Source organism: Papaver somniferum, chromosome 1 (genome assembly GCF_003573695.1).
Source record: "Papaver somniferum cultivar HN1 chromosome 1, ASM357369v1, whole genome shotgun sequence".
Lineage (NCBI taxonomy): Eukaryota > Viridiplantae > Streptophyta > Magnoliopsida > Ranunculales > Papaveraceae > Papaver > Papaver somniferum.
Window position 1 is genome coordinate 35,194,272 of NC_039358.1, and position 72,089 is coordinate 35,266,360.

Here is a 72,089-nt window from a genome sequence, read left to right on the forward strand (position 1 = left end):
TCAAGTTTGACATCTTCTTTGATATCTTCACATACCGTTTCTGACCCAATTCAAACGAGCAAACCCTAGATTTCAAGAACCTAGACCTAAGCTCTGATACCAATTTGTTGTGCCGAGAGGTTCATATTGTTCCTCAACGCATTCCAGGATCCGGCATCAGAAACGAAAAATTACACATACAACGGAAGTTAATGCACAATAAACACAAAAGACACAGAGATTTACGTGGTTCGGAAATGGCCTACGTCCACGGGCAGAAATTCACTTACTTCATATATCAGAGAATACACAATGCACATGACACTCAACACTTGTTCTTCTTCTTCACATTCTCAACTCACCTTCAAATCTCCCCCAACTCTCTCAGCTCCAAAGCCATGAGAGGATCTACATCTTGCTAATGTAGAGATTACTTCTCTTCTTTGTGAGGAGATGTCTACAACCTAAGGGTTTAGACAATATTGATGTAGACTATGTAGATACCTATAATCTAAAGGTTATGACTTTATTTATAGGCTTACAATACTTCAAATAGGAAACCAAGCTTTACTCTAATTTAGGAAATCCAAACTAACTAAGATAGGAAACCCTTGTTTAGATAGAAGTCTAAACACATTCCAAAAATCAGTAAAAACTGATTTAGGAAACCACACTGACGTTTCCTAAAAATCGAGCCAATACCCAACATCCAGGTCCATTAAAAGTTAGACCAAGCTCGGGTAAAACTATATGATTTGACTGTCCAGAGTCCTTGATTTATCACTAAGGCCAGATCACTGAGAATGTCCCAATTTTATCAGTCTGAAATATGTGCATCATTCAGTGGGTTCGAAATGGTATCTCAAGTTTCTGTAAACATACAAAACTTGCCTAAAAGAAGTTGCAAATCACCAGACTGTAACAAACTTGTCCTTTTTGAGTATTCTTCTTCTGCTGTACTACACTACTACTACTAGCATGCCTTTGGTGTTCCTTGTGTTTTAAATATTCTTCTAAGCCTTCTAGCTAGTTAGATAGTCTTTTGAATTCTTGTTATAAATGCCAAGAAATCTTCAAGCTTCATCCATCAATAGTTGTAGTGTTAAACTTGAAAGTGAGAGTTAGAGGGAACTCGAGCTATTTAGCACCTTTAATGTATGCATGTGCTTTAGCTTTGGTTTGGCTGCTTTGGCATCTCACCTCCAACCTTTTATGTATACTTGTGCTGTAAGTACACTACACTACATCTGCAAACACTAATCCGATAAATCATAGAGGAGATGGAACCAACACCAACATCAATAATAATCAGTATGAATTTCTTATTTCGAATTCGTTTTTGTTTTTGCAATCAGTTACTTCAAACCCTAGCTTCGGTATGAATCTGCTTGTGTTTAAGTCGTTCTCCCACTTGAGATGTCTGTTGTATAATTTTATTATGGTGGACACAATACTTATGCGTTGGCTAATCATGTTACAAAAGTCATCACATGTTCCTAGAAATTTTAAAGTACTCTGTATAAATTTCCACACTATTTTGTCAAAAGCCTTGGACATGTCTAATTTAACAGCCATCATTTATTTTTTGAGGACATCGGTAGGGGATAGCTAGTATTTTTGAAGTGGATTAATATGATTATTTCGGAATAACCTACACAGGCCGGCGGTACACTAGCAGGTAGTAATAATTATTTTTCCTTGGAAAATGTGGTGGTGGGGGTTCTTTTAGTGTTTTACCACTGAAAAAACTAAAAATTAAGCATAATATGTTACGTTATACGTGTACTACTCAGAGTCATCGTTTTGAGTATAAATCTCACCAGAACTTGGTTCATCTCATATTTCACTCGCCATCAAACTTTATTTCATTACAATAACACTGTTGTGTGAAACATCATTTTCTTTTCTCTCAGAACTTGTTGTTTGAGTGTTTTTCTGAAGAATATATCGTCTGCGTACATTTTCATGGTATCGATACCTCCTCAATCAACAAAGAAGTAAAATTTGTAAAGGCCGTATGCTCCTAAGATCTCAAGTGAGATTTTAGCAAAAAACATCTCTGAAAGCAATTAGAATAAGTCTCCAAGTAAGAATCAGCATAAGGGCAGAACATTTCAAAAAGGTAAGACTAAAACTTTTATTCGCTTCAATAAGTATTGTTGTTATTGTATAGATAAAAGTCATATGCAAAGGAATTGTAAAATTCGAAAGATGCAAGACGCTCTATCTTTTGTTTCAAAATAACTAAGGTTGCACATGGGACGGGACGGTACGGGTTTTTGCCTAGCTCAGTACCTGTACCTCCCTATGGCCGGTACCTATACCTTGTACCTGTTTGGTACGGTACGGTAAGGGACCTGTACCTGTTTAACTCGGTACGGGACGGGACGGGACCGGTTCTTTACCTGTAGCATATCTGCATAATGCATATGTAAAAAAAACAAGAAAGCAAAGCAAAAAATCTTGAGAGTTCTAAGTTTAAAAACTTTAACTGTTAAGACTTTCTTAAGACCTGAATTCATACATACTTTAAGAAAAATCTTTAAACTTCTAAGTTTAACAGCATTAACTGTTTAAGAGTTCAACTAGAAAAAACAGAAAGCAAAGCAAAAAAACAGCATTTCTCTTTGGCAATTGACCACTTTCATAAGTTTGGTGCGACAAAAAACGAACTCCATCTCCAAGCATCAAGCATCCAAGACCTCTGAAAATTGAACCACACCAAAGATGTCTGCAACAGCAATTTATATTTCAGTTTATGCATAAAAGGCATGAGTCGAAATCTAACAACAGGCACATATAACCAGCAATCTCTGTTAAAGGATAATAATAAAAAAAATACATTGTCATTCTAAGCATTATCAGGTAGGAATGAGGGTATTTGATTGTCAGTGAATAACATAAGGCATGTAGAGTAAGACTTAAAACCCAATGGTAATGTTCTTGTTCAGAAAGAAGAGGGAGTAATCAGCAAGGTATTATCGAACAAACACATGAATACTGAAATAGTAAACAAACAAAGAAAAGTTTATATTACCTTCCTCATCCTTGGAGTTATCATCTGGTACATAATCAACTAAAAGATCAAGATCGATGGGTTTGCTCAACCAGCTTTGACAACAGAGCAAAGCCTCAACTGTTATTGGAGATAAAGAACTTCTCGATGGACTAAGAACACGCTTTCCGGTGCTAAAAGCTGATTCAGAGGCAACCGAAGATACTGGAATGACTCTTCAAATATGTACTTCTGTCTATAGTCCCTATCATGCTTTTCTAACCTTTTGAAAACCTTTTCATACTTTTCAACAGAATCTAACATTATATAAGTACTATTCCATCTACTTCTCACATCCAAGATCAAACCTTACTTATATTCAATCTTTTTTAATTCACAACAAGTTTTAAACCTACTCAACCTAGCAGGAGATCTAGTTACATATTTGATAACTGACCTGATCCTACATATCGACTTATTGTAGAGTCTTACTGCATCTCTTGTCATAATGGCAAGAACATGAGATGCACATCTGACCTGGTAAGAGTGAAGTGAACAAATCAGAAATGAAATGTACACATACATAGAAATGAACACATGCATTTAAAAGTTACAGAGTTACATGCAAATATTAGAATCTAGAAATGAACAAATCAGAAAAACTAACTTACGTGCAAATATTCGGCTCTAACTGGAGCTGAAGTCCAACCAATCACACTTTGCTTCAAATATTCAATTGCCTTCTTATTATCATTAGCGTTGTCTAGAGTAACCCCAAACACATCCTCAAGACCCCAATCCAATAAACATCTTTCTAACATTTGACCAATATCACTGCCTGTGTGACCTTCAATTTGACAAAACAAGATGATTCTCTTTTGTAACTTCCAATTTTGATCAATAAAATGAACAGTTACGCAGATGTAGCTATAATTGTTAGGAGAAGTCCATGTATCAGTTGTCAAGGACACCCTCATTTTGGTAGCTGCAAAGTAACGCTTCAAAAAAAAATTCTCATCAACATAGAGTTGTAACAAATCCCTGTAAATGGTCATACGACTCGGCATTTTGAATCGAGGCTCCAACATCTGCGAATAGGCCCTAAACCCTTCACCTTCAACAATTCTGAATGGCTTCTCATCAACAATGATAAACACAACAAGAGCCCTTCTGCACGCTTCTTGACTGAAACTAGATGCAATCAATTTACTATCCTCACCTGGCTTTTGGGGTTCAAACATCAATAATTGTTGTCCTTCCACCTTCTTCTTATTAGGATTCTGGGTGCAATGCCTCAAGTGTTTCCATAACCCAGACGTACGATTCTTTTGACTACCAGATTTCAATTTCTTGTGAAAATGCTTACATTGTGCCCATACCTCATCTAATTTTATAAAATCCTTCCAAGATTTTGAAGTGGATTTCAGATTCTTGGCTACATCAACAGCAGGAGTTGTAGCTTCATTTGGATCTCCTTGTACAACTTGTTGTGCATCAGCAGAAGGTGCAGGTACAGATGTAGGGTTAATAGAGGAACCAACTTCAGTTGCATTTTGACTTTGAGTTGCATTTGCATCCATCTGAAATGAAAAAAACAAGTTAAGTGTTAAACTGAGAGCTCATCAATACAGATTATTGCATTTGCATAAGAAATGGTTTGAAAAACAAAATTCATTCAAAAATACAGATTTACTGACACAAATTACAGATTTACTTCACATCAATGTTTCTAGAAACTTGACATCATGTGAAGTATATAAATGAATTCACACCTTTTGATGCCAATACGGGAGTTTCAAGCAGAAATTAAACCAATATGAGAGTTTCAAGCAGAAACGAATTCACACCTTTTCACAGGATACTACACAATTTACCAAGTCCACACCAAATTAAACCCAAAACACCTAGCTAACATGAATTTCAAGCAGAACCCACAAACACATACAAATTTAAGAAAAATAAAACACCTGCAGGTTCTACACAGTTACACAAATGCATCAATGAAAGTACCAAAAATGCAGGGAGATATGAATACACCCTGATATTCCCTATTTATCCATATCTCATTTGCAATTGCACAAATCTATACATCAAATTACACGATTTGAACCCTTTCAATTAAATCATTAGACAAGTAAACAACAACACTATGTAAAGCCAACCAGGATACATGAATAAAAAAAATGAAACTATCGAAAATGTTAGGGTTTGTTAATTATACCTGAAGAAGATGTACCAGGATGACAAACTTGCAGCAAATAGAAAACGAACTGGTTTTTTAATTATATCGAAAATGTCAGGGTTTGTTAATAACGAGAAGGATCTTGTTTGATTTCTAGGGTTAAACTTGCAGTAAATAGAAAACGAAAATGGTGGTGCGGTGGCCTAGAAGATGGTGTGGTGATGATGATTAGAACTTAGAACTGGTGATGATGATTAGAACATGGTGGTGACTGGTGCGTCGACGGCCTCTTCTCGCCTCTTCTCTGAGAGGAAGATGAAACTGAGAGGAAAAAAAAATGAAGAGAATACGATAGAGAAAGGGTTTAACCCCTACTATCAACGGCTAGGATTTAAACCCTAATTTCAACTGATATAGATCCTCGGTACTACGGGACGGGACGGGACGGGAATAGAATATGACCGTTACTCGTACCTCCTCTAGGCACGGTACCAGTTTTAGTACGTGTACCTGTCCCATCTGACCGCGGTTCCGGGACGGTTCCATGGGACGGGACGGTTCCTGTGCAGCCCTAAAAAGAACTGAGTAAATTCACCTCTAAAAAGCCCTCAGATCACCACTTTCCTGTTTTGTCAACGAGAATGTGAGATCTGATGTTTCAGCTTGGAAAAATGCAATGTTGCAAGAGATGAATGACCTTCATTCAAAATCCATCCACAAGTGTGTTGGGATCCTAGTCCCACATTGGTTAGATGGGGCTTAATTGGTAGTTTATAAGTCAATGGGTTCCCTCTTCTAGTCAACCGGTTTTCGAGTTGAGTTCTACCCATGGGCTTATGACGAGTTTAGGGTCGGTACCCTAACAATTGGTATCAGAGCCAACCACCACGACCCATGCCCGCTCCATAGAAGGGGTGACATATAGGCTAGATTAAAGTGTTGGGGCACCTACGTATGGGCGTAGTTGTCACCCGCATTGAATACTGATAGGGGAGAGAAGCCACCATGAGAGAAAGGGCTACCTTCGGGTCAGTATCGATAGAGTGGGCCAATGAGGACGTTGCGTCTGGAAGCGTGGTGGGATGTTGGGATCCTAGTCCCACATTGGTTATATGAGGCTTAATTGGTAGTTTATAATTCAATGCGTTCCCTCTTCTAGTCAACCGGTTTTCGAGTTGAGTTCTACCCATGGGCTTATGACGAGTTTAGGGTTGGTACCCTAACAAAGTGGATGCCAAAGTCTGAAGTGAAAGCAAAAAGGGGGTCATCTAAAACAAGTACTAAGAAAAACAAGCTTGTTGTAATCTTAGATAAAGATGACTATGAACGTCTAATTTTTAGACTCAAGAAGGATTTAACAACATCCAGTGATATTGATACACCGGTATCCTTCAAAAATCTGCTTCAAAGCAGGAAACGAAAAAAAATGTCTGAAATCATCAAGATAGATCGAGTTCCACAATCAAAGATCCATCAAGTGCTCACTTCAACAACTAAGTTTGTTGATCGGAATTTCCGATCTTTGTGCTCAATTTAAATAAATGGGAATTTTTTTTAAAGGAGTACTGGAATATGAGAAAAATATATATTGTACTCAATCTATCTGTATCATGAAAATCTAAAGTATTTTTCTAGCTTTGGAATATTTGTTCTATTTTTAGAAGAATACTTTTGATTTTGAGAAAGTTCATGACAAAATTGGGCAAGATATTTTTGGACCCTCTTAACCATATTGTTCCGGAAAACTCTTACTGTTATTTCCGAAAGTGTATATTTTCACGAATTTTATCAAATAAAAATACCTTGATTAGGTGTCTCAAAACTTGGAAACCAAGTTCTGTTTGATATATAAAAACATCTTAAGAACCGATTATTTCCTCTGTGTTTTTTCTGCAGTTCAAGATGAGTGAAAATACTATTGATATTGATTCTCAACTACAGAAGCTTGAAACATGTCCTCCCACTTAAATGAAGTGCACCACTCAAGGGAACATAAGAGAAATCACATATCACTTGATTTCATGGTCTATTTATTGAGAGATTTCGAGATTGCCCAAGAACAATTGGAAGCTTCTGAAAAGAATGGGAAACGGCTTGAACAATTGGAAGCTTCTGCAAAGTATCATTTGGAAAACTTATGTTTTAGTATGCTACGTGTTAAGTCGATACAATGAAGATAAAATGTCACAATTTGGTTAGAGTAAAGGCACTTTTATGGAATATGAAATATACACGAAATGTGATGTATTGTACCACGTTTTGTAGTGTTTTGTTAATGTTATATACAAAGCCGTTCCTATGTCTAGAAGGGCCTTGTACGAATATTCTCGTAGGACCTTTTCCAATGTCGAATATTTTGTAACAACATAATCTTGACGAATGATTTTATTTAAATGTATTGTCTCTTCTTTATGTACTCATCATCAGATTTTAATTAAGAACCGGTGTTTCAAAAGGTGTTAAAGTTAATTCAGTTCAATAGAAATAAAATTAAAATCCAAAACTTACATATTAAAACGGCTAATGATAATAATAATAAATATCAAAACACAATAGAGACATGAATGTTTATGGTGATCACGCGCTTCATTGTGCTAGTGAGGTTGGTATTAAATTCCACCATGATATTGTTAGAGATACTTTTGCTAATATTTGTTATCGTGCTAGTGTACCTTCTAAAGTAGAAGCAGCTTTGGGATTCCTTTCTCGTGATGGTGGTGATGCTAGGCCGGCAGATATTTTGGTCTATAATTGGGAGGAGGGTTGTGATACTTTTTTTGATGTGACCAGGGTTTCTCCTTTTGCTGGGGGTGGTGTGCAAGCCTTTACTCCGGGCCTTGCATTTACTAAAGCTATTGAGCGCAAGCGGGTTAAATACCTTGATGTATGTAGTGCTAATGGTTATAGTTTTGGTACCCTAGCTTTTACTACTTTGGATGAACTTGGTATTGAAACTATCGAGTTTTTGAAAAGGTTGAAGACCTACATAGCTAGGCATGATGTAAATATAAAAGTTGTTAATTTTCTTTTCGTTAGAATAGGTTTAGCTATTCAAAAAGGTGTCGGAGCCCAACTTGTTGCTAGGCTTCCGACAAGTTTCTTGTAAAAACTTTGTATTTTCATCAAATGAAATATAAGAAAATAATAATTAAAACACAACTAATTTAAAAAAAATTAAACTACTAAAACTATTGGTCACTTATTAATCATAATAATTAAGTTTTGAACTATTCCGCTTATGCTTTAAGCTTGGTTTCTTCTATTCCGCACTATGTCCGCCTTTCGAAGTTCGAAGTAATCTTTTTGTACAAGATCCAATTTAGAGACGTCCATCATAATGATGAGAAATTCTTTTTCTGCAACTTCCTTTGCTATTTTTGCCGCATGCTCAGCTTGTTTTGCTGCAAACTCAGCTGCTCTTTGTTCCATCTTGAATCTTAATCGTGCTTAGTAATGGGAATTGACATTATTTTGTTCTTTAATAATTATTCCTATCATTTCCTCTAGGGTAGTGGATTTCTCTCTCCCTGTTTTCTCCGGTCATTTCGCTGCTTGTTTTCCCAACTTACGGAGATATGTGTTCTCCATGTCTCTTAATTATCAACAGGTGTGGATTCTAGTCTAAACATGATGTCAACTGGAAAACCATATATTGCTTCATCATACTTATGTATGTTAACACTCGAAGCTAGCATTTTTCTTAAAAATAGATAGTAATTAAAAACAAAGGGATTCATTTGAATTGTAATTGATTCAATTGATAGTACAAATCACACGTTAATGACGCTATTTATTCTGATTGTCCAACTCAACCTATTTTATGTAACTCCCACCTCTATTGTTATAATTGGAAATTATGAAATGGATATTCGAATTTTGAAACTGAAATACAAAGATGGATGATGGCCTGGCGAATGGTAGGTTGCGAATAGCAACAGTGATGTGTTCAAGAGTGCGAAGCGCGCGTGTGGTCGGGAACACTAAGACTAGTAAATACACCCAAGTCAAAGTTTGGTCAAGTATTCTTCTTCTTTTTTTTCCACCCTTCAATACTTATCTGCCTTTATCTTTCCTTCTTCGATTTTTTGTTCTCATTTCTCAGCTACAGAACTTTCATCATCTCCTCTCTTTTATTCTGGATCTACAACTATGATAAACCCTAGCTTCTATTCGTTGTCTTTCTGTCGATTTCACATCGGAAGATTTGAGTTTTAATGAAGTGAGTGACTCATAGAAGTCTTGTAGCTTGATTAATCGAGGGGGAGGTGACAGTGTTTGAGTTTTGAGAGAAGAAAAGAAATTAGGGTTTTGATCTTGAGAGGAAGAAATCAAGAGTAGATGTAGAATCAGTTGAGAACCTTGTTGATTTATGGTGGTGGTGCTAAATTAAGTGTCGATTCAAACTCAGGAGGTTGAAGAAAAGGTAAATTAACGGTTTCTATTAAATGATTTTGTAAGAATGTGATTGTATTGATTATCAAAGTTAAAGAGAAGTACAGGTGACTGAGCCATTTATATAGACAAGACTTACACAGAATACATGTGACTCAAGAAACTAACAACAGAACAATAAATGAATTGTCCGTACAGCTGATACAGGCTGGCAAGATATCTGGGTTAATATATCGTGACCATTGGATCTGCTAACATCCCCCCTCAACTGACGTTTGTACATGAGGCACTAGTTTGTCTTTCAACACACTGAACTAAGATTTTGAGAGACCCTTCGTGAATGAATCAACTATTTGATGTGAAGTATGAATATATGAGACACGAAGGAAACCAAATCGAACCAGATCACGAATCTTGTGATAATCCACATCAATGTGTTTGTTGCGAGCATGAAAAATGGGGTTAGCAGTGAGACTTCCAGCACCTTGATTATCACAAAATAATTTGCAAGGCAGAAAGAGTAACAAATAATTCTTCAAATAGGTAAGAAAGCCATAAGATCTGCTGCTGCATTAGCTAAGCCACGATACTCTGCTTCTGCGGAAGAACGAGAGATATTATGATGTTTCTTTGATGACTAGGAAACAAGATTTCCACCTACAAGGACACAATATCCAGAAGTAGATTTTCTAGTATCTGGACAACCTGCCCAATCACTGTCACTAAAAGCTTGTAAGTCTGAGCAGTTACCAGCACTGAGTGTAAGACCCTGACCAAGAGAACCTTTGATATTACGTAATATTATTTTGGCAAGCTGAAGATGAACATCTGTGGGACATTGTAAACATTAACTGACATAATTAACAACAAAGCTGATGTGAGGTCTAGTGAGAGTTAAGTACTGAAGACCACCAACTAGACTTCTATAAGAAGCAACATCAGATAAAGCAGTACCATCACAGATTGATACTCTTTTGCCTTGAGGAACTGTAGTTTTACAAGGTTGCAACCAATCATGTCATGTTTCTTCAATAGTTCAAGAAAATATATATTCTGTGTTGACAACAACTTTTTAGCCTTGGAATCAAAAGTAGCTTCAATACCCAAGAAGTAGTGTAAGGGCCTAAATCTTTCATAGCAAACTCATACTTGATTGAAGCAATAAAAGAAGTAAGAAGAGCATCAGAATACCCTACCAGGATTATATCATACACATATACCAAAAGAATCATTCTTGCATTTCCTTTTTGATAGAGAAACATGGAAGTATCACACACAGAGTTGGAGAAGCCATAAGACAAAAGATAGTTACTAAACTTCTCATACCAAGCTCTTGGTGCCTGTTTAAGGCCATAGAGATATTTTTGAAGTAAACAACCATGATTAGGATGTTGATGATCAACAAATCCTGGTGGTTGTTCCATGCAGACAGTTTCAGTTAAGTTCCCATGCAAAAAGGCATTACTTACATCTAGTTGCCTAATACACCAGTTTTGAGACAAAGCAAGACTGAGAACACATCTAATAGTAGTAGCCTTGACAACTGGACTAAAAGTTTCTTCAAAATCAATTCCATCAACCTGATGATATCCCTTAGCAACTAGTCTAGCTTTATATCTCTCAACAGTACCATCTGCATTAAGTTTAGTCTTGAATACCATTTTAAACCAAGTACATTCATTGAGGGATCATAAGGAACATGAATAAAAGTGTTATTATTGTGGAGAGATTCATATTCATTATGCATAGCCTTGATCCAAACAGGTTTCTTAATAGCCTCTTTGAAGGTTTTTGGATCAGAAATAAGTGTTTCTTTACTAAGAAGAGCAAAAGGAACTGGATGCTTAAGAGAATTATTTACTACAAAATCCTTATAGAGAGTTTTAAGTAGATGAATACCTGACTTAGACCTTGTGTGCATTCTTGAGATTGGATAAGGATTCATTGAGCAAGGAAGAGAAGTACCTTTAAGAGTTGGTAAAGAGGATGCAATGCAAGGCTCAGTTGGTGAAGAAATATCATGTGAAGCCACATTGGAAGTAGTTGTTGGAGAAGCATCAATACATGAATCAACTGAAGTAGATGGTTGTAATATGACATGAGCCTCAGTAGAAATAGAAATAACAACATCAGTAGAAGGCATATTTGGAGAAAAAGTAGTAGTAGCAAATGGAAATTTACTCTCATCAAAGATCACATTAGTAGTGACATAAATCCCATGAGTCTTTAAGTCCATACACCTATATCCTTTTGATAAATGCTATAACCCAAGAATACACAAGCTGAGGACTTAAGACTAAGTTTGTCCTTCCAATAAGCTACTAAATTTGGATAACATAGACAACCATACACCTTGAGCATAGCATAATCAGGTACTGTGTGATATAAGGCTTCATAAGGAGACTTGTAATCCAAAACTTTAGTTGGAAGTCTATTGATGAGAAAAACAGCAGCCAAGAAGGAGTCAAACCAAAACTTTCTGGACATAGAAGCATTAAAGAATAAAGTATTGCCAACCTCTGTGATATGTATATGCTTTCTTTCTACAGATCCATTTTGTTGATGAAGGTAAGGACAAGAGATTCTTAAATCAATGCCATAGGAATCAAGAAATTCTCTAAAAGGACCTGTAGTAACTCAAGTGCTCCATCACATTGAAAATGTTTAATTTTTATATCAAAAAGATTCTCAACAAGAGACTTGAAGACCTTGAAACATTGAGTGCTATCTGTTTTATTCTTCATAGGATAAATCCAACTGAATTTTGTACAATCATCTACAAAAAGGATATAGTACTTGAATCCCAAATGAGATTGTATAGGGGCAGGTCCCCATATATCACAATGAACTAGAACAAGAGGACCATAGGACACAGAACCAATGGACTGAAATGGAAGACATTTATTTTTTTCCTAACTGACAAGAACCACAAAAGGAATTAAATGACTTAGTAGAAAGCTTGGTAACAGAAGAACCATCAAGTTTTTGAAGTATCTTTTGAACAAGATGATGTAATCTTGAGTGACAAATAGTTGGAGAAGAACTAAAGATGAGAAAGCCACATGCTGATCATTTGCACCAGTTCTTATTGGGTATAGACCATCTTGTACCTTTCCTCTAGCCAGAATATGATTGTTCTTCAATGACTTTATTTCATAGCCCCGTGGATAAAATATAAAGGCACAATGAATATATAATGTAAATTGAGCTATAGATAATAAGTTGTGCTGAATATGGGGAACATAAAGAACCTTATTGAGATGAAATTCAGTATTTGAGGTATTTAGAGTAGAGGAGCCTTGTAAAGAGATAGGAAGAAGCTTACCATCACCCACCATTACTTGATCATGACCAGTGTAGGAAGTAGGTTGATTCAACAAAGTTGCATTATTTTTCATGTGACTAGATGCACCAGAATCTGGTATCCAAACAGGACCAGAAGCACTATGTCCCCAATAACCTCCAGATTCAAAAACATTCGATGGTGGTTGAACGTTGCAGTCAAACTCATTGATGAACCAAGGTGAATGATCTGAAATGCTTCCAGTATTAAGATCAAGTCCAAGAAAAGCTTTGTGTTGAGGTGGACCACTATTCTTTGAAGGCATATAGCGAAATCTACATATATTAGCCAGATGACCAAGTTTAAGGCACATCTGACAAGGAACACTGTATGGATCAATAATCTGTTTCTGAGTTGGATTGAACTCAGTTTTTTTGAAAACAGATGGAGATGACGAGGAAGAAGGTAATTGAGAAGTATTGGAGTTATGAAATGAAGGAAAACCAGGAGGTATACTAGGTTTTCAAAAAGAAGAATTTGAATGAAATTTCTGCTTCTTGACATAGAATGCTGAGTTTGTTGGATCAGAAACAAGAGAAGAGAATGAATCTTTATCTTGTTCTTTCAGAAATTTTTCATGACTGATCAATCTAGAGCATAACTCGGAGAAAGGAAGTGGAGGTTCTCTGTGTTGAACACTTACCACAAAGTGAATATATTCTCTTCCTAAAACTTTAAGAGCATACATGACAAGATCTGCATCTGGAACATGTTCACCTATCTTTGCAAGTGAATCAGAAATAGTTTTGAGTTGATGTAATAACTCACTGATTGTAGACGATCCTTTCTTGATGGAATGTAATTGAGATCGTAACATCGATTTTCTGGCAAAAAATTGTTCGGTAAAGAGTTTCGCAAGATGCAGCCATTTTTCTCTTACAGAAACTTTACCAAGAAGTTCTGATGATAAAGATTTATCAACAGAGGCATTAATATATGATCCAACAAATTTTTCGAACTGCCACAACTCAAGATTGGTAGGATTTGGAACTTGAGTGTTGTTGATCATGATTGTAGGTTGTTCTGCAGGAACTAATCCATCAACAAAGCCATAAAGATTTATACAAATTAAGATCTAAGCCATCTAATCTTTCCACACAAGATAGTTGGAACTATTTAACTTTTCAAAAACAAAATTTGCAATATTTGGAAAAGGAATACTAAATTTGCTTTGAAAATGAAAAGGATTGTAAGTTTGGTGTTGAAATTAAGGAGGAAATTGTTGATGATGATTTTGGTCTTGTTGTTGTGAATGTTGAGAAGACACAAAATTAGGTATTTGTTGTTGTAAAGGTATATATTGTTGAGTAAAATTGTAAAAGGCTGAAGTATAAGAGGGAAATTGAATCGGTGTATGTTGAGGTAAGGATGGTGATGTTGGAGAAACAGTAGGTGAAATTGGAGATGTAATAGGTGGATTAGGTAAATGAGATGAAGATGTTGGGGGTGGTGGTTGAGAAGAGATCGCATGTTGGGATCTATTTGGAGAAGGTAAAGGTGGAAACAAGTCATGATTGTGTACCTATTTTTGAGATCTTTGATGTGATACAACGGAAGAATCTTGATGAGTTTGTGTTGTTTATGTCATTGAAACAGAAAGTTGCAGATTTAATGGTGAAAATATAGGATCAGAGAGAAGTCATAATTCTCTTTGTGGTATGTGATACCATGTAAGAATGTGATTGTATTGATTATCAAAGTTAAAGAGAAGTACAGGTGACTGAGTCCTTTATATAGACATGACTTACACATAATACATGTGACTCAAGAAAATAACAACAGAACAATAAATGAATTGTTCGTACAGTTGAGACAGGCTGACAAGATATCTGTGTTAATATATCGTGACCATTGGATCTGCTAACAGATTTATTCATGTGAATTTTGATTGATGAGCTGAATTTTAGTGATGGGTTTTATTTAAGCATGAGGTAGGGATATTTGCATGTAATTTGAATTGGGTGCATGAATGAAAGATGAATATTGAGTTAATCAGACGAATTAGGTTGAAAAGTAGTTGTTTAAGATACTTTATACCTTTATCACAGGGTTGCTTTGGATTGAATCTTATTATTGGGGCTTTAAACGGCTAGGTTTTTGGGGGCTTTATAGAGTTATGAAATAGTAAACCATTAAACCACTTAACCACCTATTTTCTATAATACCTAATGTATCCTTAATTAAATTAGTATTAATTAGGATGATTAAGTAAACTAATTAAGACTAGTGAAAGGATTATACTAATCATTAGATTAAACTTTTGAAAATCAAAAATTTTATTTTCCTTTTTTTGGGATTTGCAAGAAGGAGAAGGAGATTTTTGATGAAATTTTCTGAAATTTTTTAAAGAAAGTGATGAAATACATCCTGAAAAATAGTCAAGAGAACCTTATAAACATGTCCCGTTACAGTTTTGATTGATCCAAATCAGTTGAAAATCAAAAAATATCTGGGTTTTTACGGGGGTTACGGTTGGGAAATGTTTTCGACCCAACCGAAATCAATACTTTACGGCGGGAAATAAAGAACTCCCAGCCGAAAGTCTCAGAACAAATTACGGCTGGGTTTCCTAGCCGTATGATAAGTTACGGTTGGGAAATATTGTTGACCCAACCGAAATCAACACTTTATGATGGGAAATAAAGAACTTCCAGCCGAAAGTTTTTTTTTTTTTTTTTTTGTATTTTCAGGACAAATTACAGCTGGGTTTCCCGGTCGTATGATAAGTTACGGCAGGGAAAACCTTGCCGCAACACCACCTCTATTTTTTTTTCATTTTTCATGATAATCAGAAGTTCATACGGCTAGGAATTTCTAACCGTAAACATATAATTAAGGATTGGATTTTAACATTTCCCAATCGTATACCCGCTTTATGGCTAAATATTCAACATTTCCCAGCCGTATACCTGCTTTACGGCTAAAAATTCAACATTATTCCAGCCGTAATGCGTCTATACTCAATATGAAAAATTTGTATATAATTGAACTCATTTTAAGGTTGAGTACCTACTGATACTCCTAAAATGAGTAAATCTAAGAATTAATATTACTTCATACTCGATCTTAATCGAGTATGAACTTGTACTCTTTTTCCAAATTGAGTATAAAGTGATACTCATTTTAAAATCGAGTATTAACGTTTCTTCATTTCGAAACCGCTTGTAGCTTTGTATTCATTTTGAAACTGCGTACAACTTTATGCTCATTTTGAAATTAAGTATAAACTTATCATTTGGAATCCATTCTGAAATCGAGTATGAATTCATTCTAAATTTGAATTCGAGTATAAAGTGATACATATACTCATTATTCATTTTGAGATTGGCATAAAATTCACTTCAAATATTCATTCTGAATTTTTTGGTCAACTTACGGCTAGGAAGTGATCGAATTTTGAATAATGGTAAATAAGGTTGTCGTTCACTCGGACTTGTTGAAATTGACTCTAGGCTTAAATATAAAAATACTAAAAATAAGAAATTATATACAAAATATGTCACGGGATGAAGAATTCACTGGGACTCAGGATTTCACTGTTTTCATATTCAAGTGGTTCAAAAATTAATCTTAAACATTTATCGCTCAAACAAAAGAAATATCAACTCTAAGGAAAGATTTCGTAAAACATCAATTGTAAATTACAAGCATAGTGTATCTAAAGCACCTAAGACTAAGCATACACTATCTAACAAGATGACAATTGATTAATAGAAATCATAAATCATTTAAAATCGGTGCAAAAAGTAAATAAAAGAATTAATCAAATTACTACATTGATGACATCCAGCTTCCTCCATCATCCCAATGTTGGGTTTAGTTCATTAGATTGGAAACACGCTCGAATTATAATTTCATTGCTCAAAGTGTTTACAAATAATGAAAATGGGAGAAAATTATTAAAGCAATGATTTTATTTTCTCTCCCCTCTCTAGCTCTTTATTTATACACACAAATACACATTACTCAAATATATTCTTCCATAACTCCAAAATCTTCTTCTTTTTCTTCAAATTCTTCCGGTTTATAAGGCAAGAAGATATGCTTATTTTAAAGATAATAAATCCTTTACCGGTGGAACCAAATTTCCCGCAAATATTCTTTTTGAATGTTGAAGATGAAGGGTGCCTCTTATCCTTCTGTTGGGGTGCCGATAGTAATTTGGGTGCTGAGAACAAATTTGGGCTGCACATAACCGCGGGTTCCCCTTAGCCAAATCTGAGGTCCACTTAGCAAATGTCCTCCGGGGGTGCCTTTAGCAGTTTTTCGAGCCGATTCTTCCAAAAATACCTACAAACACACAAAACACCAAAATAAGTACAAAATGGAGTACCAACATAGAGAAAATTGAGGACAATTTAAAAACAAAAATGTGTCTATCAGGAAGTTACGAACTCCTAGCCGTAAACATTACTATGTCTGGGAATTCATCATTTCCCAGCCGTAAGTAGAGAAAAATATCGGCTTCCTAGCTGTAAATAAACTACTTACGGCTCAGAAAAGATGAACACCTAGCCGCCGTAAGTATTTTCTGAAACTGAAATTAAATCATACTTTGATCATTTTAACGTATTTAAGTAATCAAAAAAAAAATTAACGGGTTTGTCGATTCTTACCTAATAAAAGTTATGGATGGAAGACTATAAAGTTGTTTAGTTGTTTCGATTTCTTGATTTTGATCCCGTCAGAAAAACAAAAAATTGAGTTCATGATTTTGATCATAATTGATGAAGGAGAACAGAAGAGAAGGATAAGAATAATAGATTTAGTTTTTTTTTAATTAGATTAAACCGGATAATAAGATAATATGTTTAATTTAATCGGGTAGTTTTGATATTGTACATAGATTAGGTCCCATATCCAAGTTTTGGTTATAATTATCATTTTAAGCCCCAAAAACAAAGCCCCCTACAACCCCAATGATAGGATTCTTTGGATTATGTTTTTGTAGAATTTGCATCTGATATTTTGTAGAATAGCCGAATACAGCTTGGCAAGAGTCGAGTTTTTGCGGTTTTAGAACTAGATGACGGCGCACGGTGGGGGGCCGACAAAGAAATTGACCTGATCGGAAGCTACATTTTAGATCGAACCGGACGAAAACATATCTGAATTAATCTTGGCCGTATATTTGGTTCAATTTGATCCTACCCATCTTCATATAAAATCCCTGAACTTTAACGTTTTAGGTCTTTTTTTTTCTTCTCCTCCCCCACTTCTACACGCTTTCACCACCTCCTTCCTCTACATTAGAATCTTACTGCTTTTCCTGTACATTATGTTAGGTGGTGATGGATTTAGGGAAACAAACAGTGCTAGTGACAGTAGATTTGATGGTGGACAAATGTTGTGACTGACAGGATGCATATTTCTCATCACATAGAAGGCCTCCCTTTGGTCGGCCAATTACTAGATTAGTTTATGTCGTAGCTTAATTATGAACAGCAAAAACTTTAGACATACGAGCTACGAACGCCACCTCGTCTTTGTAATTGATTTAACAGTGTTTTAACTGATTAGTTTGTAATGTTTTGAATCCATGGATCTAATCTGAATTGTTTAACAGATTGCTGCTGCTAGACCTAAGAAGAAGAAGAAGAATACTAGGTAAGGTCATGTTTGGTCCAATCAACAAAATGCCCATGCAACAGACATCTCAAGTGGGAATGACTTAAACACAAGCAGATTCATACCGGGTTTGAAGTAATTGATTGCAAAAAAAAATCGGATCCGAAATAAAAAACATACCGGTTATTATTGATGCTGGTGTTGGTTCCATCTCCTCTATGATTTATCGGGTTAGTGTTTGCAGATGTAGTGTAGTGTACTTACAGCGACCAGGCCAGACAGAGAAGAGATTGAGACATCTTCCTCCCCTAAACTCTAAATGGGGGGGGGGGGGGGGGGGTGTGTTTCGGTTGATTGATACTATATTCTTCCCCCTTTGCATGAATAAGGGCCACCAACACTAAATTCGGAAGTGAGGATTAGATAAAACTAAATTGAGATTCTATTACTTAGTTTCATCATATCAGTTTAGTTTTCTCCGATATCTCACATCCGACAATTCCTTACATAGATGTGGCAGAGCTAAAGGGTGCTGAAGGGTCTCGAATCGTCTGTTACCTATGTCTCCCTATCCCCTATTTGCACCTATAACAGATTTTATACTTTGTTTTGGTCATTAGATGGCACCAAAGTCACCATTCTGTAGGTGCATACATGGAGTCAGGAAGGTATAGGGACAGAGGATACATCCCCAAGTCTCAAGTGAGACTGAACCATTTTTAATGCGACATAATTGTTTTTCCCTTCATTTACATGGCAGTAGCATTGCATATTGTTAAAGCTATGTGCATTGAGTTGTAATAACTTGTGGTAGTAGTTTTAGTTAAAAGTAACCCAATTTTGTTGAAGATTAACCTCATGTAGTAGGTCTTTTATTCTCAAGTTGATATCTCAACCTCAGAGGTTCGCTAACGTTATTTGTTTGTACCAGATGAAACTAAGAGCATGGCAAGTTTAAGATTTTAATCAGTATTTATCTAATACAGCACCTCCTTAAAAATGACTCAGCTTTTATTGCATTGGCTCCAGCTTTCATTCTCATGGCGACACAATTATTTAACATATGACAATGGCCGCATAGCTCAATTTTGTATGTCGCCATTTAACATATAACAGTCTATGGTACAATGTTTGAGCTTATGTAAATTTTCTCATAATAGGTGATAAAGAACGAACAGATGCCGAGTTTGTTTCAAGGATATGGAAATGGGCTTATTTCACTTGGGAAAGGAGAATTTGAAGGTTTGCGAGATTCTCCGAACAGATGGTGTTCATATTCTTTGAGCAAGATGCTAATTTTAAAAAGATCCTAATATACGCAGCTGATATACAGTGACCGGAACAAAGCTTTTGGAACATCTTCAGCTGGTGCATGGCAATGGTGGTGGAGCTGATGCAGCTGCTGGTGGCGTTAAGTTGAACAAGGTTTACATCTGTCTACAGGAACTATTTTATTTTGCTTCTACAACTGATGCATATTACTTGAGAGAGTTGGGAATTCCTACTTTTGGGTTCTCCCCAATGACGAATACTCCAACCTTGCTTCGCCGAGCACAATGAGGGGTATCATGATTAATTATGCTAGTTTTTTGTTATTCAACTTGTAGTGCTAATAATTTTCTTTTGATGTTTGGTACTTATATTTTTTTGCAGTGCCTAGAGGAAATCGTCTACATGAGAGGAATAAAGGCTTATGAATATGTGACCAGGACATTGGGTTCTTTTGAAAGAGGAAACCATGAATCAACGTAGAGCTGTGCCAAAAACATCAGGTGGGTCCTATTGTTCATTTCCTGACACATGTTAGAATTTTTTTATTACCATGATTAAGTCCAATGTGGATGAGCAAGAAGAGTACTAAATGAAACTTTCTTCGACATGTAGAAAGCTAATTGTCAATTCCACATGTTGCTGGCTGAAACCGCCAAAAAATCATGCCAGTTCTAAACTATACATATGACTAGTTAGGAAATTCATAGCCTTTATCAATTTGGAAAATTAACTGCTTTGGTTACTGTAAAATCGGTAGGCCTCCTTTAAAAAATTCATTATCTTCAATATTTACCATAGACAGACATAAAACTAAGATATACACCATGTCAATCCATTTCAGTCCTCAAACATGATGTAATCTACCCTGTCTTTGGTGTATGAATATTTCCATGATTTCAATGCGAAAACATCTATTTTTCTCGACTTAAATGTTGTAATAAGTTTTGAACCATTGATTCTTCACACGAAGAAGCAAAAAGCATGAATTTGCAATATTTATAAAACTGTGGATATTTTGCCTCCTTATATGCGTGCCCAGATTGTAAGTTCCAACTTCCAACCACAATGCTACTTTTTTCCGCGAACCAATATAGGCATTTCTAATCCACCTATATATGACCGAATTTGTTGTCTTGCATTATTTACTAGCTGAAACATGTTATATCTTATCTATACTGAATTGATGTCTTTGTCTCAGTTAGCTCTCTGGATAAGCTCTCAGGAAATCTAACCATCAGGGAACTAAACAAGTGCAATCTGACACGACTTGTGAAACTGTCTTGCGATTAGGTTTCTTAAGCATGAATAGCTGAAGCTTGATCAAAATCATAACTCATGGAAAGTTAGACCAAGCTCAGGTAAGACTGACTTAACTGTCCAGAGTCCTTGATTTATTATTAAAGTCAGATCACAAGAATTTCCCAAATTTATTAGGGGGTTTCAAATGTATGTCAAGTTCCTGTAAACATACAAACTTGCCCAAAAGAAGTTGCAAACCACCAAAGACCCTAACAAACCTGTCCTTCTAGACCGTTATTCTTCTGCTGTACTGCTAGCATGCATTTGGTACTCTTGTGCTTTAATATTCCCTTTCTGAACCTTCTAGGTACTAGTCTTCTGAAATATTCCTGCTAATTCTTGTTATAAATACCAAGCAATCTTCAAGCTTCATCCATCACTAGTTATGGTGTTAAAGTTGTAAGAGAGAGTTGTAGAAAACTGGACCTTTCGAGCACCTTTTATGCATGTGTATGCTTTAACTTCGGTCCAGTTCCCTCCAACATCTCACCTCCAACCTTAACTTGTTCGGATCTTGAACACGAAGAATGATTAATGTCTGGAAGTGAGAGTTGGACGAAACTAAATTTGATTATTTACCTTTGTTTACAATCAACTTAGTTTCCTCCAATATCTCACATCCAGTGCACACTAATACTGATAGAAAATTTCATTCTCTATTCTAAGCACCAAGCAGAAGCGAAAGAAGACAGTTAAAGCTGTAGATGAGAGTTTCAGAAAATTGAACCTGTACAGATGGTATTGATCATTTAATGGAGTATGCACTATGCATGGTTCAAGTTTCTGCAACTCTTCTTCTGCAACCTTCACTTTGTACTTGGAGAAAGAAAATGGTTCTTTTTCGGAAGTGAGGATTGGATAAAACTAAATTGAGACTTCATTACTTCGTTTTACTCGATTAATTTAGTAACTTTCTCCTACGTCTCACATCCGAAAATACCTTGAGCATCATGATGTGGCAGAGTTAGAGCCTAGAGGGTGCCGAAGGGGCTCGGATTCTCTCTTCCTGTTCTTCCTGACCCCTTATCTGCACCTATAGCAGATTTTTGGGTTTGGTTTGATTACTAGATGACACATAAGTCACCATTCTATAGCTGCACACATGGGGTCAGGAGGTATAGGAACGAGGGATATGAGCCCTAGTCGTAGAGTGTAGTATAACGAACCATAAATAATGCCGCTTAAGGGTTGTCCCCTTCTTTGGCATTGCAGTAACATTGCATATTGCTAGAAATTGACTATGGGCCGGATTGAGTTGTAATTACTTGTAGTAGTTTTAATGGAAAGTAAACCAATTTTGTTGTAGGTGAGAATGAATGGTCAGATGCTTGGAGTTTCACCCAAGGAACAGAAGAATCTTGTCTCAAGGATACACAATGGGCTTATTCCACTTGGGAAGGAGAATGTGCAGGTGTGTGGGATTCTCTAAGCAGACTGTCTTCTTCTTCTTTGAGCAAGATGCTAAATTTTACAAAGATCCTAATATTCTTTTCAACTTTATTGCAGCTGATTGACAGTTTTTGTTTTTCAATTGACACAAATTACAACGCAACTTGATTTTTTCAGAGTCATACTTGAAGCTACTATTAACAAGATACCTGATAGTTGTTAAAAAACAAACATATGAGTCTTTTTTGGATGCTAACTAAGTACAATTTGAAGTTAAAAGGCAAAGAAAAGTTCAATGCAAGGAAAATCAAGACAAAAAGTTATGCATAAACCAAAAAGACCCATCTTCAGAGATGGAGAGAGGAATATACTCGAAATATAGGTCTCTGCCTCCGCTCGTGTTTACTTTACCTTAATTGGCTTGAGCTGCTAGTTCTATTCGAGATGGTTGTTGCTTGATGGACAATATGTGTTAGTGTATGATATGTGTTTGGTTCTTGTATGCTGGTTGTCTCTCCGCTATTCCCGTGGAATGACAAGCCCTATTACCTCATAATGAGATGGGAACAATTCGCAAACACATGAATTCAAGTCCAGTGGTAAGACAAGTGGAAAGATTTCTCCTTTTCCTTACTGCTCTATTAGGGAGCTGGATAATGCCATCTCATATCCAGTGTGCATTAATACAAAACTTGCCCGAAAGAAGTTGAAAATCACCGGAGATTGTAATAAATTTGTCATTTCAGAACATTGTTTTTAAGTTATACTGCTAGCATGGATTTTGTGATGGGAGAATTGGAAAAATGCCCCAAAACTGGGTGCAATGTTGGAAATCTGCCCCAACATTTAAAAAGTTGGAAAACTGTCCCATTCCGTTAGAAATCCAGTTAAGTCACATGTGTGAGCTTATACATGCGAAAAAAAAGCCAAATATATCCTTCAGAATTCAGGGTTTGGGGTTCAAAATTCAGGATTCAAGGTTTAGGGTTCAAGGTTTAAGGTTCGGGTGGTGGTGGCGTCGGTTTAGTGGTGGTTCTGGTGGTGATGGTTGTCATACACATGTGACTTAACTGGGTTGGATGGCAATTTTAAGGGAATGGGGCATTTTTCCAACTATTTTTGACGTTAGGGCAGATTTCCAACATTACACCCCATATTGGGGCATTTTCCAAAGTTTCCCTTTTGTGATCTTGTGCTTTTAATATTACCTTTTTGAAACTTCTAGTTAGTTAAATAGCCTTCTGAAATGTTTTTGCTAACTCTTGTTATGATTATCGAGCAATCTCTTAATGTTTCATTTATCATTAATTATGGTGTTAAAGTCGTAAGCGAGAGTTAGGTGAAACTGGATATGTTTAGCAACTTTTATATATGTCATCAGGTATCAGGTATGCCTGGACATTGGTCAAGGATGTTTGATAATAGTGCTATGGAGAATTTGATGAAGAGTGTCGAAATTATAACTAAATATAGAGAGGGACGATTTGATTTGGTTAAAGCTGGATTGGCAATGAATTCAGAAGTTATATCTGTGAATCCTGTGTATATGAAAGCTGGTACTCCTTCGCCTACGGTGAGTTGTGTTATATCTGTTTGGCTGTATGGTTTGGTGTGAATGTTTTTGAATTTTGGGTGCTCAGAAGGGGTTTTGTGTAAACAGGGTTATCAAATGAATATGCAACCTTCAGAAGCGAAAGCAGGATTTAATATTCGAGTTCCGCCTACAGCAGACCCAGAGCTATTGAGAAAGAGAATTGTTGATGAATAGGCGCCACATTATAGAAATATGACATATGAGGTGAGCTTTTGGAAACTCTTATATTAGCTTAGTTATAGTTTATCTATGCAAGATTGAATCTGTTAAAGATTTATTAGGCGGAGACTTTTGGAACTTTACTGATGTAGCTTATACCAATTTATAGCATTAACAATGCAATTGCCGTTGTCGCATACCTGTAGGCTATAGGTAAAGAGCCTTAAAAACACTTGAAATTCTATGCCAAAATTGGGCAGTTAAGCTTTACGTACTGTGTACCCACCCTTCGTTTAGTTATTATTTGGCTCAGTCTGCTTAGATATTACTTTAGTCAACTCACTGGTCTGGGATGAAATGAGTGCACTGATAAACTGTACGAAGCAGCCTTTCTTGTGTCTGTAAGAATATCTGAACATCTTGGTTTATTATCACAGTTAAGGGAGGATGGGCCTGTTAAAGACAAGATGGGGAGTCCTCTAATGACATCAACCGGTGATACCAATCCATGGTGGGGTGTTTTCAAGGAAGCCATAGTTTCTGCTGGTGGAACGCTCTCTAAGCCTGAAATTTTGGCTTCTACAACTGATGCACGTTACATGAGAGAGTTGGGAATTCCTACTTTGGGTTCTCCCCAATGACGAATACTCCGATCCTGCTTCACGAGCACAATGAGGTATCATGATTAATTTTCAACATTTGTGTTTTTCCACATGTAGTGCTTGCTAATCATTATCTCCCGATTTTTTCTACTTGTATTTTTTGCAGTACCTAGAGGAAACCGTCTACATGAGAGGAATAAAGATATATGAATCTGTGATCAGGGCGTTGAGTTCTTTCGAAGGAGGGAACCATGAATCAACCTAGAGCTGTGCCAAAAAATCAGGTGGATCCTATCATTCATTTCCTGAAACATATTAGAGTTTGCTTATTACCATGATTGAGGCCAATGTGGATGAGCAGGATGGATGCTAAATGAAACTTTCTTTGTTTCATAGGGAATGAATTGTCAATTCCACGTGTTGCTGGCTTAAACGACCTTTCGCCAAAAACTCATCTTAGTTTTAACTTTTCTTGAAAAAGCAAAGGCTATGAATCCACACCCTTTATCTATTTGGGTACTTCACTGCTTTGGTTACTGTAAAATCCATAGGCCTCTTTTATACCAATTTCATTGTGTACCATAGACAGGCATAAAGTTAATATATACACCATGTCAATCCATTTCCTTCCTCAAGCATGATGTAATCTTCCGTTGCTTATTTATCCGATAATGCTCTTGCTGCTATTGGTGTATGAATATTTTCATGATTTGGATGGAAAGTTTTCTATATTTGTTGACTCAAATGTTATGATATGTTTTGAACTTTTGAGTCTTCAAATGAAGAAGCAAAAAGCATGAATTTGCCGAATTTATGATATTTGTGAAACTGTGGTTAGTTTGCCACCTAATATGTGTGCCCAGATTGTAATTGAATTTATGACTTTGTAAATTTGTTTTCTTGCATGATTTAGTAGCTGAATTGCTGAAACATGTTCTATCTATCCGTGCTAAATTGATGTCTTTGTTTCAGTTAGCTCTCGGGATAAGGTCTCAGGAAATCAACCCGTCAGCCATAACCTAAGCTAGTGCAATCTGACACAACTTCTTCTGCGAAGCAACTTCCGAAACTGTATAACGGTATGATTAATGTTAGTATAGTCCTGCACTTGTATGATTAATGTAAGTATAATCCTTATAACGGAACTGTTCCAAGGGCCAAGAAATCATTGTTGTGCTATCTTCTCAGGCTATGCTGAAAGATAAATGGGCATGTTGTTAGTCATCATGACCACCTTTCTCAATAAGTTTAACACTTCTCCCTCCATTGTCTATAAATTATGGTCGTATTTAATAAACGTTGGAACAAAGTAAACAGATTTATGCCGCTGTTGGTGTTTTGGTACATACGTTTGTGTTTTTCTTGTTAATTGGCTTATTCAAGCGTCCAAAGTCAACAAGATTGTTCTTGCTGGGTTAAGTGGGAGTGGGAAAACTGTTCTCTTTCATCCCTGGATCCAAATGAAGGAAGTTTTGTGGTGCACTCTGAATTCTCTAAGAAGGGCTAGATAAAGCTAGTCCTTGTAGTTGATGTTCCTGGACACTCTCAACTCAGACCAAAGCTTGACGAATACTTGCCTCAAGCAGCTGGCCGTATCTTTGTCATGGATGCTCTGGATTTTTTGCCAACCTGTATGAAATCTTGACCCATGCACCTGTAGTGAAGATGAATGCCCAGTGCGAATATTGTGCAACAAGACTGACAAAGTGAATGCCCACACCAAGAAATTCATCAAGAAGCAACTGGGCATCAAGGAATGCCATATCTGCTGCTATATGTCTACTGAGTTTGCATTCGGTGTGGCTGCGGGTGAGACTTTCACGTTTTCTTAGTGTCACAACAAGGGGGAATTATCTGGGCTCACAGGGGATGTATGTATCACAGGTGAGTGTATTGGTCTTTAACCTGTTTCGGAATTTGTACATTCTTTTTGAATTGTAAATCCATCTGTGAGTTTTCCGTTCTTAATTTTTGTTGGAATGAAAAACAAACTCAGATTTCGCCGCGGGCAGCAAATGTACTAGTGTGGGATTTCATCTTTCTATGGAATGGGTGATGGCCCCTTGTTGGTAACAGCATGATTGTAAAGCTGGTAAACTGCATCTTGTAAAATTAAGTTGAATTTTAAACTGAGTCAGATCTGTTGGCAATTCTTTGGAGCTTGTTTTACTCCATACTATGTTGAGTTCCAGGTGTTCACTGCAAGCTCTTATGTTTCCCTGTGGCGCCGTGAATTATGTTCACACACATGGCAGTCATTTTGGATACGTGTCACATACACGTGAATGAATGAGGTGTCATCACTCTCAGGTGCCACGGCCTTGGAATGATCGCTATAACTAAAAGGTAAGGAATTCATGGACCGACGGCACTTAACCATTGTAGACTACAGCAACTCCATGAAAACCAGGTGAGTTCCTGGCACTTCGGCTGTAGTAGGCGGGATGTAATATGCATTCTCTTTAGTCAGTTAAGTTCAATCTCTTCAAGTAAAACGGGTACAAATTATGTTGAGTGCAAAACTGAGTCAAATTTTCTTGGCAATTCTTTGGAGGTATTTGGGCAAAGATCATATATCCGTTCAATCTTGTTAGTGACAAGATATCTGTTTATTCCATGAATCAGATATCTTGGAATGTTGCAGAGGATGATTTTTTTTTTGTTTCTTTCTCTTTTGTTTAGGTTGGGCTTCCTCAACTCTGATATATATATATAGCCCATTATAATGCGCGATGTTTTCCCGTGCTATAAAAATCACGTGCAGAGGAGGATTTAGTCCCACATCACTCAAAACTGAAAAGTTTACTTGATATTTAGATCTCAAGATTCGAGAAATGAACGTCGAGCTTGGTCGCGCGAGCTTGTAACCCAAGTGGGGACATTAAGATGGTTGAACACTGGTCGGGTTTCACCCGGTAGGTGCTGGTGTGCACAATATGTTGACTTGCCCGCTCCAAGTTGGGAGTTGGTTGCATTGTCCGGGCGTAGGCTTGGGCCGTGTCATCACTATAGCAGAGGGCACTGCGTCAGGCTGGCTTCACAGAGCAACGAACACCTCTCCTTCTCGACAGTGGAAGGATCACGAGTCGATGTGCCCCAGTCCCAACTCAGCCCGGTGAGCCGAGTCAGTTGAACAACCACCCTTTTTACATACCAATATGTACGTTTTGCGAACACCATGAACTAATCGTTTAAACATGTGCAACACTCACATAGGAAGTTATCGTGATCAGCCCCGCTTGATTCTGTAAACTGTACTTGTGCCTGGAGCTGCTTGTGCAGTTCAACGAGATCGACGAGTTTATTTAGCTTTTACACTGGGACATTAAGATGGTTGAACACTGGTCGGGTTTCACCCGGTAGGTGCTGGTGCGCACAATATGTTGACTTGCCCGCTCCAAGTTGGGAGTTGGTTGCATTGTCCGGGCGTAGGCTTGGGCCGTGTCATCACTATAGCGGAGGGCACTGCGTCAGGCTGGCTTCACAGAGCAACGAACACCTCCCGCTTTCGACAGTGGAAGAATCACGAGTCGATGTGCCCCAGTCCCAACTCAGCCCGGTGAGCCGAGTCAGTTGAACAACCACCCTTTTTACATACCAAAATGTACGTTTTGCGAACACCATGAACTAATCGTTTAAACATGTGCAACACTCACATAGGAAGTTATCGTGATCAGCCCCGCTTGATTCTGTAAACTGTACTTGTGCCTGGAGCTGCTTGTGCAGTTCAACGAGATCGACGAGTTTATTTAGCTTTTGCACTGGGACATTAAGATGGTTGAACACTGGTCGGGTTTCACCCGGTAGGTGCTGGTGCGCACAATATGTTGACTTGCCCGCTCCAAGTTGGGAGTTGGTTGCATTGTTCGGTCGTAGGCTTGGGCCGTGTCATCACTATAGCGGAGGGCACTGCGTCAGGATGGCTTCACAGAGCAACGAACACCTCCCGCTCTCGACAGTGGAAGGATCACGAGTCGATGTGCCCCAGTCCCAACTCAGCCCGGTGAGCCGAGTCAGTTGAACAACCACCCTTTTTACATACCAATATGTACGTTTTGCGAACACCATGAACAAATCGTTTAAACATGTGCAACACTCACATAGGAAGTTATCGTGATCAGCCCCGCTTGATTCTGTAAACTGTACTTGTGCCTGGAGCTGCTTGTGCAGTTCAACGAGATCGACGAGTTTATTTAGCTTTTGCACTGGTAGATGCACATACAGCCCCAGAACTTCATTAAAGAAATCAAACTCGTTGAACGCTGATACATATCCATGCCTCACCCACTCCTCCTTCCAAATATCCATATTAGCATTGGGGCGATCGTCTTCCCAATTAGGCCAGTTTTTGTCAATCTTTGTGGTTAAGCTGCTTATCTGCACAGATGGATCAATATTTTAAAATTAGTTATAATCGGAAACTTCAAAAAGAAAACCAGAAAACAAACTGCATACCAAAGAATTTGTTGAGCCCCTGGAGCATGGGGATATATATGGTTGCTCTTCCCAGAAACCATCTAAATCTCAATCTCGAGTCGTTTATTCTGATTTTTGCACCTGTACAATAAAAATATAATTAGAAATCAATTATAAAAGTAGGTTATACTTATCAGAGGTAGAGATGGATAGGGAGGAGAGACAAATGAGAAAAAATACAATACAGATTAAAGCCTCCATCTAGGGGATAGTGATTTTTCTTTTTTTTGTAATGATTTTAATGGATCTAGTGATTGTGCTGCTAGTGTTAAAATATTTGGGAGTAAAAAGGGTGAAGTATCGAAATAAGGAGGGGATGGTAGATACAACATACGTGTGCTGAATGAATAGAATTTTGAAATGAATTTTGGTTAGTCATACTTTTCGTGGGTTGGTGCTGCCAACATTTAAGAATGAATTTTGGTTTCATAGAGTGTGAGATTCCTTCCTACCTACTTAGATGACCCTATAGTTATTGATTGTGGCCATTCTGACTGGGCTGAAATAACAAAATTCAAATTTCAATAGAATTCAGTTGAATTCCGAAACTGATTCAGCTGAATCTTAAACTGAAAAAAAATGACGACTTTGACAATGAACATGAAATTGAATACACTTTATATTAAAATTTGAACACGGTTACAATTTTAACAACATAAAATATCTCAAATTCAAAGAAAACATGTCTCCACCAAGTTAAAAATGTTCAACCAATATCTTTTCCACGTACTTGGGTTTGGATGTAGAATTATCAAAAAGGTTAGAACACTACGGAATTAAACTGGGAATTATCAACATCCCTTCACGGAATTAAACTGGGAATTATCAACATTCCTTCACGGAATTATCAACATCCCTTTTCGTAGATCGTTTAGACCTAATTCTTTTCTGTATTGTTCTAACCTTTTTTTTAGACTTTTCATTAGAAATTAACTTCTTAGGAGACGAGTTACATTTACACACCTCGGATGGATTTGATTTTAGAACAAGTTTGAACTTTTTTGCTAATAGACTGACACTTAGTTGCAGTTTGTTGACATATCTTACTTTATTTTTGTACTTGAAACAATTTGAGATCTCATGACCCTTAATGGTACAATAAGGACATGTCAATGTGGAGGATGGTTCGGGTACGATAGCCGAACATGCTGCTAAACAAAGCAAAGTACCTGAATCATAAGAGGTAGAGTTTTCTTTAGACAGGGAAAAATAGATTTTATCCTCCAAAGCGGTCGATGATGTTTCTCCAGGAAAAATATCAAGGTTGATATGAGTATTGCTACAGTTATCAAAATTGATGCTTTCACCCACACTTTATTTTTCATCTTCAGTTGAATCATAGTGATCATATGTTTAATCAAGAGTTACTACAAAACCTCTGTTCCCAGTTTATTTTCTACGATGTGGGCACTCAGTAGAAAAATGACCAAAGCCTTTACACTTGAAGCACTGTGGCATGCATATCCTCATCAGTGTCGACAGTATCCTTGTTTTTAGGAGGAACACGATCATGAGGCTTAACTGATTATCTAGGTTTATCTCTGGTGAACCGTTTACTTCTCTTCAAAAGAAGATCTCTAAATTGTCTTGTGATCAGGGAAATTGAATTATCAAGATCTTCATCTGATGATTCAGTTTCAGTAAGATCATCCACAAAGTTGTCAATACTTTTACTTTTATCAAGTAGTTTAGTGTTTTTTTTTACTTTGAACGCAATATCCTTTTCTTGTTTTGGTTAGATGTTCATGATCAAAGATCTTTAACTTTCCAACAAGAGTATTCCTGGAAACATTTTCAAGGTTATTTCCCTCAACGATGGCATGCTTCTTAGAATCGTATCTAGCTGGTAGAGACCTGAGAATTTTCATCACAATGTGCTTTTCATGAGTTGTCTTACCCAATGCAAATGATGCATTAAAAACTTCATACATTTTGTGATTAAACTCATCAAATGAATCTTCATCAGCCATACAAAGGTTTTCCCAATTAGAATTTAGGTTTTGAAGCCTAGCTTCTTTCTTAGAGGTATTCCCTTCAAATACTGTTTCTAAGATATCCCAAGCATCTTTAGACTTAGTGCACGTAGTCACATGATGCTGAAAATCTGGGGTAATGGCATGGATGATAACGTTTAATCCGTCAGAATTTTGCTTTGCAACACTAATCTCGACTTCACTATATTTACCAATATCCTTTACAACAGTTACACAGTCTATTGTAACCATTGGAGGATCATAGAAATTAACAACACGAACCCAGGATTGAAAATCACGCGCTTGTATAAACACACGCATAACAATTTTCCACCATAAGTAATTCGAACCATCGAAGACTGGTGGTACGTTTATAGAGATAGGACTTCTGTCCATATAGTCAGATTGCTACAAACACAAACATATGAGGTCTTAGCGTTTTTTCCTGCTCTAATACCAATTGAGAACGCGGGGGTATACAACCACACCCAATATTTGGTTCGGCAATATGTATGGAATAAACTCCAATATAATTTCGATAGCACCAACTTAAAAGTGAGACTCAATCAAGAAATATATCAAAGAGCTTTATATCTTTCTTAATACAATAAGTAAATCAACTAGATAGAAATCCACGAGACTGATTGATATGAGAATAACTCGGATGGTACCAAAGACCAATGGTCGAGTGTCATTCAAGTTCAATCCAACAAATAAGGTCGAATTTATCAACTGATTGAACTACGCACAACCCGTGATATTTTAATTATATAAACAAATATGATGTTGAAAAGAAATAACACAGACACCAAGAATTTTGTTAACGAGGAAACCACAAATGCAGAATAACCCCGAGACCTAGTCCATATTTGAACACCATACTGTATTAAGCCACTACAGACTCTAGCCTACTACAAGTTAACTTCGGACTGGAATGTAGTTGATCCCGAACCAAGTCTCACATTGATTAAGATACAATTGCGTTCCTTACGCCTCTTTAATCCCAGCAGGACTCTGCGCACTTGATTCCCTTAGCTGATCTCACCCACAACTAAGAGTTGCTACGACCCAAATTCAAAGACTTATAAACAAATCTGTCTCCAACAGATATGTATATCCTTTATTCTTTTTATTCCGTCTTTTGATACAAAGATCAAGGTGAACATGAACCAACCAATAATCTGGTCTTATACTCATGAAGAGCATCCTAGAAATATTAGTCATCTCACAATAACCTAACTGATTAACAGAAGAAGTTATTGCGGAATCACAAGAGTCTGAGATGATGAACTGTTGTAATTACATTTTATATCTTACCAACCGGAGATGATTCTCGAGTAAATCTTAGAGAAGATAAAACTCAATACGATAGAACAAGTAAGATCAGAATATGCAACTAGAGAGAAAATAGTTGGATCTGGCTTCACGAATCCCAAATAAAGTCTTCAAGTCGTTAACTTAATAATGGTTTTGGAAAACCTAGGTTAAAGGAGAATCGACTCTAGTTTACAACTAGGACACATGAGTGTGTCAGGATTAGGTTTCCCAGCTGATAGAATTCTCCCTTATATAAACTTTCAAATCAGGGTTGCTTACAATCAAAGCTAAGAAATCTTAGTAACAAAGCAATCGATATTCATTGTTAGATGAACTCCTGATTTAAGATTCAAGCTAAATCTGCTTAGAAACTAACCAATCAATCTCCACCGTTAGGTGGTATTAGCTTGATACACACAAATGAAATATATATATATAGATATGGATGAACCGTACCCAAACGTGTATACCTTATTGGCTCAATAATAGTTAACCGAAGTTAGCCATATTAACACTTATGACTTATACATATTAATCTAACAATTCTAGATCAAATATTATGATAAATCAATATAATCATGATAGATAATCAAATGAATCTAAATGTGTTTCAAGAGAGTTGTTCAAATGTTCATCATCTCATAGAAATATATATGAACCATTTGAGACAAAATCGACTTGGTTTGTAATTGTACAAAGTACTTATACGAGTACTAATTCATGATTATAATGTCACGGTTTGTAAAACTAGTTCGCATACCTTAATCATTAAAGTTCCAGAACGAAACTGAGTTCATGAGTATGAAAATCACACTTTACCGATTTTAAAATTTGACCACTATGTTCGCAAACTGTATACGTAAACAAAAGTTCGCAAATGATAATTCCGAACCTGAACTAGACTTCCACAGTGCACATACAAAGTATACATACTGTGATATATCCAGGTATTGGTAGTCGTTCTAAACTCTCATTTAATCATTGAAACATTCTTAGAAGACGACAATGGTAATCTTACACATACCACTAGATTCAAGCAATTTTCAAATAATTAATCGATCACTACAAAACTTCCCAAGTTAATATCAAATGACACTACATCGTATCCAGGATTTTGCAACGTTTTGGATTTTAGGTTTGCAACTTTTATTAACGTTGGACACTATTATCCATTGCTCATAACCACAAATACGTTGCAGCAAATCTGGAATATTAGAAATAAAAATGAATAGGGACACGCTTGCCTTTATTGGAATAGTTGGCGGGCTTAAATGTCCATCGAAAGTGATATACCTAATTAGAAATCAAATCCCTCTCCCTCATCCAACACTTACTTGTGAACCAGTATTAGCTCCCCTCTTTTTTCTTTTTCCTCTTCGTTGCTAAGGCTTAGTCTTATGGGAGAGTTTGGAAACTGCTAGATTGGCCATCCACGTCAGTTTGGGCGATCTCCTAAGTCCTATGGGCTAGATATCTAGTTGCGAGATTGGCCATACACGTCATCAGGGAGCGCCGAATCATTCGGCGTTTTGCACTTTTTCTTAGCGCCGAACGGTTCGGCGTTTTGGTTAATCTTTTAGCGCCGAACGGTTCGGCGCTTTAAATCTCAGCCGTTAGATTTTCTTAACGCCGAACCATTCAGCGTTTTGGACACTTTTTGAGCGCCGAACCATTCGGCATTTCTATCTCGCTGCTAGTGAAACTGCGAGCAAATACTAGGAGAGAAAAGTAGCCAGATTGAGTGTTAACTCTTTCCCAACGGTTTATTCACATTTTGCAACACATTTTGACCAATCTCTCCATCCAATCTCTCCCATAAGACTTAGCCTAAACCTAGATTTGTTAAAATCAAGCACAATCTTCGAAAAATATCTAAACGATCTTTTGTAAAACATAAGTCAATTAATCAAACTCGATTTCTATAAACCAAAACCCCTCAGAAATTAAACCCAATTCACTTGCCCAAATTTCGCTTTAAACCCTAGAAATGTGAAAAAAGTGATTTTCTCTAATCTGAAATGAGTTTACCTCATTGTTATTGATTTGTGAATCAAGTTTCTTTTGGATAGTTAAATATCGACCTCAACCAAAAGTCTCAGGTCTGAAATTTATCTATGTCAATCTTATGAAGAAGTTAAGTCAACAATTTGGGTTTTATTTACTTGGTGATTTTCAAGGTTTTATCTTAACAAAACCCTACGTCTTACTTATTCTACTCATCTATTTATGTTTGAAATTGATTAATGGGGTTGTTCATGATGATTAATTAAGTTGCTTATACAGTCATTTTTGCTTTTCTTGTTATAGTTGATGGCGGCTGTGTAAATGAAGGAGGTTAACTCTGTTGATTTGGTGGTGAAATTTGGTGGTGGCTGGTAAGTGTTGTTAAATTATTTGTTTCACCTGTATTTGTTGATGGGGGCTGTGCAAGGAAGAGTCTTTATACCCTGGGACATTAAATTTTTCTTGTAAGGATTTTCAATTACCTTGGGTGATGGCACTGGATCTCCTAGGTTCTTGCTTTGATGCCTCTCATTCCATTTATCTCTGCTTGCATATATGTGATGTTAGCTTATATCTCTACTAGAGAGAGAGTGTTCAAATATGCTGCTCAAGCCGCTCTCCACCACTTGGGAATGTTTTTACAAGGTAAACAGGCAGATGCACCTCAGATAGTCCTTCAGGTACTCAACATTGTTCTGCGCGAGCTTCCAACTTCTAGGTACAAGTCCCATATTATTGCGTTCTGGCTTTCTATTTTTTTTATATCAAAATTTTGAGATTTATGTTGATTCCATTGGTTATAATTGGTATGCTCCTGTTGGTCATTCATTTTATTCCCCGGGAGAAGACAGTCACTTGGTGAAGGCTTGGAAAGTTGGCGCTGTTTTTACCCGAGTATTCCCCCAACTTAAATGGGTCTTTCGTTGAATATTGGTGTGTTCTAATTTTTGGCTCTTCCTTCGGGAGGATGATATGTTTTCTAGGACTTAAGGTTTCAGTTAATCAAATTTCATTATGTCTGTGATGTATACATTGTGCTTTGGATTTCAGGAGAGCCTGTGGATCGGAAAGGGAGCTTGTTATTTGTCATAGTTTGATGGATTCGCTTTCTTACTGGGATGTAAAGTAGCGACTGTACTTTTAGAATGGGAAGGAAGTGAACCGGATTCAGGTTACGGGGGCTATGAAACGTTTACCATTTTATGTTTGTCTGCTTTCCTCATTGTTATACATATGTTGGAGTTAATAACTGTGATTCTCCGGTGATCGAAATTCAGTTGTATTTTAATTTTGTTATTAGATCGCCTGTATCAGGGAAGAACTCAATGTGAAGGTACCATATCAGGAGGGTTGTTGTAGAGACAGTAGCAGGATGTGGTAGTCATATATCTGTAAAGAATTGGTACAGCTTCTTTGCTAAGGAAGCTTTAGCTTTATTTCTTGCTTTTTTTTTGTTTTTTTACCAATGAGTTTGTGTTGAGTAAGTAAACCGTTCGATTCTTTTTAATTTCCTCTGTCAGGTTTTAGAGTGTGCAAAGCGTGACGGATGCTTTCTAAGTTGTATGCTAATGGGGAAGTTCACTTATCTAGTTTTCTGGTTTCTTTTGCAACATTTGTGCATAAAACTTATCGTGTCTTTGTTAATAATGTTCTCTTGTTGCCAACTCATCAGGCTGGTTTGCTTTTCCCCTCTCACGTATATTTGGTCACTACCCCTCACAGGTCTATTAGGTTGCTACATTAAGCTTTTGAGGAGATAGGGAGTTCCTTGTTCTTTGACCTAGTTTAGTTTGCTTCTTTTAAACTGTTGTGAACCTGTTACGATCATTTAGGTCAGGGTGACCTTTGAATTGTTCAGTATCTTTTAGGACCATTGGTTTGTCATTAACTTCTGAGTTTTTATGTAGATACCTGAGGTTTATTTCCTCCACCGTCCTGACCAGATAATCCCTGTTAGAATTCTCTACTTCTTTGCTTTGAAAAGAAATTTTGGTTACAGTTTGTCTTTTGTCTCTTTTTGAGTTCCTCCCCTCAGTATCGTGAAAAAGTTAATGTTTCTGTGGTTTATTTGCTGTCAGGGTGCTTGCCATCTCGTAGATTGGTGGAGGATGCGCCTGATTTAATTGGCTGTGGAGATTTGACCAGTCCGATGGGTGGTTTTGTATCTGAGTCTCTAGTTCTATTTTTTCAACTAATCTAATTTAAATATTTGCCTTACCTGTAACATATTATATTGTGCTTTGGATTTCAGGAGATCCCGTGGATTTGGCTATTCGTTTGGTATAACTAAATTTTACGAGGACCATAAGGTGAAAAATATAATATATAAAAACAAATCTAAACCAGAAAAATGTTCTCTCTCCCCGTTCCTCAGAAATCCAGAAATGAAATTTTATCTTGGTTTCAAAAAAAAATGAATAATGGAGATGAGGACTTCACTCGATTCGTTTTAGCTTCTTGGATTAGGTATGTAAAATCATTTTGTACTGGAATTTGCTTTAGGGTTTTGTAAAATTTACGGCTTTTGCTTGATTTGTTGCAAATATAACATCTATTTATGATTCATTTTATTAATTTCCAGTGAATTTATGAATGATGTTCTAGGGCTTTTTAATGAATGACAATATCAATTTAGTGTATTCTTTGATCTGTATAGATCATAGTCCGTTTGGTATTCTTATGCATTTTATTTGTTCATGAAGTTAGTAGAAATCAAGACTGTTAACTGTATATGGTGTTTGGGAAAGAAATGTATGTGTTTCACTGCAATTAACCGAATCTGATTTGATTATCAAAATAAGAATTAGGAAATAAAACTAAAATTCCTGCATTGTTATCTTCATTTTAAGCGTGTTTGCGTCTAGACTCTAGATTTATTTTTGTTCATATGAACTCTACCTTGCTCTAAGATATCATAGTGATATTGCATCGATGAATTCCATTGCAGATGTTTATGTGTTTCAGTTTCCATCTGGCAATAATAAGAGCCATCAGACAATATGGATTTCATGATGCTTGACCTTGCACCAGCATGCAAAAACTTCAAAGCTTATCGGCCAGACTTTATACTTATTCATATTTTAATTTTGGTTCGCACTTTGCACCCAACTCCTGCGTTTAGTCTTAAGTATAGACTTTATACTTATTCATAAAAGTGTGTGTACCATTGTCTCTGTATCTTGCAACAGACATTTTAGTAGCATCCCTCTTTGCTTACTGCCTGCCTTTGTATTGTCACATGAAATGAAATTGGCCCAGGTCATTGCAGCCTTTCATAAATTTATGAATGCCAAAGTAGATTTTAAGATTGTTATGAAATGATCTGCGCAAGAGATTGGTATACGTTGAAAACAGAGGTGCATTTCTGGCTTCCTGAGGTGTTCTTTTCCTACTATTACTGCCTTCTTTTACTTCTTTTTTTTTAATTTCTGTACCGATTCCCCTAACAGGAACTTGCCACACGTTAGTTTCATTTCTTTTGCTGAAGTGTTCTTTTAATCAAGTATTTAAAACATTTCACATGTAGCTTTTACATCTGTAGTTGGAAACTTTCCACTTTTTAAACATTTGTTGGTATAAAGAACCATTAGGTCCATTACTATTCAGACCTCGCTCCCGCTCCTGGTGACTAAGACCATTACTATTCATGTATCTTTGCTGTAACGTAAATTAGTATATATAGAGTTTCAAATTTGTATATTTGGTATTTGGTTAATTACTGTGTATGGTTCTCTGGATTTGTATGTTTTGTAGCATTAATCGGCAAAAGTATTAGCGAGGATTGGGTTCTTTGGATGATAGTGAGATGTTTGGGTCCTAGGTATTTATCAAAGAAGAATTTTACGATTAAGCCTGTCACCCATCAGCTGCGTTGATGCAGCTGGGATTCAACTATACCATACATTTTGTCGCTGGAACGTGTACCAAAAATGTTTATCCAGATGTCTTAACTTATGTGACAGAATTGTTGAAATATTAGCTTTTGAATGAGAAAAAAATATGATTCGTTTTACTGATGTGTTGAAAACGCTGAAAACAGAAAACACTAGAAAACTAGTTTGGTAGGCAAGTTTTTTGAAAACGTTTTCAGGTGTTTTCCGTTTTAGAAAACGAGAAAAATGAAAACGATAATTTATCGTTTTCACTGTTTTTTTTTTTTTTTTTCTGTCTTTCCTATTTTTGCTTTCTGCTTATGAAGAAAAGAAAAGAAGAAGAACTACAGTGGACGAATGAATGAGCAGAAAGCCATCTCCAATTGGTTCAACGGAAGTCTTCAATTACAAAACTCATTTGCTCAAACATATTGGTCAGATAGGTAACCTCGATTTTTTGGTCTTCAAACTTTGAAAGAGTTACTACCTCTAGTGATTACTTTCTTTGTAATATCCTTGTAAATGCAAAATTTGAATCCCGTGACAGTAAACATGTTCAAACTTTATCTTTCGGGTTTGGGATTCATTTTCAGTTACATGGCTAATGAATTTTAACTCAAAACCTGGTAATCTAGTAGATGCCAGCAAAGCGTTTGATGAAATGCATGAACGAGATATTGTTGCATAGATGGGTTATGTGCAAACCAAATAATTTAGTGAATCATTGAAATTATTTGAGATACCGATTGAGTTAATTTGATGCAATTCCTAATGGTTATATATGTTCTTCTTTCTTGGAAATACGGCTTAAACTTGATTTGCTAATGGAACATTAGTTTGTTTTGGGAAAATATGCAGCTAGGAAAATTTCCCATGAATGAGATGCAAGAACATTTGTTTTTAGCTGTATTGCTGACGTTTGTATTGCGATAGAACTATTTCACTAGAGCAGCGACATTATCGAAGATACTAACAGTTAGCTTGTCCTTAGATTTTTGAAAATGAATGAATAATGTGAACAGTTCGATATCACTTGGCTGATTTTCATCAAAATGTGTTTTTGAAAACAGTTTTTAATTTTCCTACCAAACATCTTTTCAACTTTAACAGAAAATGAAAACAATGAAAAGGGGTCTGTTTTAAAAACAGTTGAAAATTATTTTTGAAAACTGTTTCTGAAAATGGTACCAAACAGGCTCTTAGCGTTTGCCGAAAATTAGTGGTTGCTGATGTGCAACGCACACGGCTCTCAACTTGTGCCAAGGCTTGAAACAAACTTATTGTTCAAAACTTACTAGTAGTACTTATGCACACATAGACGTACATATTTGCAACAATACGTACAAACATAGACTTGCTCTTACAAATATTCCATATATACTACTTTGCTCTTACAAATATTCTGTATATACTACTTACGACTTTCAGAGTTTAATGTTTTACTACGTACTCAACGCACACATTTATAGCTAGTTTTTTTTCTTGGCGGTGCATCCTTCATCAGTAATGTTACTGTTCATTCATCAGTTAGGAATGAGTTTGAAAGGTGGCTTGACAAGAGTAGGAGAAGGATCATATCTTCCATAATCTTTTGTATTTACCCTTAAAAGCCTCTCATGAATTTCACTTGTCAAAGGTGCTTCATTCTTATGCTGTACCAACTTCCTTGATGACATCTCCTGCCAGTGTCGAGAAAAAAAGGAAACTCAAGTGAATCACCAGGCGGCAATTAAAAAGGAACACGAGAGCATATATATGAATATGAGAAGTAAGAAATGATGAAAAAGCTAGGCTCACCAAGTGACTGAGAATTTGAGAGAACACATAAATACCTGCTTATTAGTTGCACCCAAATCCATGGCTGCGGGTTTTTCAACAAACTTCCATTCACGACCTGCAAAAGCAACCAACAACATAATGGAAAAATAGAATTTAACAAATACAAAATTATGAAACAACGGACATATATAGCGCATTCGTTCATATCATAGTACGAGAATGAAATTGCTGATAGGGTTTGTGTAGTAGTTGGCGCATGCATGAGAAGTGAACCTACATATATATCATATGTACCTGCAGATGAAGTCGCACATAGTGATGAAGAGATGATGAGAAGAAATAGCAGACTGACAATCTTTTTCATGGCCATGAAACGCATAAATGTCAAGCAGAGTTTGATCAAAGGATTTTAAGAAACTAAAGGAGTTTTCCTTCTAAAACTATCAAGTACATTTAAAGGCTCTTTGGGAAAAAAGCAATACCATCTTTCTTAGAAGATAAATTTGAAAATAATTGCATTGGTTTAATTTTAATATATAATAATCAAACTTTATTTGCATGCTTTATTTATCATTTAAAAATTATTTGAAAAATGAAAATCAAAAGGTAAGGTAGACCACTTTGCTGTTGTTTAGGCACTAAGTCTAAGAAGTTAGTAAGTCCTTTTATTAGTTTAGTTAAATAACAACTATAACTGTGATAGTGGCAAGTGATTATTAACCCAACAATTTATGTTTTCTTTATCTTTGTGATGGTTTGCAATTGAAAAGATAAGAGACCGCATTAGGTGCGAGACAATCGATCAATCCACCAAATTGGAACGTAAATTCAACTAAAACTTGGGGTCCACTGGTAAGAAACAAGAGAACCATCGACAATCGTCCGTCATCATTAGGGGCTAAGAGCGTCCACAATGGACGACTAAACCCAAATATAGTGTCTAGTTGATAGGCGTAGTGGGACGGACCATCAATCAAAATTTGATCAAAGATTAAAATCCAGACCAAACCCAAATATAGTCGGGCGTTTATATAGTCCACGCCCCATAACCAGGCGGACGTATAGTCCACGTCCCACCCCAGGCGGACGTATAATGCACGCCTGTCTTTTTTTTTTTAATCTTTTGTGTGGGGCGGGCTTAATACCTCCGCCCCACTCTTTACAAACTTCAAATGCATGGGGCGGGCATAATACCTCCGCCCCACTTTTTTTTTTTATTTTTTTTTTCTACACCGGGCGAACGTATACTCCCCGCCCCACACCAGGCGTTGGTATAATGTCCGTCTGACCAAATTTAGTTTTTCCACCGTAGGGTCACACACCAGATTAAACCCAAAATTTGGTCTTTTTTTTCCTCTTTGGTCTTTGATTATACTCGCACCACTGCAGTTGCTCTAAGACTACGTTACACCGTCCCAAATGTAGAAGTATTAATGTCAGAAAATACCGAATAATTTAATGTTGTAACTTGTTATAGGTCTGAAGAAATTATTAGAGGGGCTGATATAATAGGATAAAAAGGATCATTACATGGTAATTTTAAGTGGCATTTATTGAAAGAATTTTGATAATGACTAATTAACCCTTATGTAGTTTAGTGTTGATAATCAAGTTTCTATTATATTTACTCTAAAACAAAATCAGATTAGTTTTAGAGAGAGCAAAAAGTGCGGAGGAAAAATAAAGAAAAGCTTTTGTGATATTTTGAAATCCTAGGTTTTGATTCACTCGACCAAAATGAGTGATTTCAAGTGACAAATTTGAGATGGGTGAATCTTTATATGACCATGTATAAAAAGATCCAATTAGTTTTTTCTTGCTCAAAATTATCTAAAATACATAAAAATATCAAAACTCTTAGATTTTCAGAGAGACTTACGGTTGGTGTTTTTCACGTAACCCTGTAAGTGTGAGTTACGGTTCGTAATTGATGAACTACCAACCGTAACTGGTTGAATTTGGGGAAAATCCAATCGTAAAACCAGTTACGTTTGGTGTTAGTCTCCTCGAGATGAACCGTAATTTAGTTACGGTTGATATGTTTGTAACCTTCATTCCAACTGTAACCAATTACAGTTTGTAAATAAAGTATCGAGACCAACCGTAACTAGTTTACGATCCGTATATCAACTAAAATTTAGAACCGTAAAATGGTTTTTGAGAACAAAGTTCAAGGAAATTCTACGGTTGGTAATGGTGGTAAAACTACAAACCGTAACTAAATTACAATTGATAGGTATTAGCCGTAGAATTTTTGTGAGACATACAGGAAAATTTACGGTTCGTAATGGTGGTGTCGACACCAACCGCAAGTGAAGTTACGGTTGCAAATACAAATCGTAACGGGACATTCTTTCTTAGATTTTCACGTTTACGGTTCGTAGTTCATCACTTACAAACCGTAACCGCATCAACAACTAAAATTACAGTTGGTAATTGAACTATAACCAACCTTAACACACATGAACCCCAATTTTGAACTTCAATTTTCATCTCCAACACTAATTTGCAATTGAAATTTAAATTTTCTAACCAAAATCGAACACAAAATAAACAAAACCCTAAGTGGGTTTGTCAAAACATATCTTATACAGGTCATTCCAGTTAATTTTTCTGATGGATTAGGGCTTTGAAATTGTTGTTCTTCAACTATTGGAGGATGTAGTTAATTATAATCGCTACAATCATTGAAGTTATTCTAAGTTCCTTGGGCTCGTGGAGAAGAGAAGATAAAAAAAGAAGAAAGAAAACAGATTTTCAATTTAACTTTGGGGTGAGTAATCTAGACAATTTATAATACCACTTGGACCCCCCTAACCAACTAGATAGACATTATAATCACGGTTCAGCCCCTCTCATGATTTCCACCGCCTTTTCTTCTATTTTTTCTTCAACAACGATTATCTCAGCCAGTAATGGTTTCAATTGAGTGAAAATTACAAACCTACCCTTCTTTTTTGTTTTTATTTATATGATTATGTTAGATTTGATGAAACTAAGAATTTAGAAATTAAGTTTAAAACTTAATACGGTTAGATTTCCCAACCGTAAACCCATCTTATGGTTTGGAATATAGAAATTCTAAAGCATGGAAAATTTGTACAGTTGGAAAACATGAATTTCTAACCATATTTATGGTTTACGGTTAGGTATTTTCAACTTTCAATTTTTCGTTTTTAAAATTTTTCTTGGATGTGTCTATGGTTGGGAAAACATGAACTCCCAACCGTATTTACGGTTCACGGCTAGGAAACCCAACGGTATTTCAAATTTTCAAATTTTTTTCCTCAAAATTTTCTAACTGTAAATTACCCTGGATTTGTCTACGGTTGGGAAAAAAATAAACTCCCAACCGCATATTTTTATTTACGGTTAGGTTTCCCAACCATAAACTCAATTTTTCAGAAAAAAAATCAAAACTTTTTGATTTTTTTTTTATGTTTAAATTCTGATATCAAAATATCTCTTTTATTTTGTTAACCAATCATTAGCTAGTTAATCAATCATTAACACTAATTAATTTGATGGTATTCTAGGCATTAATAAAAGTAGCGAAATAAGGGATTTTGTTGATTACTATTTGATGACCCGATTTTGTCATATTATAAGTTCTCCAAACCAAATGTTTGGACAGCAAGAATCGATTAGCTAGATTTGAATATTAAATAGTGCCAACTCGAGTTAAAGACTTTTAAAGCGCTGCTAAATTTTGAGGAGACATAAAATATACATTTGAGGGCCGGTAGCTAAGAAAACGTAATGCTTAATGAACAGAATCAGGTTTTGTTTTGGTTTTTGGAACGAACGTAAGATCAAATTAGGTCATCATAAAAATAGGATTATGGATGAGTAGTGCTTTCAATTATCCATAAAGACAAAGCAACCTACCGAATACCACTTCATGAAACGACATTGGTGGAGAATAAAGCAGAAACTTGCACTACTTTTCATATATTTTTGTCTAGTTTCCTAACCAATTCCTTCATTATCTTTTTCTTTACTTTCGGAATAGTACTTAAGTGGGATTTGTGACAGCTTCCATAACTCGAGTCAAGTATCTACTAATTCATATCTTCCCTTTTTTAAGTCAAAAGAAAAAAATTCATATCTTACCTTTATAAAGTTAAACCAATCAACTACAAACAAGTTTTGACCAATTAAGAAACGTATTATTGGAGAATCTGAATGCATAGATAAAAAAAAATCGATGATGGTTGTGATGTACTCAACTGATTAGCACAACATAAAATTGGTCGATTAATAACAATTTCTGGATGAAAAAGACATATAAATTTGATATTGTTTAAACGGACGAGAATGTAAAAATAATCAGGATGTAAACAGTTTTATCCTATCCATTTCTAAATATTTTTTCTTTAATTTACATCAGGATGCATCCAGTTCCATCCTTGCTATTTTTTAAGTTTAAGCCAGGATGAATCCAGATTCATTCTTACTATTTTTTTTGTGTCCATTCCACCCATACTAATTTTTACTCGTCCATTAGAACAATGTTTTAAAAATATTTGGGCAATTCACCTAATTTATCTTAGTACAACAGCTTGCTTTAAGTTTCAGTACTCTTGTTTCGAAAAGATTAGATTTAGCACAGGAAATCCGGAATTGAGAATCCAACTATGTTTATTTATTTTTGATCGGTAAGGCCTATTCCTATGCACATGCCAAAAAAAAGTTGTTTGGCATACCAGCTGGCATGGAAAATCAATTGTGCTACTATGGGGAAACCACTTAGCGACCGAGTTTCTAGAGAGCGTTATTGACAATATCGCCAGCGATAACTCGGTCGCTGGCGTTATAATCAATATCGCCAGCATACAACATTCTAACACCTATAAATATTATACCTTGTTTAGATATCCTTCACACTTCCCTTCTCAACTCTTCTATTCTAACAATTATCTTTCGTTCTTATGTTCTAATAATTATCTTTCGTTCTACTTCTTAAACAAATACGGAGAAAGAAACAGAAAAGTCAAAGGATTTATTTGTACCCAAGCCAGTGGATTAAGTTTTGTTGTGGATACAAATTATGAGTTTGATAATGTTAGACAAGTAGCCGGTGAAGATATATTCTCTAATCACCAATCTGGCCATGAGGAGCGAGTTAATTCGGTAAATCTAAGAGGTGGATGGACTGAGTTACATACGATTTTTCAATTACTTCCCCTGTTGTTCAAGAGAGAGTTAGAAGATATCCTTGGCGACACCTATATCATATACAACCTAGAAACCACAGGACTCAAAGAGTTCGAGTTATGGTAGAACGATGGTGGAAGACTAAAAACACATTCTTTTTCAAGGACTTTGAATGCGGTAAGTTAGTTTTTTCTAGTAATTTAATTTTTAAATTATGTATTTTGTTTAATAAAAATCAACAAACTTCTAATTATGAATAATTGTTGTTAATAGGAGTTACACCGATAGATTTGTACATGTTAACGGGAATTCCATGTGCTGGAAACTTACTTCCATTTAACAAACTAATTTGGTTATCAGAAGATAGATGGAAAAAAAATACTTCCTTTATACTCAAATGAATTAGAAGGAAATGATACATATAGACAAATAAATGCGCATGGGTTAAAGGTGGTTGGGTTGAAAAGTTTTTTTAAGCGTTATGCTAGGAAAATGGATGAAAACAGGGTAGATGGTAATGTCTATTTTTTCCCTGACCATTATGAGGAGCTCGAACGTCTGTTTTTATTGTGGACACTAGGCCAATGTTTATTTCCAAATGCTAGCTAAGTGGTATTAATTGGTTTTCTCGGAGCATTAGAAGATTTAGAGCAAGCACCAACATATGATTGGTGGTCTCCGATTTTATCAGAGTTTTACATGGACCTCGGTGATTGCTCGACGTGTGTCAAAGATAGTTTTAATGCCTTTTGGGGAGTTCTGGAGGTAAGAACCAATATTTTTCACACTATTTGTTTGTCATTTTCACATGAAAAATTTTGTAACCAATAGTGTTATTATTTTCAGTATTGGTGGTATACATATTTCCGTGTTTCAGAACCTTCTCTTAAGAATCACACCAATGTTTTTCCGATCATACGAAAGTACGATTCCGAGAATTGGAATCCTATACAGATTGAATATGGTCAACATACTGCTATTGTTCGTAAGATTCAGCAGTTGTGTATAACAAGCCTTAACCTTATCTCCCAGCCGTATGAAGCAATACCTGAGTTCGAAGAAGAACAAGCTCAGAGAATGGTACAACTAAGCCTTACAAGGATGGTCTTATACATCCCTATTTCTGAAAAGGGTGTTTGGTATTATGGTGAAAGACAACTTCTTCAGTTGCAAATAAGATCAATGATACCGTCAACCCATACCAAGTTCACAGGTTTCCGAAGACGATCACTTCAAATTGATAAGGGAAGGTCATCATTGGCAAGAAGTTGATCAATTAATCCATCAACCAATGAATATAAATGACTACCTATCTTGGTATAACACTATTGCAACCGCAAAGTTTGGCTCGGATAGATTTTCCAGTTTTACGTAGGATGCCACTTGCCAATGAATTTCTTCCTTCCCAACCTCCACCAGAGACGGATGACGCATTTTCTTGGGATGTACAGACTATATCCACCATATCTAGATAGGTTGTTACTTATACACTTCGGTTATGCGAGCACTAGGCATGTTGAAATGAATTTGAAGTTGGGTTGGAATGAGTTGAAATTAGGTATTTATAGGAGAAAATTGGTAGCCGTAGGATGAAGATCTGTTAAGCGATGGTCAGACCAGCGAGCGATAGCTTGACTAGCGCTGGCGCCTTAAAGACCACCGAGCGTTATTAAGACCATCGAGCGATGGACTCTCTATCTCTCGCTGGAAACTCCATCGTGTATGCGTATATGTTATTCCTGACATATAGGCATAAGAGTTTGGCAGTTTGGCATACCCATAGTGGATGCGCCAAATATCAGTTTTTGGCATGTGCATAGGAATAGGCCTAAAGAAGATTTTATTGATAAAAAAGAGAGGGTATAAAGGCTATACCACCCTAAACAAGGACAAAAGAAAACAAGAAAAGAAAAGGAAGGTAGCGAGCTACCAACCAAAGAAGGAGCAAAGTAAATGTTACACCAGTCAGACATTACAATGGATGAGTTACATACTCAAACTCTTTGATTGCTAGTTCCCAAGTAAACAGACAGTGAATGGATTTTTTAACAACTCCAATGACAGTATTTCTAGTTGTAGAAAACACTATTGAACTCCTCTCCTTCCAGATACTCCAAATGATAGCAACAGGAACTAAATTCCAAACTTCCATACTAGCTGCATTGTTTGGAGAAAGATGCTATATTTTAGAGAGGGAATAATATCCATATGCACACAATAAAACCATTGAAGCTTTTTCAGAATTTTTTTCCAAACATATCTAGCAAAAGAACAATGGAGAAGGAGATGTGCACTAGATTCATTGTAGTTGCAGAAAACACAAGTTGCAAGGACATCAATACCTCTTGTTCTCAACAATTCTCTTGTGGGGAGTCTATCATGAGCAATCAACCACAAGAAAAAGCCAATTTTTGGAGGGAACTTAACATTCCAAATAAAAGTAAAGATAGAGGTGTGTTGAGTAATACCATTTTCCAGAGAAAGTTTTTCACAAGCTGATTTGACTGTGTAACACTTATTCTTTGTCATAGGCCATTGGAGCTCATCATCTTGGTCATTATTAAGCCTTAAGGAGGATAAATCTGAAGAAAGGATGTGATACTCAATTCTAGCAGTTGCATTGAGTCTTGTTGGAACTTGTAAATTCCAAGAGTAAGCATGACCACCAGAATTACAAATCTCAGCTACATAAAGATGCTAAGCTCTTGACAATGCATACAAGTTAGGATAATAAGTCTTGATAGGTTGGTCATTCATAGGTGTAGAATACACCCTATTTATTATCTATTGATTACGCTTTCTTTGCTATTTTTCTTGTGATTATGTATTTTACGTGTGTTTTTGAGTTATTAGGTACTCTGGAGTCATACGGAGGAAAAGAAGAAGAAATCACCCAATTTGAGCAAAAAAGGCAAAGTTGTCATCTCATAGACGAATACTATCTGGAGCCCAGTCAAGGTTAGGGGGCTGCTAGATGGGTATCCCTTATCAAGGTGACCAGGCATCGAATATAACCTACTCTATAACCCTAAATTGAGAATTTATTTCTCAATCATTCCCATTTCTATTTTCCCGAATGTGAGAAAAAAAACCAGCGGTTACTGCTTATGAAACCAAGAGATGAGATGATGCCATTAATGGAGCTCGACGTGATGAAATCAGCAGGAAAACATGAGATGTGAGATGCAGTAGCAGAAGGTTTAGAAGAAAAATTGAATGAAGCGGAAATTGAAGATGGGTCTGATTTATATTTGTTCAGAGATGGAGACAGATCGATTGGAAGGAGGAACTGAAGCTGTTGTTGTGATTTGAAAGAATTGATGAGCTTGTAGTCATTACAGAAATGGTAATGATGTATTATTGAACTGAAAAGAAACAAGGTAAGACCAATGGCTTAACGTGATGATCAGTCACTATTTATAAGCAGTAGAGTGACAGAGTCCGTACAGACAGGTTGTCCAACACGTCAATACAGTCTGTCAATATTACAGCAGACATAGAAAATACTACAGGCACCTATAACTGTTTATAACTGTGTTTATTCACTAATATCCCCCCTCAAGCTGAGCTGAGAAGTAGACTGAAGACTCAGATTGTGACGTAGAAAATCAAACTGTTGGGAAGACAATCCTTTAGTGAAGATATCTACAACAATTTCATTCGTTGAAACATATACTATACGAAGAGTCTTGGATTGAATAAGCTCACAAACAAAATGGAAATCCGACGCGACATGTTTCATCTTACTATGAAGCACAGGGTTAGAAGCAAGAGATATGGATCTCTTGCTGTCACATCCTAGTAGAGGAGAAGTAGGAAGAAAAATACCCAAATCCTTTAAGAGTTGGCAAACCCAAAGAACATCAGCAGCTGTGTGTGATACAGAGCGATATTCAGCCTCAGTATAACTGCGTGCTACAGTTGGTTGTTTCTTGGAAGACCAAGAAATAAGGTTAGAGCCAAAGAACACACGGTACCCACAAGTAGATTTGCGATCTTCAGGATTGTTAGAGCATAGCTCGGTCGACCTCGCATGCGTTTCTATCTCAAGCATGTTTGTCAATGTTAGTGATAAAAACTATAAGTCTTGATTTCTAGCCTACATAGCTAAGTCTCGGACTAGGATAGAAAAGTGTAGTTGAGCTCAAGGACTTCATGGCGATTCATCATACAACGACGAAGATCTACTCAAGGAACCGTGGAACTTCATCAACAAAAAGGTATGTGGAGACTTGAACTTATCTATCACTCAAAAGTCTATCTCCTACTTCTTATGAGACAAAAGTCGTATGCTATATAGACTGGATCATACACATTTGATATTTCGAGCCGAGTATATCTCGTCTATCTATATCTCGAAATCATGTGTTGGTAAAGCGTTTCTCTTTGATCGGGTTTATCTTCACCTAATGACGAAAGTCATAATGTTTCAATCACTTTCAAAATCGCTTTGACGAGAAGTAGTGTAACAACTATATAACGTCCTCTAAGAAAGTTTCAATGGTTGATATTTCGAGCCGAGTATATCTCGTCTATCTATATCTCGAAATCATGTGTTGGTAAAGCGTTTCGCTTTGATCGGGTTTATCTTCACCTAATGACGAAAGTCATAATGTTTCAATCACTTTGAAAATCGCTTTGACGAGAAGTAGTGTAACAACTATATAACGTCCTCTAAGAATGTTTCAATGGTTGGAATGAGAGTTTAGGTATATATAACCAATGATGGATATAATCATTGTGTGGAAACACATATGTGCATAAGTCCTATTCCTTAATCCGAAGTTTGCGAACTTTGTTGATTGAGAGAAACCGGGGGAATTGGCTTTTCCAAGTCCGCGAACTGACGGAAGTTCTCTTGCCGAGACTTTCTGCTGGATTTTCCAAAAATTCGTTTGCGTGTTTAGTCCGCGATCTCAGTCCGCGAACCTAGTCCGCGAACTGGTGGAAGTCTCCTTGCCGAGATTTTCTGCTGAGTTTGGAAAACTCTGTCGGTTGTCTTAAGTCCGCGAACTTGTTTGCGTACTTGAATGGGTTATGATCTAAAGATGTGCTCTGAACATGAAACTTAAATTACTAAGGAATGTAGTATGCAAACCGTGGCTATGAAGTTCATGAGCCGATTCAATCGAATCGAATCATCTTTGTTTCAATTGTGTCTTGTGTAGTTACATAAGATCTATTAGCAATTGAACAACTCTCTAACTAGTTCTTTTGAGTCAATTGAACTAGTTATGGTGAAGAATAACAAGGTTAATATGAAATGCTCATATGGTTGACCTTTTGGGTTACCATGTTGAACCAACATACATGTACACGTTTGGGCACGGTTTTCACAAACCCAGTAAACGTATATCTCAAGTGTGTGTGACAAGCTAAGTTTTCGATCTAACGGTTGAGAAATATAGATTGAATCTAAATCAGGTTTTCATCTAACGGTGAATAGTGATTGCTTTTTACCTAAGGCAAAACCCTGATTTGAAGACTATATATAGGAGACATCTAGCATTGGGCAAAACTAATCCCCACACGTCTGTGTGATACTAGTGCGCTCGCTAGAGTCGATTCTCTTCTAACCTTTGGTTTTCTTCTCTAAAACCAGGTTAACGACTTAAAGACTTCATTGGGATTGTGAAGCCAGACCGATACTACTTTTATCGTAGTTGTGTGATCTGATCTTGCATCTTCTATCGTACGAGTACAATCTTTGATTGGATTGAGATCGTGAGAGTTCTCCGATAGGCAAGATAAATAAGTCACAAACATCTTCGTCTCACTGTTTGTGATTCCTGGACGTCCTCTTGTGTATTCAAGTAAGACTGTTGAGAGGTGATTGATTAATCTAGGCTGTTCTTCGGGAATATAAGACCGGATTATCAATTGGTTCTTGTTTACCTTGATTTCATATCTTAAGATGGAACAAAAACCTAGGGTTTTTCTGTGGGAGACATATTTATCCTTTGATAGACTTTTCTGTGTGAGACAAACTTGTTTATTATCAAGTCTGCGATTTTGGGTTGCAGCAACTCTTGGTTGTGGGTGAGATCAGCTAAGGGAATCAAGTGCGCAGTATCCTGCTGAGATCAGAGGCGTAGGAGTACAACTGTACCTTGAATTAGTGGGAGACTCATTGGGGTTCAACTATAGTCCAGTCCGAAGTTAGCTTGGAGTAGGCTAGTGTGTGTGGCGGCTTAATACAGTGTGTATTCAATCTGGACTAGCTCCCGGGGTTTTTTTGCATTTGCGGTTTCCTCGTTAACAAAATTTCTGGTGTCTGTGTTATTTCATTTTCCGCACTATATTGTTTATCTTTATAAATGAAATAATACAGATTGTGCGTTAAAAGTTAATCGATTGGAGATCCTACCTTGTGGTTGTCGATTACATTGATTAACACTTGGACATTGGTCTTTGGTACCGTCCAAGTTATTCCTTGTATTTGATAAAGACTCACTATTTTTTTTAGCTTGAGTAAAAATCAAATCAAGAGAGAGATATTAACTCCTTGAGATACTTTTATCTATATTGAGTCTGACTGTCTAGTTGACTCTATAGCAAAGTATTTCGGAGTTAGTCCATACAGATTGCTAAGCGAAATATTGGGTGGTGTTATTAGAGCCCCGCTTTTTCAATTGGTATCAGAGCAGAAAAACATACTAAGACCTCATCATTCTGTGTTTGTAGCGATCTGATTCTATGGACAGAGGTGTTATCTTTACTAACGTACCACCAGACTTCGATGGCTCTAATTACTTATGGTGGAAAATTTCTATGCGAGCCTTCATCCATTCGCGTAATTTTCAATCATAGGTATATGTTGTCAATGGCTATGATGCGCCTGTTGTTGCAGCCGGAGACATAAACGTTCCCAAGAATATTGGTGAATATAATGCCGCCGAGATTCTTGCTGCAAAGCAGAATTCTGAAGGGTTAAATGCTATCAGACATGCCATTGCCCCAAGTCTTCAATACCATGTGTCTAATTGCACTAGGTCTAAAGATGCTTGGGATATCTTAGAAAGCGTATTTGAAGCTAACTCCAGTGAAAAAGAAGCTAGGATTCAAAACCTTAATTCTGATTGGGAAAACCTTCGTATGGCAGATGAAGAATCATTTGATGAGTTTAATCACAAAGTGTATGAAATTGTTAATATATCTTTTGCATTGGGTAAGACTATTCCTGGAAAGGACATTGTGATGAAAATTCTCAGATCGCTGCCATCTAGATACGAGTCTAAGAAGCATGCCATTGTTGAGGGGAATAACCTCGATAATCTTTCCAGAAACACCTTGGTTGGAAAGCTAATGATCTTTGACCATGAGCATACATCCAAAGTAGGTAAGGATGTTTCCTTTAAAGCACAGAAGAACACCAAATTACTTGTCAAACGTAAAAGTGTTCATGTCTCTGAGGATGATCAGTCTGAGGATAATTTTTCATATGAAGATCTTGACAAATCAGTCTCCTTGATCATAAGACAGTTTAGGGATCTTCTGTTGAAGAGAAGTAAACGGTTTTCAAGACAAAAACCTAAGTCATCAGACAAACCTCACGGTCGCGTACCTCCTAAAAACAGGGATGCTGACAAGGCTGATGACGAGGACATGCCTCAGTGCTTTAAGTGTAAGGGTTTTGGCCATTTTTCTAACGAATGCCCAAATCGTAGAAAATACACTGGGAACAAAGGTCTAGCTGTAACACTTGATGAAATGTCTGAAACCTATGATTCTGATCAAGATAGAAAATCAAGTGTAGGGCTTCTTTGTGAAAACATCGATTTTGATACTTGTAGCAATACATATATCAACCTCAATGGGTTCGGAGAATAAGGAAACCCAATAAAGCTGGAAGATTCACTGAATCCGGTAACTGGAAACCCTATCAGTGATGTTTCAGGATCAACAATATTTCTTGCTACTTGCACATCTCAGATGTCTGAATACTATCCAAGATTGACGTGCTCGTTTTGTTCGATGAAGGGACATGAACTATCAAGGTGTTACAAATACAAGCACCAAATAAGGCACACAAGCAAACTTCAACGAAGAGCAAATCGATCAGCAAGAAATCTGAAACTTGCTTAGAAGACCGTCGAGGTATGTAGGATCTTATCTTCGTCTAAGAAGTTGGTTTCCAGAGATAGAATAAGACCATTTAAAAAGAAAATATGGTCAAATCAGTTTGATAGACAGAGATCAGAGGATTCCTCTCATGAGAAAAATATGGACAAATCGTTGTTCATCGCAACACAACTTGATTGTGTTGTTAGGAAAATCTTGTCTCATGTGCCTGATCGAAAAGAGACAAGATTGAGTGTTGATCCAGGCTTCAGAAAAGTTTTTCCTTCTTTTCTTAGATTTGTTATTTTTGTCTATCAAATAAAAGAAAGGGTTATTATCGACAATTCTACTCTTTATAGGGTTTTAGAGTTGGGCGTATGTGAACCTGTCAATAGGTTTCGAACCCTACATTCCCTTTTCCCTTTTGACATCCTTTATAAGACTGCTTGTTGAGTTACGTGATTCCATCACATAAATCTAGTTGTCCATAACTGTTCTCAAAGCACTATGTCATCAGATGGAAAGGATGTCAACATGATTGTTAAGCCATCAATCAAGGAAAAAGAGAAATCTCCTGTTTCTAAGTCCCTGAAAAGAAAAAGAAGGAATACAAGAAAATCCAGGGCTGTTCCTTCTAACTCTCAGAAGTTTTCCGATGTTCTTGATGAGTTAAAGGAAATAAGAAGGGAGATTTGTGAAATAAAGACTTTCGTGTCTAAATCCTTGGAAATTCAGAGGACCCTAATTCGACTTCTTCAGCCAAGACAGTTCGTGGGTATTGACACTTATCTCCGTGAACCTTATGTCCCGATGGCTGTCGATAACAAGGAGTTCGGAAATGATAAATAATTTCTCAAAGGAATTGTTTCCTAATATATCTTCTTTTTGGAGTAGTTGGAAGAATAACTAGCGTTTTCAATAGCGAAGATTATGACTACACATAGCTATTTTGTTTTCATCTTATTATGTTTATTTTTTAGGTTTATTGGTTTTAAATTATAAAAATATTTGGAGGGTGATGTTATTCCAGTATTAATCTTTATGATTTTGTGATATTGCAATATTTTTATGGGATATGTATTGTTTGCGTCCGTGAACTTGAAGGTCCCATATGTTGTCAAAAGTAAAGTCGTTCATGAATTGGTTTTCGTATTGATGAAAGGACGAATGGATTTTTGACAAATACAAAAGTTATGCCTATGCAGTCATTTATTTGATGGAAAATAGGATAAAATATTTTGTCTGACAAGGATAAAGTATATTATGTCATTATGCATATAGTGATGTAAAGATAGAATAGATCCTTGTATGTATTTCACGGTATTGATCTTCATTGATCCATTCTTTTTGTATTACCGTGAAGGCTCCATTGTGTGTCTTATGTTGAGCACGATACAACTAAGTCGATTATTCTTATTGGCTTTGTTGGTTGTTCAATAAGATGCTATATGTTGAGCATTATGAACTAAATTAATCATCTTGGTTAGTTGTTTAGTTATTTGCTCCGAAAGTCTTCTTTTGTCGAGAAAAACTTTTGACAATTAAATTGATTACCTTCGTGATTAGTTTGGTTGTTTGTATTCCAATTAGATTAATTATGGGTTATCTTGTAATTAGTCTAGTTGAGTTTTCATATATTCCACAAGTTCTTGTATTGAGTATATGAACGGCTATACTAACTATCTTCTATTGGTTGATGCAGTCGTATATTCAGTAAGGTTTTCCTTATGTCGAGTATGTGAACGATTAAGTTAGTCATCTCCGTATGATTACCTTAGTCGTAGCTCCATAAGTTTACTTATGTTGAGCACAATCAATTAAATTGATCACTTTTTTGGTTTGATTTAGTTGCGTATTCCAATTAAATTAATCATGGGTTTACTTGTGATTAATTTGATTGAGTTTTGGATATAGAAAATCATTTTCCTATGGTTTTTGGTGTCCAATTAAAAATCCTTCTTTTCTTTCGAAATTAAGGTCGCTCTTGTTGTTCTCTCGGGAATGACATCAAATGGGGGAGAGTTCTTTTGAACTTGTGCTTAATGGTAATATCTTGCGGGGTGTGCGGCCGTGGAATTTTATAGGGGTTATCTTGTATCTTAAAACTCCTTGATGAATTCATTTAGCTTCGGCTTTATGATTGCATCTAAATTAATTTGGTATGTATTTTTTCTTTTATTCTATGAAACGTCTCTTCTCGGAAATTTCATTAGGATCCCGTTCTTGTACCTTTGCCAATTTTATTGACAAAAAGGGGGAGAATTAATGTGTAGTTCTACTACATATACATATGGTTTTCGGATCATTGTGTAGGGGGGGTGGTTTCCATGTGAGATGGAGTATTGACTAAGGGGGAGTGATACATATCACCGTAGTATTATTGTTAAAGTCGTGATGCAATTGGACTTTGATGTTACATAATAATACTATGTGATGATCGAAAATCTCGATTTCTCTCATTGTTATAGCTACGGATCTTCAACAACGGTGATGCTAAACTTACAACCTTTGGGATCATTGGAGTACTTGGAAGGACGAAGATTTCAGGGAACGTTGAAGATTAGACTATGGAATAGGAGCCACTAAAGTTTATCTTTTTTGTATTCCATATGTATTAATAGTTTTGTCACTAAAATCGACAAAGGGGGAGATTGTTAGAGCATAGATCGGTCGACCTCGCATGCGTTGCTATCTCAAGCATGTTTTTCAATGTTAGTGATAAAAACTATGAGTCTTGATTTCTAGTCTACATAGCTAAGTCTCGGACTAGGATAGAAAAGTGTAGTTGAGCTCAAGGACTTCATGGCGATTCATCATACAACGACGAAGATCTACTCAAGGAACCGTGGTACTTCATCAACAAAAAGGTATGTGGAGACTTGAACTTATATATCACTCAAAAGTCTATCTCTTCTATCTCCTACTTCTTATGAGACAAAAGTCGTATGCTATATAGACTGGATCATACACATTTGATATTTCGAGCCGAGTATATCTCGTCTATCTATATCTCGAAATCATGTGTTGGTAAAGCGTTTCGCTTTGATCGGGTTTATCTTCACCTAATGACGAAAGTCATAATGTTTCAATCACTTTCAAAATCGCTTTGACGAGAAGTAGTGTAACAACTATATAACGTCCTCTAAGAAAGTTTCAATGGTTGGAATAAGAGTTTAGGTCTATATAACCAATGATGGATATAAGCATTGTGTGGAAATACATATGTGCATAAATCCTATTCCTTAATCCGAAGTTTGCGAACTTTGTTGATTGAGAGAAACCGGAGGAATTGTCTTTGCCAAGTCCGCAAACTGACGGAAGTTCTCTTGCCGAGAATTTCTGCTGGATTTTCCAAAAACTCGTTTGCGTGTTTAGTCCGCGAACTGGCATAAGTCTCCTTGCCGAGATTTTATGCTGAGTTTGGAAAACTCTGTCGGTTGTCTTAAGTCCGCGAACTTGTTTGCGTACTTGAGTGGGTTATGATCTAAAGATGTTCTCTGAACATGAAACTTAAATTACTAAGGAATGCAGTATGCAAACCGTGGCTATAAAGTTCATGAGCCGATTCAATCGAATCGAATCATCTTTGTTTCAATTGTGTCTTGTGTAGTTACATAAGATCTCATAGCAATTGAACAACTCTCTAACTAGTTCATTTGAGTCAATTGAACTAGTTATGGTGAAGAAGAACAAGGTTAATATGAAATGCTCATATGGTTGACCTTTTGGGTTACTATGTTGAACCAACATACACGTACACATTTGGGAACGATTTTCACAAACCCAGTAAACGTATATCTCAAGTGTGTGTGACAAGATAAGTTTTCGATCTAACGGTTGAGAAATATTAGCTTGAATCTAAATCAGGTTTTCATCTAATGGTGAATAGTGATTTCATTGTACCTAAGGCAAAACCCTGATTTGAAGACTATATATATGAGACATCTAGCATTGGGCAAAACTAATCCCCACACGTCTGTCTGATACTAGTGCGCTCTCTAGAGTCGATTCTCCTCTAACCTTTGGTTTTCTTCTCTAAAACCAGGTTAACAACTTAAAGACTTCATTGGGATTGTGAAGCCAGAACGATACCACTTTTATCGTAGTTGTGTGATCTGATCTTGCACCTTCTATCGTACGAGTACAATCTTTGATTGGCTTGAGATCGTGAGACTTCTCTAATAGGCAAGATAAATAAGTCACAAACATATTCGTCTCATTGTTTGTGATTCCTCGACGTCCTCTTGTGTATTCAAGTAAGACTATTGAAAGGTGATTGATTAATCTAGGCTGTTCTTCGGGAATATAAGACTGGATTATCAATTGGTTCCTGTTCACCTTGATTTCATATCTTAAGACGAAACAAAAACCTAGGGTTTTTCTGTGGGAGACAGATTTATCCTTTGATAGACTTTTCTGTGTGAGATAGATTTGTTTATTATCATGTATGTGATTTTGGATTGCAGCAACTCTTGGTTGTGGGTGAGATCAGCTAAGGTAATCAAGTGCGCAGTATCCTGCTTGGATCAGAGGCGTAAGACTACAATTGTACCTTGAATTAGTGGGAGACTGATTGGGGTTCAACTATAGTCCAGTACGAAGTTAGCTTGGAGTAGGCTAGTGTTTGTAGCGGCTTAATACAGTGTGTATTCAATCTGGACTAGGTCCCGGGGTTTTTCTGCATTTGCGGTTTCCTCATTATAAAATTTCTGGTGTCTATGTTATTTCATTTTCCGTATTATATTGTTTATCTTTATAATTGAAATAATACAGGTTGTGCGTTAAAGGTTAATCGATTGGAGATCCGACCTTGTGGTTGTCGATTTCATTTATTAACACTTGGACATTGGTCTTTGGTACCGTCCAAGTTATTCCTTGTATTTGATAAAGACTCGCTATTTTTTTTATCTTGAGTAAAAATCAAATCAAGAGAGAGATATTGACTCCTTGTGATACTTTTATTTAGATTGAGTCTGACTGTCTAGTTGATTCTCTAGCAAAGTATTTCGGAGTTAATCCATACAGATTGCTATGAGAAATATTGGGTGGTGTTGTTAGACCCCCGCTTTTTCAAGGATTACTTGCCCAGTCAGAATCAGAAAAAGAGGATAGTACTATCAAACCTTTATGCAGAATAATACCATAGTCAGTTGTGAGTTTGGGATAGCGGAGTATACGTTTAACAGCAACCAGAAGAACTGATGTAGGTGCACTCATGTGCTGAAAAACTTGGTTAACTGCATAACAGATATCAGGTCGAGACCAAATAACATATTACAATGCGCCAACAAGAGACCTGTAATCACTAGCTTCTGATTCAATGAGAGGAGAACCATCAAATTTACTCATTTTTGTTGCAGCTACAACAGGAGTATAACATGGCTTAGCATCCAACATATTGAATCTTTTGAGTAGATCTAGAACATATTTGGCTTGAGATAAATGCATAGCAGTAGAGTTTCTCTTGACTTCTATACCCAAAAAATAATGAATAGCTCCCATATCTTTGACAGGAAAGGAAAGACTAAGACTTTGAATAACCTCATTGCAGAAACTTGAAGAAGATCCATTGATAAATATGTCATCCACATAGACAAGCACAATGGTGAGTTGAGAGCCAAATTGGTGAATGAACAGATAAGTATCAGCTTGTGAAGTATGAAAACCAAGAGCTAAAAGAGCATCCATTAATTTCTCATACTATTCTCTTGGGGATTGCTTAAGACCATAGATAGATTTATTGAGTTTACAAGCATGATTAGGTCTTGATGGATCCACAAACCCTAAAGGTTGAGCTATATAGACATCTTCTTGTAAATCTCCATGTAGAAAAGCATTACTCACATCAAGTTGTTTAACCAACCAATCGTTATGAACTGCAAGTGAGAGGATCAATCTAATTGTTAGAACACTGCTCGGTCGAACTCTCATGCGTTGCTATCTCAAGCATATTTATCAATGTTACTGATTAAAACTATAAGTCTTGATTTCTAGTCTACTTATAGCTAAGTCTCGGATTAGGATAGAAAGTGTAGTTGAGCTCAAGACTCCGTGGGGATCATCATACAAAGACGAAGAACTACTCAAGTAACTGGTGGAACTTCATCGACTGAAAGGTATGTGGAAACTTGAACTTATCTATCACTCAAAAGTCTATCTACTCTATCTCCTATCTTGAGACAAAAGTCGTATTGCTATATAGACTTTGATTATACACATTTGCTATTTCGATCCGAGTTTATCTCGCTTATCTATTTCTCGAAATATGTGTTGGTAAGCTTTTGCTTTGGCCAAGTTCATCTTTACTAGTGAGAAAGTCATATTAAGTTTCAATTACTCGAAAAATACTTTGACGAAAAATGGTTTGTGAACAAAAACTATATAACGTCCTCTAAGAATGTTTCAATGATTGAAATGAGAATTTAGAATATATAACCATAGTTCGATATAAACATTGTGTGATAACTCATACGTGTGTAAGTCCTTATTCCTTGAACAAAAGTATGCGTACTTTGCTGCTCAGGAAAACCGGAACTAAAGTCCGTGTACCAGTATGCGCACTATTGGAAATTCACGTCCCGTGAAATTCTTCTGGAGTTTGTGAACTGAAAATAAACTTATTCCGGGTACTTAAGTCCGCGTACCAGTTGTTTGAGGGTGAAAACAGTTTCTGCTGGTTTAAGTAATTTCGTGTGTTGTGGGTGAGAAACGAGCTTAAACCCTAAACAATGTACTGCAAGGGAGTACTTTAGATTCGAGAGATCAAACTATACAAATCCGGCCTAAACCAAGAAATGGCCGTTCCATACTTGCTTCGATCACAACGTGAAGGAGAAGGGTTGGTTTTGGGGAGGGAAGCGAAGAGAGTGTTGAGACCAGAATAGTTGATTCTGGAAGAGTACTTGTTTGACTTGTATCAGAATGTGAAAGTTAACAGATGGGAAAGCTAACAAGTGATGTCTGAGTGTTGTATGCCCCTGACCAAAAACTTGTTCTTTGGTGGAAATAGGTAATACCTATTTATACAAGTCCAAGTAAAACGTACTCTGGTCTCGTAAGAAATAGAAACGGATGAGTAAATGAGAGGAGGTGGTAACCGGTAACGCCTGGAATTGATGTTCCATAATGAAGGAAAGTGTTTCACCATTACTCCTTGTATTTACTAACCGCCTCTTTCTTATGACACTGTCTTGTAATGGGCGTAGTGTACGCCGCACGCTGTAAACCGCCAAACCAATACCCCATTGAGCATCCCCCAGTTTGTGACATGTGTGATGTCTCGAGTGTTTTCGTGGAAAATGTGTAGCATGTTGCTGTTGTTTGGCAAGTTGAGCTTGGGAGACTTGCCGCCTCGGTGGTGACCCTTGACGATCGAGATTTTGCATCTTGAGAGGAAGGGTAGCCGTTGATTATTGCAACCCCTCGTTTGGCAGCCGGCGACATGGTTTAGGTCCGGCATGGCTTTGGCATAGTGTAGGCGCGGCCAAAATTAGGGTTTTGGTGCAAACCGTGATGTTTGGCCTTGGGCCATAAGTTTTCATGCGTTTGGTGGCGAACTTGGACGGCTGAGATCTGCATCTCAGATGGAAGTGTGGTCGTTGATTGTTGCAACCCTTCGTTTGGAAGCCAGCGGCATGGTTTAGGGCCGTCATGGCTTTGTCATAGTGGAGGAGCGTCCACAATTAAGGTTTGGTGCAAACCGTGATGTTTGGCCTTGGGCCACAAGTTGCCAGGACGGCTGAGATTTGCATCTCAGATGGAAGGGTGGCCGTTGATTGTTGCAACCCTTCGTTTGGCAGCCAGCGGTATGGTTTAGGGCCATCCTGGATTTGGCATGGTGTATGCGCGGCCAAAATTAGGGTGTGGTGCAAACTGTGATGTTTGGACTTGGGCCTCAAGTTTCCTTGCGTTTGGTGGCGAACTTGGACGACTGATATCTGCATATCAGATGGAAGGGTGGTCATTGATTATTGCAACCCTTCGTTTGGCAGCCAGCGACATGGTTTAGGGCCGGCATGGCTTTGGCATAGTGTAGGCGCGACCAAAATTAGGGTATAGTACAAACCGTGATGTTTGGCCTTGGGCCGCAAGTTTCCATGCGTTTGGTGGCGAACTTGGACAGCTGAGATCTGCATCTCAGATGGAAGGGTGGCCGTTGATTGTTGCAACCCTTTGTTTGGCAGACAGCGACATGGTTTAGGGACGATTTGGATTTGGCATGGAGGCGTGGCTGGCATGGTTTTCTATTGTCACGGCGGTGCGGCTGGCATGGTTGGCATGCCTTGGCGCGGAGACGTGGCTGGCATGATTTTCCATTGGCACGGTGGTGCGGCTGGCATAGTTGGCATGCCTTGGCGCGGAGACGTGGCTGGCATGGTTTGCCATTGGCACAATGGTGTGACTGGCATTGTTGGCATGCCTTGGCGCGGAGACGTGGCTGGCATGGTTTGCCATAGGCACGGTGGTGCGGCTGGCATGGTTGGCATGCCTTGGCGCGGAGACGTGGCTGGCATGGTTTGTCATTTGCACGGTGGTGTGGCTGGCATGGTTGGCATGCCTTGGCGCGGAGACGTGGCTGACATGGTTTGCCATTGGCACGGTGGTGCGGCTTGCATGGTTGGCATGCCTTGGCGCGAAGACGTGGCTGACATGTTTTGCCATTGGCACGGTGTGAGAATTAGGGTTTTGTATATACGAAGATGATGTCGGTCAATATTAAGGGTTCTGCCGTGGAACATGAAACATGTATATGAAGAAAGGTACCCTGGTAATTCTTACGTAGGCATGTTGATTGATTCAATAAATGCGCTAATGGTCGTAGTGACGTCATGTCGGATGTATGGTTTTACGATTTTAACCCTAAGCTAAAAACCACCATCAACATTATGTCCCCTGCTTAACTCGGAACATGAGTATTGTTGCGAGGTAAGCATAAGATGGTGACAGGTAAGGACAAAATCGAAATGACAAGGCGTGAAAAGATGGTCAAGAAGACCCGTCTAACCTTTTCCGAGAGGTAAGGAGAGTTCGTGATTCTCGTGTTGGCGGTCTTGCATAAATTCTACTTGTGGTGTTGCTGGCTAGACAGTGAAGTGGTGTGACGTATATTGTCGGCTTGGAATAGGAGCCCTAGGAATTGCGCGGCTTGGAAGGGAGACGCTAGCATAGTATCGGCTTGGAAAGGAAGCTTTAGCGTAAACTTGGCGTGGGCCCTGACTTGGGCTCGGACGCGACTTGGCTTGGCGCGGCTTGGACGAGGAGACGCAGGCATTGGTCGGCTTGGAGTGAGCCGTTAGCATTAGACCGGCTTGGAATGGATCCGCTAGCGTAAATTTGGCGCGGGTGCTGATCTGTTGGCCTGGCATGGCGTGAGCGTTGCCTTCGGGAAGATAACAACTTGCTTCAGTTCCGTGGGAAGGTGATGACGGCTTCGAGAAGATAACAACTTTGTTCAGTTCCGTGGGAAGGTGATGACGTCTTCGGGAAGATAACAACTTGCTTCAGTTCCGTGGGATAATGACAACTTTGTATAAATTAGGGGTTTAGCATGCCGAAACCCTAATTAGCTCCCCTTACTAGAACCGTTGTAGAATTCTCGTACGAACTCGGATTTTAACGGTCCGCCCATCCATTTTAATTGGAAAAGAATTTCCTATCTTCCAGCGCGGGAATATTTAGGTTTTGAGCTCGTTTAGGAGGTGAAAAAGTCCCGACAGTGAAACTCAGGAAGAATTGAGGAGGGATGTTGCGGGCTCGGGGTAGCATAGTCGCGCCGAGTTATCTATTCCCGTTCATGGAGCAAGAAGGAAACTTTATTCTGTGCAAACTCTAGAAACTCCATCCGTATGAAAAGAGGTATTGACCTTCTTCTATTTTCTGATGCTCGTCCGGATCCGTGCTTTCATTTGCAGTGTCTCTCCAGTGGATTCCAAAATTTTCCAAACTCCATTGCATTCTTGGGACGGAAGGATGTAGTTGCGTTGTCGGTCCATCCTTGATTTTAGGTTGTTCAGTGCCTGGACCTTCTGATCGCGATGACAGTATGTTGTGGATGCTTGTATGGTCGAAATCTTCCGGGGCCACTGGATGAAATATATGAGTTGGGAGACGTTTCGTTGCCTACGTGCTTCTATCAAGTCTTCAAGGACTTTGTTCAAAGAGACATCCTTTAAACCATCTTCTGAATCTTGGACTATCGTATGGAATGGGATGCGGTGAGCAGTCCCCAGTTATATTTTTGTTAGATCCGATGGCACGTCCGAACATGTGAATGTATCTCTGTGACGTGTTTTTGGAGTCTTCGATACACATGTACGGCTTCGTGTTGAGAAATTCCTGCGCTCGTAAAACTTCGACAATGATGATGTTGAAATCAGAAATAACCTGGTTGAGGGGGTGAAAGCGCCCCGTGCTGGTAGTCCCCATGTGTAGCCTACTTTCATTGCATCGCCTTGAATCCACGTCCACGGGATTTGATACAAGCTTATTATACTCTTCTGAATGTGACGATGGGATACTCAGAATATCACATGGATGAAATACTCTGGATAGTAAAGTGGTAAAAATGAGAGAGTTATGTTGTTTATCGTGGCTCCCTCTGCTTCTTCAGGAAAATGTTTCAGCCGCGTCTCTGGGGTTATCTCATGAATCGTTGATGGTCATCGGGATGGACTGCGATGAGCAGTCCCCAGTCACACTCTTCTTTAGTTTCTGAAGTTGTTTCTTCTAAGCAGGCTTGGGATCCACCGCGGCCTTGTAAAGTGTTGCAGACGTCTTCTAGACATACATGTGATGATATTCTTACGCTGCACCCTTGAAGAGTAAATGACCTCGTCGTGACTATGACCTTTTGGTTGACCGTGTCTTCTGAGATTTGACAATGAAGGGATTCTGTGTAGATCCTTAGTCCCCAAATGTGGTTTACATGTTTCCATCTTCGTAGTGATCGTGCTTTGGTGAAGCTCCCGCTCGTATCAACAAACGAGCGGCACCGGTTTTATGGCAGCATATGTGATCAGAAGAGAGTACATTTTCATGGGAACAAAGTAGGTTGGCTGGATGCATAAAGCGAGCAAACTGTCCATGACCACGAGCTTTGGCGGGTAGGGGCGTTGAAGCGTCTTCGGTTCTTGGAGAGGACGTTGAAACTTATAGAGCAAAAAAAAACGCTAAAGCTTCGTCTTCGAATCCTAGAGCAGCTTATGGCGAGAACGCTGAAGCGGAGCGGCTGCTGGAGCGAACGTTAAAGCGGAGAGGTTGCGTCAATCAGTGTGTTGTCAAACTGGACACCCTTCAAGCGAACAGTCGTTAGGAGTCCCCAGTTCCATATATCAATCGTGCTTTCCAAGAGAGGTTGGGGTTTGGGAACGGCTTCCTGGATGGAAACAGCTGCTTTCCTGATTTGCGGTTGAGGGATGCAAATATATCTTGACGTTGTGCCTTGGGTAAATATATAATCTCACATAAATGTTTCATCATAGACTGCACGATTTTGTGGGAGAAATCCCCAGAAATCATGCATCTCCTGACAGGAAAAGAGTCTTTGTGAACTCGGGGGGGTTGCTGATTTTCTTTGCTTCAATTTTGGAGAAGTCGTTCCTGATCTTTACGTGTGATGAAATTAGATTGTTGATTCCCTTCTACTAGGCGTTCAAGAGCAACGCTGGAAGGATGCAAGCTGCTGGCGCTGGGAAGATACAAGCTGTTAGCGCTGGAAATATGCAAGTTGTTGTAAAGATGCAAGCTGTTAGCGCTGGAAGGATTTAAGTTGTTAGTGCTGGAAAGGATGCAAGTTGTTGGCGCTGGAAAGATGCAAGCTACGGTAAAGATGCAAGATGTTAGCGCTGGAAGGATGCAAGCTGTTAGCGCTGGAAGGATGCAAGCTGTTAGGGATGGAAAGGATGCAAGCTGCTGGCAATGGAAAGATGCAAGCTGTTAGCGCTGGATCGGCTTGGAATGGGCGCTGGCTTGGCGTGGAAGCTGGCTTGGCATGGACGCTGTCTTGGATTTGGCATGGCGCGGACTGTTGGTTGGGCATGGCGCGGACTGTTGGCTTGGCACGGCGCTGGCTTGGCACGACGCTGGCTTGGCGTGGCGCGGACTTGTTCTTGCAGGCCCAGTTTCATCTTTCCATACGTAGATCAAACAGGAAATCCTTTCCTTATTCAAATTCCAAAAGTGTTACGCTTATGAAAGGGGTTGGCTCTCCTTTTTATATCGTATCTTTGTTATCACGTCCTAGTGTTAGCGGTAGCGTGGTAGCAATAAAGTGGGCAAGCATATTCCAGTTATGCACTCCAGCGTTTCTCTTTCAATTTGTTCTCTTGTTTTCTTGTGTTGGTGCAAACCCTAGCCATAGGTTTGCCTTCCATAAATCTGTAGAATTTTTTTTCTTCTGAACTGGTGTAAACCCTAGCCATGGGTATGCCTTTCATAAACTTGTATAAATACTTCATCATAGACAATTCCTCTTCGAATATCACCGTAGTAACATCGGATACCTCATGAATAGTGACGGGTAATCATTATTATGCAAAGTAGGCATTTACGGGTAGGTGACTATTTTTTTTTTGAAAGGCAAACAAAGCGCCTGGTTTATGGTTTGATTTGAATTGATAGATAAATGTTATCTATGAGGGTTTTGGATTATTCTTTTGGAATGAATTATTTTAGAATAATGTTGTTTTGGTTATGACTATAAGTAGCATAAGTATCTCAGGAAAGCCATGGAATTGTGAATGTTGTGCGACAGTAGAAAGCATAAAATTAAACATAGGAACAATATGGATATAGTTTTGTATCTTCTCTGTGAGGATTTGAAGTAGTAGACCATGTATATTGTCTAGCAAGACTTACTCAGGTTTTCGGATCTCCTAACGAAAAATGGATCTTCCGGGTGCAAGTCTGAGTTTTGTGGGAAGCGCCGTCGTGATCGTGGAAAGTCTCCAGTCATCCCTGAGTTATCTGATAATCGATTCGTCGATCCCTGGGCGGATCGTTTTCTTCTACCATCTTGGAAGTCCCCAGTCACCCCTTGTCGTGTTATGACAGGTAACTGAGTCGCTAGGTAACTGAGTCGTCGATCCCTGAGCAGATCGTTTGCTTCCACCACCTTGATGTCTGGGTTGAAGTATGAGATCGGGAATTAGAAATTGATATTCTAACCGAGAGATTAATCCTCCCGCTGTGGTCGCCAATTGTTTGAGGGTGAAAACATTTTCTGCTGGTTTCGGTAATTTCGTGTGTTGTGGGTGAGAAATGAGCTTAAACCCTAAACAATGTATTGCAAGGGAGTACTTTAGATTCGAGAGATCAATCTGTACAAATCCGGCCTAAACCAAGAAATGGTCGTTCCAGACTTGCTTCGATCACAAAGTGAATGAGAAGGGTTGGTTTTGGGGAGGGAAGCGAAGAGAGTGTTGAGACCAGAATAGTTGATTCTGGAAGAGTACTTGTTTGACTTGTATCAGAATGTGAAAGCTAACGGATGGGAAAGCTAACAAGTGATTTCTGAGTGTTGTATGCCCCTGACCAAAAACTTGTTCTTTGGTGGAAATAGGTAAGACCTATTTATACAAGTCCAAGTGAAACGTACTCTGGTATCGTAAGAAATAGAAACGGATGAGTAAATGAGAGGAGGTGGTAACCGGTAACTCCTGGAATTGATGTTCCATAATGAAGGAAAGTGTTTTACTATTACTCCCTGTATTTACTAACCGCCACATTCTTATGACACTGTCTTGTAACGGGCGTAGTGTACGCCGCACGCTGTAAACCGCCAACCCAATACCCCAATGAGCATCCCCTAGTTTGTGACATGTGTTGATGTCTCGAGTGTTTTCGTGGAAAACGTGTAGCATGTTGTTGTTGTTTGGAAAGTTGAACTTGGGAGACTTGTCGGCTCGGTGGTGACCCTCGACGGTCGAGATTTTGCATCTTGAGAGAAAGTGTAGACGTTGATTATTACATCCCCTCGTTTGGCAGCCGGCGACATTGTTTAGGGCCGACATGGCTTTGTCATAGTTTAAGCGCTGCCAAAATTAGGGTTTTGGTGCAAACCGTGATGTTTGGCCTTGGGCCGTAAGTTGCCATGCGTTTGGTGGCAAACTAGGACGGCTGAGATCTTCATCTCAGATGGAAGGGTGGCCGTTGATTGTTGCAACTCTTCGTTTGGCAGCCAGCGGCATGGTTTAAGGCCGGCATGGCTTTGGCATAGTGGAGGCGCGGCCAAAATTAAGGTTTGGTGCAAACCGTGATGTTTGGCCTTGGGCCGCAAGTTGCCATGTGTTTGGCGGAAAACTTGGACGGCTGAGATCTGCATCTCAGATGGAAGGGTGGCCGTTGATTGTTGCAACCCTTCGTTTGGCAGCCAGCGGCATGGTTTAGGGACGGCCTGACTTTGGCATGGTGTAGGCGCGGCCAAAATTAGGGTTTGGTGCAAACCGTGATGTTTGGCCTTGGGCCGCAAGTTGCCATGCGTTTGGTGGCGAACTTGGACGGCTGAGATCTCCATCTCAGATAGAAGGGTGGTCGTTGATTGTTGCAACCCTTCATTTGGCAGACAACGACATGGTTTAGGGCCGGCCTGGCTTTGGCATGGTGTAGGTGCGGCCAAAATTAGGGTTTGCTGCAAACCTTGATGTTTGGCCTTGGGCCGCAAGTTGCCATGCGTTTGGTGGCGAACTTGGACGGTTGAGATCTGCATCTCAGATGGAAGGGTGGCCGTTGATTGTTGCAACCCTTCGTTTGGCAGCCATCGACATGGTTTATGGCCGGTATAGCTTTGGCATAGTGTAGGCGCGGCCAAAATTTGGGTTTGGTGCAAACCGTGATGTTTGGCCTTGGGCCGCAAGTTGTCATGTGTTTGGTAGAGAACTTGGACGGCTGAGATCTGCATCTCGGATGGAAGGGTGGCTGTTTATTGGTGCAACCCTTCGTTTGGCAGCCAGCGACATGGTTTAGGGCCGGCCTGGCTTTAGCATGGTGTAGCCTCGGCCAAAATTAGGGTTTGGTGCAAGCCGTGATGTTTGGCCTTGGGCCGCAAGTTTCCATGCGTTTGGTGGCGAACTTGGACGGTTGAGATCTGCATCTCGGATGGAAGGGTGGCCATTGATTGTTGCAACCCTTCGTTTGGCAGCCAACGACATGGTTTAGGGCCGGCCTGTCTTTGGAATGGTGTAGGCGCGGCCAAAATTTGGGTTTGGTGCAAACCGTGATGTTTGGCCTTGGGACGCAAGTTGCCATGTGTTTGGTGGCGAACTTGGACGGTTGAGATCAGCATCTCAGATGGAAGGGTCGTCGTTGATTGTTGCAACCCTTCGTTTGGCATCCAGCAGCATGGTTTAGGGCCGGCATGGCTTTGGCATAGTGTAGGCGCGGCCAAAATTAGGGTTTGGTGCAAACCGTGATTTTTGGCCTTGGGCCGCAAGTTGACATGCGTTTGGTGGCGAACTTGGACAGCTGAGATCGGCATCTCAGATGGAAGGGTGGCCGTTGATTGTTGCAACCCTTCGTTTGGAAGCCAACGACATAGTTTAGGGTCGGCTTGGCTTTGACATGGAGGCGTGGCTGGCATGGTTTTCCATTGGCACGGCGGCGCGGCTGGCATGGTTGGCATGCCTTGGCGCGGAGACGTGGCTGGTATGGTTTGCCATTGGCACGGTGGTGCGGCTGGCATGGTTGGCATGCCTTGGCGCGGAAACGTGGATGGCATGGTTTGCCATTGGCACGGTGGTGCGGCTGGCATGGTTGGAATGCCTTGGCGCGGAGACGTGGATGGCATGGTTTGCCATTGGTACGGTGGTGCGGCTGGCATGGTTGGCATGCCTTGGCACAGAGAGGTGGCTGTCATGGTTTTCCATTGGCACGGTGGTGCAGCTGGCATGGTTGGCATGCCTTGGCGCGGAGACGTGGCTGGCATGGTTTGTCATTGGCACGGTGGTGCGGCAGGCATGGTTGGCATCTCTTGGCGCGGAGACGTGGCTGGCATGGTTTTCCATTGGCACGGTGGTGCGGCTGGCATGGTTGGCATGCCTTGGCGCGGAGATGTGTCTGGCATGGTTTTCCATTGGCACAGTGGGGCGGCTGGCATAGTTGGCATGCCTTGGCGTGAAGATGTGGCTGGCATGGTTTTCCATTGGCACGGTGTGAGAATTTGGTTTTGGTAAATACGAAGATGATGTCGGTCAATACTAAGGGTTATGCCGTGGAACATGACACATGTATATGAAAAAAGGTACCCTGGTAATTCTTACGTAGGCATGTTGATTGATTCAATAAAGGCGCTAATGGTCGTAGTGACGTCATGTCAGATGTATGGTTTTACGATTTTAACCTTAAGCTAAAAACCACCATCAACACCAGTATGCATACTTAAGTTGGTAATTTTCTGGAAACAATTATTCGTGAACTTAAACTTATATAAACTAAGGAATGCATATTTGGAAATCGTGGCTATAAAATTCATGAATCATTCGAGTGAATCAAATTATTTTTTCTTCGATTTTGTCTTGTATACTTCTATAAGATCTAAGCAATTGAATAACTCTCTAACTAGTTTATCTGAGTCATTTGAACTAGTTATGGTAAAAAAGAATATGGTTGATATAAAAGTGCTCATATGGCTAACCGTTTGGTTAACTACTTGATGTAGTTTTTAAGTGGTAGTAAAGTTCGTTCAACTCGGATTATGTAGACTCGATTTTTAGACTCAAATTAAAATAGAAAACTTAAAAAGAAATTGTATTCAAGTTTATAAAAAGCACTGAGACTTTGGATTCCACCAATCTCCAATTTTTATGTGATTTAATCTAGTCAATATTTATGCAACTCTTTACGTTTAAAGTGATTCTAATATTTTCGCCTAGACAAGTAGATTCTCAAACAAATAGTTGTAAATCGAAAGAATGGACCATCAAAAGATTTAACCTAAGCATGACCCATCAATTGAGAACACAACCACTTAATCAGAATCATATATTCGATTTCAGTTTAGTGCAAATAATCATAAAAGAATTACGAAAATTAAATTAAATAGAATTTACCACATAATAATTGGAAAAATGGCTTCCTCCGTCGCCTCAGCAATGGGGTTTAGCTCCTCATATTAATCACTTGCTCAAAATATTTGTTTATGGTTCAAAAGTTGATTAAAAGATGAAAAACTATAAAACCGATTTTTTGCAACGGTGTATTGGAGTCGCAAAACGAATGACTGACTGTTACAAAGAAGTTACTGTAGCAGAGTTACAAATTTGAGAAGTTGTTCTTATTTGCAACGGATGTCTTCAGCAGCAGCAGCAGAAATACGGGTTTCCTGCAACTTGAACAATTCGCCTCTGTAGTGTTACAAACTCCTCTGCGACTGCTCCAATAACTTAGTTTCCTTCCCTGGGACTTAAACACACCTTTTATACTACTCAGAAACCTAAAAATAGCGATTAATTCTCTCTTTTTCTTTTCGTGCAAGCCACGACAATAAGCTCTTCTGCCGACTTCCTTAATCGTTTTTGAGACTTCCAAACCATCCTAAACTCTTCCTTAGATAGAATACTACCTTTGGAACAAATATCACGCGTTTAGTCTCCCTGGAATTCCTAAAATAATTCCACAAAGTTTCCGTGCAAAACTCAAACTCTGTTTCCTTTTTCCGGCTTATCCAGCCCGATTCGATTGATTCCAGCGCACATACCAAGTCTTTTTAGTTGAATCACGTCCAGCCCAGCAAATTTCAGTGATTGAATCTCACTAAAACATCTTCGAAATCCAATCGAAAGTTTGGTTCTTCGCTGGTTATTTCTTCCCGCATTTTTCTGAATTTAAACGAAGAAGATGACCTCCCCCTATCATGTGCTGGTATCCCTTTAGCAGCTGCCTGGAAATGGATGCCCCTTAGTAATTGGTCACCCCTTATCCATTTGAGGGGTCCGAATAGCAAGTGTCCTCCGGGGGTACCCCGCGCAACTTTTCGAGCCGATTTTTCCAAAAATGTTTGTTGGCCAAAAATACCTACACACACATAAAACACCATAATAAGTACAAAAATGAGCACTATCAATATATAGAATCGAGACAAATTAGACACAAAAATGTGTCTATCAAATACCCCCAAACCTATTATTTGCTAGTCCTCGAGCAAAAATAAAATAAAATAAAATCCTAACTCACTGACGCAGGCATCGTCGATTGCATTTAGCGTATGCAATAAGCCTTTAAACCCCTAAGTGTCCCTAGTGGCGGAGTGTTGTCTCTGGAGGGCTTACAAGAGGTATACCCTCAAAACCTTTACTCCATACCTTAACTATCTACGCAGAACCTTGGAAGGCACTAAAGAATCTCCTTGGTTGGCATACTTATTGACTACAGGAGGAAGTACCCTGATGCGAAATTCCAATTGTTGTACACGAGTTTGCACTCAAGCATACTAAAATTCATATAAAGTGACAGAGCTCTACTCAGATAGTCGCACTATGGACATCAATATCCGGAGTCAAAACTAATCACATGGATAGATCGAGAAGATGGATATAGAGAAAAACATAGATGGTTTTGATGTTTACTAAGTGAACGACGTTTCCCATATCTGTCTGAAGGCCTCCGCAAAAATGAACCTATCCTAATGAATTGAGATACTAGTCTGACTAATATCAACACAACTGGCATATACAAGGGAACCAGT

General features: G+C 38.1%; 1 protein-coding gene, 2 long non-coding RNA genes and 2 pseudogenes across 14 annotated transcripts in view; 4 read left to right on the forward strand and 1 right to left on the reverse strand.

The window, feature by feature from the left end:
* The window catches only part of LOC113327614, a 13,702-nt gene extending 6,299 nt beyond the window's left edge, over nucleotides 1–7,403 (forward strand). The window contains exon 4 of the long non-coding RNA XR_003349071.1: nucleotides 7,053–7,403. This is a non-coding gene — a long non-coding RNA (uncharacterized LOC113327614). The remainder of the gene's footprint in view (nucleotides 1–7,052) is intronic.
* A 14,939-nt stretch (nucleotides 7,404–22,342) lies between these two features.
* Nucleotides 22,343–25,039, forward strand: LOC113284054 (annotated as a pseudogene).
* A 926-nt stretch (nucleotides 25,040–25,965) lies between these two features.
* LOC113284127 lies at nucleotides 25,966–26,678 on the forward strand (annotated as a pseudogene).
* Nucleotides 26,679–34,411: 7,733 nt separating this feature from the next.
* Nucleotides 34,412–39,086, forward strand: LOC113283087. Of its 12 annotated transcripts, none has more exons than XR_003327319.1 (7): nucleotides 34,412–34,717; nucleotides 34,848–34,915; nucleotides 35,112–35,262; nucleotides 35,392–35,477; nucleotides 35,595–35,946; nucleotides 36,065–37,010; nucleotides 38,298–39,086. It is a non-coding gene; the product is annotated as an uncharacterized LOC113283087 (long non-coding RNA). The 12 variants fall into 12 exon arrangements; XR_003327337.1 differs by having other exon boundaries at nucleotides 35,128–35,262; XR_003327342.1 differs by having other exon boundaries at nucleotides 35,190–35,262.
* A 596-nt stretch (nucleotides 39,087–39,682) lies between these two features.
* On the reverse strand, nucleotides 39,683–40,729 carry LOC113283078 (protein CASPARIAN STRIP INTEGRITY FACTOR 1-like). Its single transcript, XM_026532235.1, has 3 exons — nucleotides 40,490–40,729; nucleotides 40,249–40,310; nucleotides 39,683–40,095 (listed from the first exon to the last, which is right to left on the reverse strand). Exons 1-3 carry the CDS (start codon nucleotides 40,572–40,574, stop codon nucleotides 39,940–39,942), a joined length of 303 nt encoding a protein of 100 aa, XP_026388020.1. The 5' UTR covers nucleotides 40,575–40,729; the 3' UTR covers nucleotides 39,683–39,939.
* Between the last annotated feature and the right edge of the window lie 31,360 nt (nucleotides 40,730–72,089).

What these genes read in the sequence shown, in the direction of transcription:
- LOC113283078 (XM_026532235.1), bottom strand. Translation starts at nt 40,574, where the DNA reads ATGCGTTTCATGGCCATGAAAAAGATTGTCAGTCTGCTATTTCTTCTC. An exon ending in ATGTGCGACTTCATCTGCAG is followed by an intron (nt 40,311 to 40,489) that starts GTACATATGATA and finishes TTGCTTTTGCAG; the next exon opens with GTCGTGAATGGAAGTTTGTT. An exon ending in TGGGTGCAACTAATAAGCAG is followed by an intron (nt 40,096 to 40,248) that starts GTATTTATGTGT and finishes CGACACTGGCAG; the next exon opens with GAGATGTCATCAAGGAAGTT.